This window comes from Apostichopus japonicus, chromosome 10 (assembly GCF_037975245.1).
Source record: "Apostichopus japonicus isolate 1M-3 chromosome 10, ASM3797524v1, whole genome shotgun sequence".
NCBI classification, from domain to species: Eukaryota; Metazoa; Echinodermata; class Holothuroidea; order Aspidochirotida; family Stichopodidae; genus Apostichopus; species Apostichopus japonicus.
Window position 1 is genome coordinate 11808438 of NC_092570.1, and position 60948 is coordinate 11869385.

Consider the following 60948-nt stretch of genomic DNA (forward strand, 5'->3'; position numbering starts at 1 on the left):
TCGGTACCGCACATTCGATTGAAGGGTCCCGTACATTCGATTGATCGGTACCGAACATTCGATTGATCGGTACCGCAAATTCGATTGATCGATACCCAACATTCGATTGTTCGGTACCCCAGATTCGATTGATCGGTACCGAACATTCGATTCATCGGTACCGCACATTCGATTGATCGGTATCGCACATTCGATTGATCGGTAGCGCCTATTCGATTGATCGAATGTGAACATTCGATTGATCGGTACGGCACATTCGATTGATCGGTACCGAACATTCGATTGATCGGTACCGCACATTCGATTGATCGGTATCGCACATTCGTTTGAATGGTATCGAACATTCGATTGGTCGAGAACGCACAGTCGATTGATCGGTATCGCACATTCGTTTGATCGGTACCGCATATTCGATTGATCGGTATCGCACATTCGTTTGATCGGTATCGAACATTCGATTGATCGGGAACGCACATTCGATTGATAGGTACCGAATCTTCGAATGATCGATACCGAACATTCGATTGATCGGTACCGCACATTCGATTGATCGGTACCGAATATTCGATTGATCGGTACCGCACATTCCATTGATCGGTACCGTACATTCGATTGATCGGTACCGCACATTCGTTCGATCGATACCGAACATTCGATTGATCGGTACCGCACTTTCGTTCGATCGATACCGAACATTCGATTGATCGGTACCGAACATTCGATTGATCGGTACCGTACATTCGATTGATCGGTACCGAACATTCGATTGATCGGTACCGTACATTCTATTGATCGGTACCGAACATTCGATTGATCGGTACTGCACTTTCGTTCGATCGATACCGCACATTCTATTGATCGGTACCGAACATTCGATTGATCGGTACCGTACATTCGATTGATCGGTACCGAACATTCGATTGATCGGTACCGCACTTTCGTTCGATCGATACCGCACATTCGATTGATCGGTACCGAACATTCGATTGATCGGTACCGTACATTCTATTGATCGGTACCGCACATTCGATTGATCGGTATCGCACATTCCATTTATCGGTACCGCACATTCGATTGATCGGTACCGCACATTCGATTGATCGGGACCGCACATTCGATTGATCGGGGCCGCACATTCCATTCATCGGTACCGCACATTCAATTGATCGGTATTGCACATTCGATTGATCGGGACCGCACATTCGATTGATCGGGGCCGCACATTCCATTGATCGGTACCGCCCATTCGATTGGTCGGTACTGCACATTCGATTGATCGGTACCGCACATTCGATTGATCGGTACCGAACGTTCGATTGATCGTTTTCGAACATTCGATTGAAGGGTACCGGACATTCGATTGATCGGTACCGAACATTCGATTGATCGGTACCGCAAATTCGATTGATCGGTACCGAACATTCGATTGATCGGTACCGCACATTCGATTGATCGTTACCGAACATTCGATTGATCGGTACCGCACATTCGATTGATCGGTATCGCACATTCGTTTGATCGGTATCGAACATTCGATTGATCGGGAACGCATATTCGTTTGATCGGTATCGAACATTCGATTGATCGGTATTTCACATTCGATTGATCGGTATTTCACATTTGATTGATCGGTACCACACATTCGATTGATCGGTACCGCACATTCGATTGATCGGTACCGAACATTGGATTGATCGGTACCGCAAATTCGATTGATCGGTATCGCACATTCGTTTGATCGGTATCGAACATTCGATTGATCGGGAACGCACATTCGATTGGTAGGTACCGAATCTTCGAATGATCTGTACCGAACATTCGATTGATCGGTATCGCTCATTCGATTGATCGGTACCGCACATTCTATTGATCGGTACCGAACATTCGATTGATCGGTACCGCACATTCGATTGATCGGTATCGCACATTCGTTTGAATGGTATCGAACATTCGATTGGTCGGGAACGCACAGTCGATTAATCGGTATCGCACATTCGTTTGATCGGTACCGCATATTCGATTGATCGGTATCGCACATTCGTTTGATCGGTATCGAACATTCGATTGATCGGGAACGCACATTCGATTGATAGGTACCGAATCTTCGAATGATCGGTACCGAACATTCGATTGATCGGTATTTCACATTCGATTGATCGGTATTTCACATTCGATTGATCGGTACCACACATTCGATTGATCGGTACTGCACATTCGATTGATCGGTACCGTACGTTCGATTGATCGGTATTTCAAATTCGATTGATCGGTACCACGCATTCGATTGATCGGTACTGCACATTCGATTGATCGGTACCGAACGTTCGATTGATCGTTTTCGAACATTCGATTGAAGGGTACCGGACATTCGATTGATCGGTACCGCACATTCGATTGATCGGTACCGCAAATTCGATTGATCGGTACCGAACATTCGATTGATCGGTACCGCACATTCGATTGATCGTTACCGAACATTCGATTGATCGGTACCGCACATTCGATTGATCGGTATCGCACATTCGTTTGATCGGTATCGAACATTCGATTGATCGGGAACGCACATTCGATTGATCGGTATCGGACATTCGTTTGATCGGTACCGCACATACGATTGATCGGTATCGCAAATTCGTTTGATCGGTATCGAACATTCGATTGATCTGGAACGTACATTCGATTGATAGGTACCGAATCTTCGAATGATCGGTACCGAACATTCGATTGATCGGTACCACACATTCGATTGTTCGGTACCGAATATTCGATTCATCGGTAACGCACATTCCATTGATCGGTACCGCAAATTCGATCGATCGCTACCGCGTATTCGTTCGATCGATATCGAACATTCCATTGATCGGTACCGAACATTCGATTGATCGATACCGCACATTCGTTCGATCGGTACCGCATATTCGATTGATCGGTACCGCACATTCGTTCGATCGATACCGAACATTCGATTGATCGGTACCGCACTTTCGTTCGATCGATACCGAACATTCGATTGATCGGTACCGAACATTCGATTGATCGGTACCGTACATTCGATTGATCGGTACCGAACATTCGATTGATCGGTACCGTACATTCTATTGATCGGTACCGAACATTCGATTGATCGGTACTGCACTTTCGTTCGATCGATACCGCACATTCTATTGATCGGTACCGAACATTCGATTGATCGGTACCGTACATTCGATTGATCGGTACCGAACATTCGATTGATCGGTACCGCACTTTCGTTCGATCGATACCGCACATTCGATTGATCGGTACCGAACATTCGATTGATCGGTACCGTACATTCTATTGATCGGTACCGCACATTCGATTGATCGGTATCGCACATTCCATTTATCGGTACCGCACATTCGATTGATCGGTACCGCACATTCGATTGATCGGGACCGCACATTCGATTGATCGGGGCCGCACATTCCATTCATCGGTACCGCACATTCAATTGATCGGTATTGCACATTCGATTGATCGGGACCGCACATTCGATTGATCGGGGCCGCACATTCCATTGATCGGTACCGCCCATTCGATTGGTCGGTACTGCACATTCGATTGATCGGTACCGCACATTCGATTGATCGGTACCGAACGTTCGATTGATCGTTTTCGAACATTCGATTGAAGGGTACCGGACATTCGATTGATCGGTACCGAACATTCGATTGATCGGTACCGCAAATTCGATTGATCGGTACCGAACATTCGATTGATCGGTACCGCACATTCGATTGATCGTTACCGAACATTCGATTGATCGGTACCGCACATTCGATTGATCGGTATCGCACATTCGTTTGATCGGTATCGAACATTCGATTGATCGGGAACGCATATTCGTTTGATCGGTATCGAACATTCGATTGATCGGTATTTCACATTCGATTGATCGGTATTTCACATTTGATTGATCGGTACCACACATTCGATTGATCGGTACCGCACATTCGATTGATCGGTACCGAACATTGGATTGATCGGTACCGCAAATTCGATTGATCGGTATCGCACATTCGTTTGATCGGTATCGAACATTCGATTGATCGGGAACGCACATTCGATTGGTAGGTACCGAATCTTCGAATGATCTGTACCGAACATTCGATTGATCGGTATCGCTCATTCGATTGATCGGTACCGCACATTCTATTGATCGGTACCGAACATTCGATTGATCGGTACCGCACATTCGATTGATCGGTATCGCACATTCGTTTGAATGGTATCGAACATTCGATTGGTCGGGAACGCACAGTCGATTAATCGGTATCGCACATTCGTTTGATCGGTACCGCATATTCGATTGATCGGTATCGCACATTCGTTTGATCGGTATCGAACATTCGATTGATCGGGAACGCACATTCGATTGATAGGTACCGAATCTTCGAATGATCGGTACCGAACATTCGATTGATCGGTATTTCACATTCGATTGATCGGTATTTCACATTCGATTGATCGGTACCACACATTCGATTGATCGGTACTGCACATTCGATTGATCGGTACCGTACGTTCGATTGATCGGTATTTCAAATTCGATTGATCGGTACCACGCATTCGATTGATCGGTACTGCACATTCGATTGATCGGTACCGAACGTTCGATTGATCGTTTTCGAACATTCGATTGAAGGGTACCGGACATTCGATTGATCGGTACCGCACATTCGATTGATCGGTACCGCAAATTCGATTGATCGGTACCGAACATTCGATTGATCGGTACCGAACATTCGATTGATCGGTACCGCACATTCGATTGATCGTTACCGAACATTCGATTGATCGGTACCGCACATTCGATTGATCGGTATCGCACATTCGTTTGATCGGTATCGAACATTCGATTGATCGGGAACGCACATTCGATTGATCGGTATCGGACATTCGTTTGATCGGTACCGCACATACGATTGATCGGTATCGCAAATTCGTTTGATCGGTATCGAACATTCGATTGATCTGGAACGTACATTCGATTGATAGGTACCGAATCTTCGAATGATCGGTACCGAACATTCGATTGATCGGTACCACACATTCGATTGTTCGGTACCGAATATTCGATTCATCGGTAACGCACATTCCATTGATCGGTACCGCAAATTCGATCGATCGCTACCGCGTATTCGTTCGATCGATATCGAACATTCCATTGATCGGTACCGAACATTCGATTGATCGATACCGCACATTCGTTCGATCGGTACCGAACATTCGATTGATCGGTACCGCACATTCCATTGATCGAGACCGCACATTCCATTGATCGAGACCGCACATTCGATTGATCGCGGCCGCACATTCGATTGATCGGTACCGCACATTCGATTGATAGGTACCGCATGTTCGATTGATCGGTACCGAACATTCGATTGATCGTTACCGCACATTCGATTGATCGGTACGGCACATTCAATTTATCGGTACCGAACATTCCATTGATCGGTACCGCACATTCGATTGATTGGTATCGCACATTCGATTGATCGTTACTGCACATTCGATTGATCGGTAGCGCCTCTTCGATTGATCGAATGTGAACATTCGATTGATCGGTACAGCACATTCGATTGATCGGTACCGAACATTCGATTGATCGGTACCGCACATTCGATTGATCGGTATCGAACATTCGATTAATCGGTGCCGCAAATTTGATTGATCGGTACAGCACATTCGATTGATTGGTAACGCACATTCGATTGATCGGTACCGAACATTTGATTCATCGGTACCGCACATTCGATTGATCGGTATCGCACATTCGATTGATCGGTACCGCACATTCGATTGAAGGGTCCCGTACATTCGATTGATCGGTACCGAACATTCGATTGATCGGTACCGCAAATTCGATTGATCGATACCCAACATTCGATTGTTCGGTACCCCAGATTCGATTGATCGGTACCGAACATTCGATTCATCGGTACCGCACATTCGATTGATCGGTATCGCACATTCGATTGATCGGTAGCGCCTATTCGATTGATCGAATGTGAACATTCGATTGATCGGTACGGCACATTCGATTGATCGGTACCGAACATTCGATTGATCGGTACCGCACATTCGATTGATCGGTATCGCACATTCGTTTGAATGGTATCGAACATTCGATTGGTCGAGAACGCACAGTCGATTGATCGGTATCGCACATTCGTTTGATCGGTACCGCATATTCGATTGATCGGTATCGCACATTCGTTTGATCGGTATCGAACATTCGATTGATCGGGAACGCACATTCGATTGATAGGTACCGAATCTTCGAATGATCGATACCGAACATTCGATTGATCGGTACCGCACATTCGATTGATCGGTACCGAATATTCGATTGATCGGTACCGCACATTCCATTGATCGGTACCGCACATTCGATTGATCGGTACCGCACATTCGTTTGATCGATACCGAACATTCGATTGATCGGTACCGCACTTTCGTTCGATCGATACCGAACATTCGATTGATCGGTACCGAACATTCGATTGATCGGTACCGTACATTCGATTGATCGGTACCGAACATTCGATTGATCGGTACCGTACATTCTATTGATCGGTACCGAACATTCGATTGATCGGTACTGCACTTTCGTTCGATCGATACCGCACATTCTATTGATCGGTACCGAACATTCGATTGATCGGTACCGTACATTCGATTGATCGGTACCGAACATTCGATTGATCGGTACCGCACTTTCGTTCGATCGATACCGCACATTCGATTGATCGGTACCGAACATTCGATTGATCGGTACCGTACATTCTATTGATCGGTACCGCACATTCGATTGATCGGTATCGCACATTCCATTTATCGGTACCGCACATTCGATTGATCGGTACCGCACATTCGATTGATCGGGACCGCACATTCGATTGATCGGGGCCGCACATTCCATTCATCGGTACCGCACATTCAATTGATCGGTATTGCACATTCGATTGATCGGGACCGCACATTCGATTGATCGGGGCCGCACATTCCATTGATCGGTACCGCCCATTCGATTGGTCGGTACTGCACATTCGATTGATCGGTACCGCACATTCGATTGATCGGTACCGAACGTTCGATTGATCGTTTTCGAACATTCGATTGAAGGGTACCGGACATTCGATTGATCGGTACCGAACATTCGATTGATCGGTACCGCAAATTCGATTGATCGGTACCGAACATTCGATTGATCGGTACCGCACATTCGATTGATCGTTACCGAACATTCGATTGATCGGTACCGCACATTCGATTGATCGGTATCGCACATTCGTTTGATCGGTATCGAACATTCGATTGATCGGGAACGCATATTCGTTTGATCGGTATCGAACATTCGATTGATCGGTATTTCACATTCGATTGATCGGTATTTCACATTTGATTGATCGGTACCACACATTCGATTGATCGGTACCGCACATTCGATTGATCGGTACCGAACATTGGATTGATCGGTACCGCAAATTCGATTGATCGTCATCGCACATTCGTTTGATCGGTATCGAACATTCGATTGATCGGGAACGCACATTCGATTGGTAGGTACCGAATCTTCGAATGATCTGTACCGAACATTCGATTGATCGGTATCGCTCATTCGATTGATCGGTACCGCACATTCTATTGATCGGTACCGAACATTCGATTGATCGGTACCGCACATTCGATTGATCGGTATCGCACATTCGTTTGAATGGTATCGAACATTCGATTGGTCGGGAACGCACAGTCGATTAATCGGTATCGCACATTCGTTTGATCGGTACCGCATATTCGATTGATCGGTATCGCACATTCGATTGATCGGTACCGAACATTGGATTGATCGGTACCGCAAATTCGATTGATCGTCATCGCACATTCGTTTGATCGGTATCGAACATTCGATTGATCGGGAACGCACATTCGATTGATAGGTACCGAATCTTCGAATGATCGGTACCGAACATTCGATTGATCGGTATTTCACATTCGATTGATCGGTATTTCACATTCGATTGATCGGTACCACACATTCGATTGATCGGTACTGCACATTCGATTGATCGGTACCGTACGTTCGATTGATCGGTATTTCAAATTCGATTGATCGGTACCACGCATTCGATTGATCGGTACTGCACATTCGATTGATCGGTACCGTACGTTCGATTGATCGGTATCGAACATTCGATTGAAGGGTACCGCACATTCGATTGATCGGTACCGAACATTCGATTGATCGGTACCGCACATTCGATTGATCGGTATCGCACATTCGTTTGATCGGTATCGAACATTCGATTGATCGGGAACGCACATTCGATTGATAGGTACCGAATCTTCGAATGATCTGTACCGAACATTCGATTGATCGGTATCGCTCATTCGATTGATCTTTACCGCACATTCTATTGATCGGTACCGAACATTCGATTGATCGGTACCGCACATTCGGTTGATCGGTATCGCACATTCGTTTGAATGGTATCGACCATTCGATTGGTCGGGAACGCACAGTCGATTGATCGGTATCGCACATTCGTTTGATCGGTACCGCATATTCGATTGATCAGTATCGCACATTCGTTTGATCGGTATCGAACATTCGATTGATCGGGAACGCACATTCGATTGATAGGTACCGAATCTTCGAATGATCGGTACCGAACATTCGATTGATCGGTACCGCACATTCGATTGGTCGGTACTGCACATTCGATTGATCGGTACCGCACATTCGATTGATCGGTACCGAACGTTCGATTGATCGTTTTCGAACATTCGATTGAAGGGTACCGGACATTCGATTGATCGGTACCGAACATTCGATTGATCGGTACCGCAAATTCGATTGATCGGTACCGAACATTCGATTGATCGGTACCGCACATTCGATTGATTGTTACCGAACATTCGATTGATCGGTACCGCACATTCGATTGATCGGTATCGCACATTCGTTTGATCGGTACCGAACATTCGATTGATCGGGAACGCACATTCGATTGATCGGTATCGCACATTCGTTTGATCGGTACCGCACATACGATTGATCGGTATCGCATATTCGTTTGATCGGTATCGAACATTCGATTGATCGGTATTTCACATTCGATTGATCGGTATTTCACATTTGATTGATCGGTACCACACATTCGATTGATCGGTACCGCACATTCGATTGATCGGTACCGAACATTTGATTGATCGGTACCTCAAATTCGATTGATCGGTATCGCACATTCGTTTGATCGGTATCGAACATTCGATTGATCGGGAACGCACATTCGATTGGTAGGTACCGAATCTTCGAATGATCGGTACCGAACATTCGATTGATCGGTACCGCACATTCGATTGGTCGGTACTGCACATTCGATTGATCGGTACCGCACATTCGATTGATCGGTACCGAACGTTCGATTGATCGTTTTCGAACATTCGATTGAAGGGTACCGGACATTCGATTGATCGGTACCGAACATTCGATTGATCGGTACCGCAAATTCGATTGATCGGTACCGAACATTCGATTGATCGGTACCGCACATTCGATTGATTGTTACCGAACATTCGATTGATCGGTACCGCACATTCGATTGATCGGTATCGCACATTCGTTTGATCGGTACCGAACATTCGATTGATCGGGAACGCACATTCGATTGATCGGTATCGCACATTCGTTTGATCGGTACCGCACATACGATTGATCGGTATCGCATATTCGTTTGATCGGTATCGAACATTCGATTGATCGGTATTTCACATTCGATTGATCGGTATTTCACATTTGATTGATCGGTACCACACATTCGATTGATCGGTACCGCACATTCGATTGATCGGTACCGAACATTTGATTGATCGGTACCTCAAATTCGATTGATCGGTATCGCACATTCGTTTGATCGGTATCGAACATTCGATTGATCGGGAACGCACATTCGATTGGTAGGTACCGAATCTTCGAATGATCTGTACCGAACATTCGATTGATCGGTATCGCTCATTCGATTGATCGGTACCGCACATTCGATTGATCGGTACCGAACATTCGATTGATCGGTACCGCACATTCGATTGATCGGTATCGCACATTCGTTTGAATGGTATCGAACATTCGATTGGTCGGGAACGCACAGTCGATTAATCGGTATCGCACATTCGTTTGATCGGTACCGCACATTCGATTGATCGGTATCGCACATTCGATTGATCGGTATCGAACATTCGATTGATCGGGAACGCACATTCGATTGATAGGTACCGAATCTTCGAATGATCGGTACCGAACATTCGATTGATCGGTATTTCACATTCGATTGATCGGTATTTCACATTCGATTGATCGGTACCACACATTCGATTGATCGGTACTGCACATTCGATTGATCGGTACCGTACGTTCGATTGATCGGTATTTCACATTCGATTGATCGGTACCACACATTCGATTGATCGGTACTGCACATTCGATTGATCGGTACCGAACGTTCGATTGATCGGTATCGAACATTCGATTGAAGGGTGCCGCACATTCGATTGATCGGTACCGAACATTCGATTGATCGGTACCGCTCATTCGATTGATCGGTATCGCACATTCGTTTGATCGGTATCGAACATTCGATTGATCGATACCACACATTCGATTGATCGGTACTGCACATTCGATTGATCGGTACCGAACGTTCGATTGATCGGTATCGAACATTCGATTGAAGGGTACCGCACATTCGATTGATCGGTACCGAACATTCGATTGATCGGTACCGCACATTCGATTGATCGGTATCGCACATTCGTTTGATCGGTATCGAACATTCGATTGATCGGGAACGCACATTCGATTGATAGGTACCGAATCTTCGAATGATCGGTACCGAACATTCGATTGATCGGTATCGGACATTCGATTGATCGGTATCGCACATTCGTTTGAATGGTATCGACCATTCGATTGGTCGGGAACGCACAGTCGATTGATCGGTATCGCACATTCGTTTGATCGGTACCGCATATTCGATTGATTGGTATCGCACATTCGTTTGATCGGTATCGAACATTCGATTGATCGGGAACGCACATTCGATTGATAGGTACCGAATCTTCGAATGATCGGTACCGAACATTCGATTGATCGGTACCGAATATTCGATTGATCGGTACCGCACATTCCATTGATCGGTACCGCACATTCGATTGATCGGTACCGCACATTCGTTCGATCGATACCGAACATTCGATTGATCGGTACCGCACTTTCGTTCGATCGATACCGAACATTCGATTGATCGGTACCGAACATTCGATTGATCGGTACCGTACATTCTATTGATCGGTACCGAACATTCGATTGATCGGTACCGCACTTTCGTTCGATCGATACCGCACATTCGATTGATCGGTACCGAACATTCGATTGATCGGTACCGTACATTCTATTGATCGGTACCGCTCATTCGATTGATCGGTATCGCACATTCCATTTATCGGTACCGCACATTCGATTGATCGGTACCGCACATTCGATTGATCGGGACCGCACATTCGATTGATCTGGGCCGCACATTCCATTGATCGGTACCGCACATTCCATTGATCGGTATTGCACATTCGATTGATCGGGACCGCACATTCGATTGATCGGGGCCGCACATTCCATTGATCGGTACCGCCCATTCGATTGGTCGGTACTGCACATTCGATTGATCGGTACCGCACATTCGATTGATCGGTACCGAACGTTCGATTGATCGTTTTCGAACATTCGATTGAAGGGTACCGGACATTCGATTGATCGGTACCGAACATTCGATTGATCGGTACCGCAAATTCGATTGATCGGTACCGAACATTCGATTGATCGGTACCGCACATTCGTTTGATCGGTATCGAACATTCGATTGATCGGGAACGCACATTCGATTGATCGGTATCGCACATTCGTTTGATCGGTACCGCACATACGATTGATCGGTATCGCATATTCGTTTGATCGGTATCGAACATGCGATTGATCGGTATTTCACATTCGATTGATCGGTATTTCACATTTGATTGATCGGTACCACACATTCGATTGATCGGTACCGCACATTCGATTGATCGGTACCGAACATTTTATTGATCGGTACCGCAAATTCGATTGATCGGTATCGCACATTCGTTTGATCGGTATCGAACATTCGATTGATCGGGAACGCACATTCGATTGGTAGGTACCGAATCTTCGAATGATCTGTACCGAACATTCGATTGATCGGTATCGCTCATTCGATTGATCGGTACCGCACATTCGATTGATCGGTACCGAACATTCGATTGATCTGTACCGCACATTCGATTGATCGGTATCGCACATTCGTTTGAATGGTATCGCACATTCGATTGGTCGGGAACGCACAGTCGATTAATCGGTATCGCACATTCGTTTGATCGGTACCGCATATTCGATTGATCGGTATCGCACATTCGATTGATCGGTATCGAACATTCGATTGATCGGGAACGCACATTCGGTTGATCGGTATCGCACATTCGTTTGAATGGTATCGAACATTCGATTGGTCGGGAACGCACAGTCGATTAATCGGTATCGCACATTCGTTTGATCGGTACCGCATATTCGATTGATCGGTATCGCACATTCGTTTGATCGGTATCGAACATTCGATTGATCGGGAACGCACATTCGATTGATAGGTACCGAATCTTCGAATGATCGGTACCGAACATTCGATTGATCGGTACCGCACATTCGATTGATCGGTACCGAATATTCGATTGATCGGTACCGCACATTCCATTGATCGGTACCGCACATTCGATTGATCGGTACCGAACATTCGATTGATCGGTACCGTACATTCTATTGATCGGTACCGCACATTCGATTGATCGGTATCGCACATTCCATTTATCGGTACCGCACATTCGATTGATCGGTACCTCACATTCGATTGATCGGTATTGCACATTCCATTGATCGGTACCGCACATGCAATTGATCGGTATTGCACATTCGATTGATCGGGACCGCACATTCGATTGATCGGGGCCGCACATTCCATTGATCGGTACCGCCCATTCGATTGGTCGGTACTGCACATTCGATTGATCGGTACCGCACATTCGATTGATCGGTACCGAACGTTCGATTGATCGTTTTCGAACATTCGATTGAAGGGTACCGGACATTCGATTGATCGGTACCGAACATTCGATTGATCGGTACCGCAAATTCGATTGATCGGTACCGAACATTCGATTGATCGGTACCGCACATTCGATTGATCGGTACCGAACATTCGATTGATTGGTACCGCACATTCGATTGATCGGTATCGCACATTCGTTTGATCGGTATCGAACATTCGATTGATCGGGAACGCACATTCGATTGATCGGTATCGGACATTCGTTTGATCGGTACCGCACATACGATTGATCGGTATCGCAAATTCGTTTGATCGGTATCGAACATTCGATTGATCTGGAACGTACATTCGATTGATAGGTACCGAATCTTCGAATGATCGGTACCGAACATTCGATTGATCGGTACCACACATTCGATTGTTCGGTACCGAATATTCGATTCATCGGTAACGCACATTCCATTGATCGGTACCGCACATTCGATCGATCGCTACCGCGTATTCGTTCGATCGATATCGAACATTCCATTGATCGGTACCGAACATTCGATTGATCGATACCGCACATTCGTTCGATCGGTACCGAACATTCGATTGATCGGTACCGCACATTCCATTGATCGAGACCGCACATTCCATTGATCGAGACCGCACATTCGATTGATCGCGGCCGCACATTCGATTGATCGGTACCGCACATTCGATTGATAGGTACCGCATGTTCGATTGATCGGTACCGAACATTCGATTGATCGTTACCGCACATTCGATTGATCGGTACGGCACATTCAATTTATCGGTACCGAACATTCCATTGATCGGTACCGCACATTCGATTGATTGGTATCGCACATTCGATTGATCGTTACTGCACATTCGATTGATCGGTAGCGCCTCTTCGATTGATCGAATGTGAACATTCGATTGATCGGTACAGCACATTCGATTGATCGGTACCGAACATTCGATTGATCGGTACCGCACATTCGATTGATCGGTATCGAACATTCGATTAATCGGTGCCGCAAATTTGATTGATCGGTACAGCACATTCGATTGATTGGTAACGCACATTCGATTGATCGGTACCGAACATTTGATTGATCAGTACCGCACATTCGATTGATCGGTATCGCACATTCGATTGATCGGTACCGCACATTCGATTGAAGGGTCCCGTACATTCGATTGATCGGTACCGAATCTTCGATTGATCGGTACCGCAAATTCGATTGATCGATACCGAACATTCGATTGTTCGGTACCGCAAATTCGATTGATCGGTACCGAACATTCGATTGATCGGTACCGCACATTCGATTGATCGGTACCGAACATTCGATTGATCGGTACCGCACATTCGATTGATCGGTACCGCACATTCGATTGATCGGTACCGAACATTTGATTGATCGGTACCGAACATTCGATTGATCGGTACCGAACATTGGATTGATCGATACCGCACAACATAAGTTTAGACAACGAAATCATTTTGCCCTTGTCGCGTGTGGTACGCGCGAAAAGGGCAAACTGATTTCGTTGTCTTAACTAATTTTGTTGTTGTCTAAAGTTGTTGCTGCTGTTAACCATGCTGTTCATCAAACTCACGTTGATGTCTAAAATTCCGTTGTCTAAACTTACGCCGTTGTCTAAACTTACGTTAAACTTCGCAACGAAATAAGTTATCCCTTTTTGCGTTCCATAATCTAAGCGTAGCGCCACTATAAGTTGGCGCGAAGCGTAAAAGAATTTTTTGCCGAAAATGACTCCCAGATCACTGGAAATGGCACTTCCCAGGCCTTGTAAGTTGCGTCTAAGCATTTTCTATTTTGAAATTACTAGCGATATCATACAAAAATATGCTAAGGGGGGGGGGGTTCGTCCCATTCGCCCCACCCCCTTGGCTACGCGCCTGCATTTAGAAATTTGTAGGAAACAGGCCAAATGGAAACCCAGTGAAACCATATCTATGTGGATCATATATATGATTGTACGTACTTAGACTCATACACAAGAGATGTACAGACCTTATGATAATAATCATGAGTGACAACTTGCAATACGGTCACAGATCACAAAAACGACCATGAAGTGTCATTTACCTCATACAGCATGTGTTGGATGAAGTTTTAGCCGCCGCCTAGTATGATTTGGATAAATAATCTCACGCATTGTTTTCTATTTATAGCCACAAAAAAAAACTATGCCACCAAATATTGGGGGGGGGGGGGGGATATTATATACTATATTCCCCACCTAAAATATTGGGGGACATGTCCCCCCCCCCCCATGATCGCCACCCATGAATATATCTATATGTTGAATTCTGAAGAACTTGTTGTTTCTTCAATTTGTTACATGGCTGTTGCAGTGCTAACATGATAAGCGGCCATGCATGGTTGACGTAGATGTAGTAGTTGGTATCATGTTGCTTGTAAACAGCCACCAAGCTTTTTGCTGAAAAGTGGGAGAAGTAATACATTTAAATCAAGGAAAGCCAAAATCATGCAATTTAAATCATTGTGATTTAAATTGGCATAACTTGCTAGTGTATATTGATTACATTATGATTCACTTGAGGTATAGCTGCCATGGGATTAACAGTTTCCACAGATTCTATAGTACAGTAGTTCTTTATACCAGTTGTAAACACATCATGAATGTAAGCAGGCATAATTACAGTTGGAACTAGAATAATAATAAAAATGGTCTCATTAACATTAACATCACAAATTGATTATACAAATGTGTTAACAGTATAATGAGCTATAGTGCATGCCATTAAATGAAAAGCTTCAGTCCAGGATAAAAAGTATTGCAAAATTTGATACAGCATTCTGTTCTGTACGAGAATTGTTATTGGTATGTAGCAGTATAAGAATACCTGCCTTTAGCACATTCAGTCATCAAATTATCTTTCGTTGACTTTCAATGAGTAAATATGAGCATGACTGGAAATTCTTAATTGCAGTATATTGTCTACAAAACTCAGATATTAATCACTAGAACATCAATTGGTATGATTGTGTATGGATCTGAATGCTACTTTTCCTTCTGTTTTAGGTGGGTGTGGATATGATTGGACCCCTTCCAGTAACCATGGAAATAGGTACATCATAACCATACGTGACTATATTTCCATTATTTTTTCGATTAAGCTTTGTAGATCTACAACAGGCAACATTTTTGCTCGATGAATTCATGCTGGCTCAAAATGCAGTCATCTCACTTGGTAGGCCTACTCATAACTATTTGAAGAAAAAGTATTACTGTACATCCCCTGATGATCAGCTGTAAGATTTAGTGATACATTATGATTCCTAAGCGACGTTTATAATGCATTTCTTACAATGGGGAAAATTAGTGCTTACCAAAACTTACCCAAAGGGTTATCAAAATTAGGGTAATGCAAGGTTCTGCTATTGAAAAGGGATTATAGAGAATTGCAATAAAATTCATCTAATTTAAATTTAAAAAAAATATGGGGAAAAGCCCCCACGCCCCCAATAGTAACTTTGGAGTCTGTGGGGCTCCCCCTGCAAACTAATAATGAGAGTTACTGCGTACTCTCAATCCTGTCTGGTCCTCCAAAGTTAAGATATAAGGAAGAAAATATATAATGCCAGCTCTGCGTGATGCATTGTTTGCTTTAGAGATGGTCCAGAATAGCTGTAGAAGACATCTTTTGTAAACAACATGCTGGGAGAGAAACACCATACCCTTCACCGGGGATTTCAGGCCGTGTAAAATCTAGTGAAGTTGCCACTTTGAAAGTGCCTTGTATCGAGTTGAATACATTTCTTATAAAGATATAGAAAATTCAATGATAATCATGAAATGTTGCAATGGATCATTTTCAATTAAAGTTCATTATTGCATCCAAAAAATGTATACCTTAGTGAGCACAAGATTTTGTCCTGGAGAATAGTCTCCAATGGCCGTAGGTGCCCTCTAAATTAAACATTTAGGGAGAACCCCAAGCTACATGTCATAGCTACTGGGATTCTCCCTACTTTCCCTTGAGATGACTAACATAGAGGCAAGTTCAATGCACGTTTTCACCACATATTAGGCACTTGATAGTCTCCCTTGTAAATAATATAAAATAGTCTATAATATGGCAGATGTTGATATAGGTTTTCCCAAATAGGTTTAACATTTTAAGTGGAGAACTCCAACCATAACAAAGATTAGATATGGAGCAAACATAGGTTCCCATGAAAATATGTTAAATTGATGCATTACAAAGGGAGAGATATGGTGATGTGGGGGGGGGGGGGACTGAACCCCCGACCACCCATGGAACTTCCCCTGTTTATTAAGGTTATGATACTTGCCTATATAATTTTTAATTTGGCCCCCCTCCTCCCCCTCCATCATACTCCCCCAACAGTAGCTATGGAAACACAGAGAAGATTCTTCCCGTTTTCTATTTTAGACTAATACCAAACAACAGCTTACCAAGCTTGTTCATGAATTTGTTGAGAATTGAAGGATGTACCAGAAAAAAAAGGATTTCAAAATGTATTACTCTTTTCGTATAGATTCACGAAGGGACATCGTCAACCAGTGGACTCTACTCTTGCGCCAAAAGGGTGAAAGACAATAGCTGGGTCCACATGAATGATGGCACATACACAGTAATTGCAAAATCAGCAATAGACAGTAGCAATGTATGTGGTGCATTTTATAAATAGGGTAAGTTTTGTTGCTATTCTTCTGCTGACAAAAGAATTTAAACAGTTGAATTATGATACAAATACATTGGACACAGAGAGTCAAAATTCATTAAAAAGTTAACAAAGTGACAAGTACTGAGAATCCAGTGTGTTCCTTATCAGTGCTGCTATTATTCTGAACCTTCTTTAATTTGTACTATTATTACACTAATGGAAATTGTGACAAATTGCAACCATTGGTTAAAATTACATTGCACTAATTAAAATGCTTTGAGGCAGTCTGTATATATAGCCCCAAATTATAGCATACAATACTTGCTAGAATTTTGTAAATAGTACTTTCCTGGAGATATTTACTCGCCAACTTTCCAAATGAACACGCAAGAGGATAAAGTGCCTCCAGGGTGGTAATAACAGGTTAAAAATTTCGACCAAAGGTGACCATATTTTGAAAATCTGGTATATATGGGGACAAATCAGCATACGTATAATTATAGATTGTTATTTTCTCCTGAAAGTTTTGACGAAGTCTGAAAACTTCAAAAATACTTTTACCTTAAGATGTACCATTGCCTGATCTTCAAACTTGTTAGGATATCCCTTTGTGAGTTGCTGATTGTTAAATTTTCTATGGAGGTCAAAATGAAACAGAGCTTAAAATCTTAAAAACTTTGTAAACATATGATCATTGATATAGCAAGCAGTAAAGTTGCATGAACATCAAACTTGCAGGTATACGCATTCGCCATTGGAGATTATTCCAGTTGTTTTCATGAAGGTCAAAGGTTGTTTGAAGTCAACAGAGGTCAAAGTCCGAAAACGTATGGAACAATATCTCAAGAAGAAAACTTGCTAGAACTTGAAACGGTATGAAGGTAGCCATGGTGAGTAGATGATACCTGTTGCTTCTCATTGAGGTCAATTTACTTAATTCACTTGAGGTAAATAAAGAGATGAATAAGTCTGGTCACGGAAGAAGAGAAAATTGAACTTAAGCCTTATATGTGTATATGTACATGTGAATCAATGCTAAGACCCTCCCATATGTAATGTTGGTAAATCTTGTATTAAAGGGTGTGAAGACTCGCGCACAAAGACACGTCTCATGCCGGTAATCTGAGCTAGTTCCGAATGAGGTGTAACAGAAGTATAGACACCACCATGGATCCCAGAAAATACACACACAGCTTGCTACCGTCGGTAATTAGACACTATAGTGCACAGTCAGTACATGCAGCTACGGTCAATACTGTAGTAGATTATAGTTTCATATTAATTGTTTTTCATCACACCAAACGGCTGAACCCCCAGCCTACGCTATGGTGATATACGTCACCAGGCTTCATTCATTCTTGTATATATCTCACCATTTGCCTTACAGTTATCCCATTGAATAGACGTGTGCTTAAACCGGCTACCTCAGCGTTATTGTATTTTCTTGTGGTTCTCTCATGCCGGAGTCCCCACAAATACACACAACACAGTGTACATATAATAGCAGCAATGGACATCTCAGGTCTAGATAGAAAGGTATCACGTTTCATTACTGTCTGCATTTTGTAGCGACACGAACAAAACGTCACTTGCAAGCAACGGAATGTTAACTTTTTCAGATGGCCGCATGCGGTTTGGAGCAAGTCTTTAATGCCTTTAAGAGTTGCTCATAATGACACAGAATTAATTGACTTTCTGATTGTTTATGTGTTGTTTCCAAAATACCAGATAATGATTGCATGGAAGACGAAGAGGAGGGTGTACAAGTTCATACTAGAAATCTTAAGTTGATTCACTATGTAAGTATAACACTTCACACAACCTTATGCTGGGAACCATCTTGTCATATCAAGAGGACAAACTAAAACGAATGACAGCGAATGACCGAATGACAATTGACTTTGTACAGGGTTAATTATCATTCGCGAATGACAGCGAATGACAACGAATGACAACGAAGGACGGTGGTGAGAAGAGATAGAATGATTCACGGACAGGAGTAAATGTGGTTATTGGTTTCCTGCGCAAAAATGATTTGAGGGAAATCGCATGTTACGTGGTTGCAGGGTTTTGGTGTAATTTACGGATAGAAACCACAGGGAAAGTTTTTGTGTGAGAATGCGCTTGAGTGCTGTGCTTTTGACATTTACCTCTGTAGATTTATATAGAAAGATAACTGAAGTAATTGTTAGGTGCTGGCTAATTGGTATGTTTGAAACTGATATATCCACGATTAATTTGGGTGGAAAATGCTATGATATCGTACTATTGAAGTATAAAAATTGTAGTAGCAACGACCGTTTTCTCGAAAATTATCTAGGAACGTTCGGCTGCAGTTCGAAAAATCCAATGAGATGAATCATCCGGCAACTTATATAGGCCCCTATATATATATATATATATTTCATGTAAGGAACTTAGGAATGAATACATGGCGTTCGAGCAGTGGCGTGCGCAACGGGGGGGGGGGGGGGGACTTTATGATAAGTCGGGGAAAAGAACCTCAGTCGGTGGAATGAGAGAATCGATAATTTCACAAATAACGAGGAGAACTTGACCTTAAAATTGCTACTAATATTTAAACATTCATTGGTCAACTCATTCACTGTCATTCGTTTTAGTCAACGCATTTTTTTAGTGTGTACAACATATTGTCATTCGTTATGTGTAACGCAATTTTCATTCGTTTTAGTAACACCCATATCAAGTACAACTATAGTGATACATAATGTTTGTTATTGATGTATTAAATCGACAGAATCATTCACCATCCTTTCTAACAGATATGTATGGGTGTCAATCCGTTTTCCTTTCTTTCTTTCTGCCGTGGCATAATCAGCTTTACCTTTTTAGATGGCTGATATTGTACAACACCTAATGGGACAATGTCTGGCAAAATACACACCGTGCAACTCCAGTCTAGGAAAATATTGTTTCAGCATTTCCAACTTTGCTGTATGTACTATACTTTCTATGCTTTCTGTCAAATCTTGTCATGCAGATGATATAAAAGGAATCTTCACCAAACTTATTATATGTGACTTAATTCTTGGGATTCTCATGAAAACAAGTCTCATTGGTTTGGTACTTGTCGATAGCATGCATATGAAATGTGATCTTCAGGATTGCACATGAACCAACCGATATAGAATTATAATGTAAGAACGTCCTACATTTAGTTGTGTTTGAGTGAGCAAGAGATTCATGAAGTACGTGTTAAATCAAATTTCCTAATAGTTAAAGATATTATGTTTTGACTTTGACAGATCACAGCGGCATGATGTGTTTCTAACTGGAAATATGCTGAAGTATGCTTACCCTGTTGGTGCAGGGCAGTGCAAAGGTTTGTTGTAAAATTTAATGGTTACAATTTTCTGATGAACTTATATTACTTCTCAGTTGACTAGCATACTGCAGGCAGACTGTGAAAACCTACATATGTAGTTTTTGGACGGTTTGGGACTACTGTGTTGGGCATGTTGGGTGCATACATATTGCTCTTAAGGTGTGCTGTATTGGCTCCAAAATTGGTCAAAATTCGTAAACTATTTCTATTACCACTTCAGAGGGAATTTACCTCACTGGGACATTCCGTGATAGTGTGTGTTTAGTTAGAATGTCTGAGAACAATTTGGAGTGTAAACCCCTCCAGGAAAGTACTTTTGAAAACTTCTAGAATTATAGCACACAATCATTTGAGGCCTATACAGACTACACCTTTAATGGTGAGCAACATCTTTGGTTGATAACATTTCATTGGAATATATTCTGTAGGTAAGCTTGCTGAATCTTTTAATAGTATGGCGATCGTTCCTTTTCTGTTGCTGCGCCTTCTCTTTGAAACGAACTCCCATTTCACGTTCATGACTCTGCCTCCTTTTGACCAGAAAACACATGTTTTCAAGAGACAACTTAAAACATTTCTGTTTGATTCCTAGTTTCTTTTCCTCCCTTGGTTTCCTTTGTCTCTTTCTTACGTTGTAAAGCGCTTTGAAACGTTGTGTAAAGTGCTATATAAATGTTATTTATTATTATTTTCAATTCATTGCTGTGATGATGTTGCCCTGCAGATAGATTCATGAAATTTCAACAAGCTTGAAATAGCTGTCCCTGAGATGGAACATGCATCAAGATAGTTTTCACATAACATAAATTTTCCGGCCAACTTGAAATTATTAATAGTACATTCACGTGAATGTACTATGAATAATTACAATTTGCCTGAAAATTTATCACTCGAATATCTTATTGCTTATGGCTTACACCATATAAAATAATATATTTAATGCATTCCTGACATCACAAGATCATGTAATCTGTGCAATGGCCTAAAGAGTTGATTTGTTTCTTTCTGCTTTACAGCTAAGAGAAGCACTATAACAGCAGAACTTAGATCCCACTACAACACAGCACCAGATAAGACAAGAGGACCCATATTGCCAAAGTAAGATCATGTGTTGGTCACTACATGCCATATACATAATACTTAATCACATAAATCATCAAGTCGAGCTCCTCACAGATAGCATATACAAATATATTTTTTGTTTTTTTTGTTTTACAGTTTAGAGAAGCACTAACCGCAGAACTTAAATCCCACTACAACACAACACCAGATAAGACAAGAGGACTCATATTGCCAAAGTAAGGTCATGTTTCGGTTACAACGGGCCGTATATATAATACTTCATCACATAAAACATCACATAAAACATCAAGTCGACCTCCTCACAGACAGACACATTTGGGGGGGGGGGGGCTTGAACTTGCCATGTCTCAGCAAAAATACTCCCTAACTTGCTAGCCAAAAGCATGAACTTGAAAGGTATTTCCTAGGACACCTGTACGTCGCCCAGCTGTTGAAGAGATGTGGGAAAACATGCAGGAGACCCTGTTTACTTCATTGACGAACAAAGAAGTAGTTGTTTCTGGTGATGCCCGCAATGATTTTCCTGGACACGCTTTATGAAGAAGTTAGCGTATACTACAGGAACTTCAGGCATACAGGCAACCTGGAGTCATTTCATAATTATTTACTTATGTACGCACAAAAGCGACACTCTTACGGGTTTGTTGGGTTTGTTACTCGGAGTAAGCTTGCAGCGATTGACAGCAACTACCATGCTGATCGTGAGCAAGCTGTCACCAAGGACGGACATCTTCGATACAGGTGCAAGTATAGTACGCGAACCCGCAACTTCCATGAGGAACCATTACCTGAGGCAAAAAGCTATGGCTACATAGCAGACCTAATGAGAAGTATTGCTGCCAAGCGATTAATAACACCTGGCCATCTTTCTCAGCATGTCTCCCTCCCGCAAGATGATCCAAGAAGGATCCATCCAAGGATGTCAATGCTTCCAAGGTCATCATTAGATGAGCTTGTAAAGGATCATCTCAGTCGCTTTTCATCCCAGCAGAAGATATCTGAACAACCCCATGCAGAGTGATGAAACCCATAGATATGTTTGTAGTTTCATTGGTGTATTTGTAGTAATTTTAGTTTTTGCCATTTCCAATATATCATATATCACTTTAATTTTGTCGACTGTATTAGCTTCAACGAGTAAATTTTCACTCCTGTGTTGCAAAATATGTCAGATTCATAACAAATTACACATCAAAACCACACTGCATTCTCATATTCTGCTTGTAAATGTGTAATTTCAACTGGTTTTTAATTGTTATTGTTTAATTGTGCTGGCAGCTTATGTAGACAGATGTATTTTGCCATGGAGGCTTTCTCCTGTGTTAGTGATGTATGTGTGTGTGAAAGAGCAAGGCAAGATCACCATTAGTAATCAGTTATCATATCGGACTGATATAGTTGCACTACTCACTCATTTTCTGGAGTGCTGCATTTATCTGTACTTGAACAGGGGCGTTAATATATCAAGTCTTGCCCATTACTTTTTTCCAATGACATGAGGTATTTTTATATTTTTTTTTTATGGCAAATATGGGTAGTTGTGGAATGTTATGTAACAAAATGTATATTACTCTTGTCTTACACTATACAACATAGTGGTAAGTTGGTCGTAACCCAGCGAGAGGTGGGAAGTGTGAATATGCTTCCTTATATACTTTGTTTATATTTGTTTATACTATTGTTTAAGAAATAAACTTGGTGTGGTTTGCAGGCTTTTGCCTTTGGAAATTTTGATGATGGTTAAATCCTCTGACCTCACAAACATATATCATGTGAGGGCCTAAATCACTAGGGTCATCTCTTCTTAATGCCCTATCCATCCATACATTAGAATGGTAATGTTCAATCATTCCCCTGTTGAGTAATATTGTGGCGCATAAGAAAGTGTCACAAACACATGCATACAGTATGCCTATAAGAATGGAGTATCCCCCTCTCCTCTGGTTCAGTCAATTGAGTTCCCTTTACTTTCTAGCGTAAACCATTTCACTGTATGTGTATTTTAAATTTATTGCCATGAACTGTGATAATTTCCTCATGGGAAAAAAAGCTTTGTAAAGTTGTTTTATGAGAAAAGAACAACATCATCACTTGTTTGATGGTGTTTCAGAGAATATTGGTTATAATAATCCATTTCACATTGTTAACTGCATTTAGTCTTAGTTTGTTCTTAGTTGTTGAAATAACTATTATGTAATGGCATGTAAGGTCTACTACTTTCATTTTGTGGAAATGATGCAAACGTAAAATTTAGTTTTTGTTTCTACTTTGTTTTTAGCTGCTGCTAGGAATCACTTTTACAATGGTGAGAAATATGGTCAGTTGTTATAATGTTTAGTTATCATCAGGCTTAGTTATAAACTGTAATGACATCTTTATGCAGCTCTTAAAAATTGTATTAAAAAAATTTAAAAATTGTAGTAAAGTTGATCAATTTGTAGCATAGTGAGAATTTTAACTTTTAATTTTCGTGTCAGTAAAATACAGTTCTTCGATATATTTTTTAGAAAGAATTTCATTTCATTTGTTGCATTTATTTGTTATATAACATAACAGTACAATTAAGTCAAAGAACAAATACGTGAATGGACTTGATCTTAAAAAGCCTCTTGGGAGTACAAAAGAAACAACATAGTAGGAAAAAAAACCCAACAATATAGACAAGAAGAATCTCCAAAATGTACCCTACCCCCACCATCCCTATGCCACCATAAGTCAACATTTCATCTTACAAAAGCTCACAAGAACATAGCGGTTGAATTAATGAAACGGTTCAAGATATATTTAACTTGTGATAACAGCTTTCTGGAAAAACTTAATGAGATTCCACAATGTATGCTGCTGTCAAAAAGAACACATGAGACACCACCCACTCCCTCCTCCACCCCCCATCCCCCCATATGAAAGCCTTTATGCCTTCCATCAGCGGAAGGATAGCGTTCCCTGATTTTCCACACACAGCATGAAGGAATGACCAATCGTCTGTGTGCTCCTAGCCGTCCATGTTGCCAGTAGATGTATTGACGATACGCATAATATCTGAAGTTGGCATGTGACCTATCTGGGGAGTCGGCAAAATTGTCCTCATTTGCCCTCATCGCAACATCGAGTATGTTTCCATTTAGACAGATTTCAGAAAATATTCCTCCTGTTGCCAAGCATATATTTCTGTTCCCACAGCATCTCTGCTCAATAGCACTGTTCATGTCATGACAATTCCCAACAAACACACCAGGATGGAGCTTCTTCAACTTGAAGTGAGGCACTCACATCATCGTTTGCCTGCCTCGTTATAATATCTTGGTATGCACCAGGATTCCTTCTCAGTAGCTGTGCAGCTATCTCTTCTAGGCTGGACCTGTCCAGATCCTGGAGATATGTCTACAATGCAAAGAAAATGAACCAGAAGGTCAAAATAAGTGATACCTTGCAATATAAGAGGCAAATTTGTATACTTTCCAAACTCATGTATAGTTGATGGTAGATGACTTTTGTCCTCCTAGAAAAGCAATAGCTAATTACAGACCTAGTTTAAAGTTTTAGCAACTCTCAGTTAAGCAAGTAAAGCAAATAAGGATAATGTTGTATTGACATACCTAGTTTGAAGACAACATCTTTGCCTGTTTTCACTTAATGGTTTGGAGGTTATCAAACTTCCACCTATATTTACCTCAAATAATTTTTGGTCCTCATGAAAAACAAAATAGAAAAATTAACCCACAGGTTTCAAGACTATTTGCAACTCCAGCCCCTTTATATTATGAATTGTATATGGCACTGCTCCAGACAGAAGCAGATTCAAATTACTTTAAATTAATAGATGTGTAGAACAGGTGACGATCTTTTGTGTGGCAAATGTAAGAAATCCACAATACCATTTGTAGAGCATGAGTAACATAGAAATGGCAACCAGATAACTCTAATATGTAGACCTGTATGAACACTATTATTTCAGGCACTGACAAAGGAGGATATAGGCCTGTGACTTTTTATTTACCAGAATAACTTCGTCTTGATTTTCGGAAGGTTCTTCGTCTTGATTTGTAGTTGGGGATTGCTCCATTTCTTCTTCTTCAGTGGAGTCATCCTGGCAAAATGAAATTTTTCAAAACAATTATCAATCTGGAGCTTATTTTAAGGAAGCGATCATTAGTTGGTGAGCATGTCCCTAATATTTTAATCATTTAGTGTGAACATTATTGTTGCAGAGATTACAACTGTCATGCAGTTACCCAACAACACTTCTCGACTGACAATTACTGGCACAAAGCTGTGATGTTTCAAGATAGTAAACAGACAAGCGATGGTTACGATAACCGTGACCGGACAAATACCCCCCAGACAAATACCCCCCGGACGATAACCCACCAGACAATAACCCCTCGGACGATTACCCCCCGGACAGATACCCCCCGGACAAATACCATCCCGGACAACTACCCCCCAGGACAACTACCACCCGGACAGATACCCCCCGGACAATTACCCTCGAGGACATAAACCCCCCCCCCGGACAACTACCCACCCGGACAACTACCTCCTCGGACAAATACCCCCCAGACAGTTACCCCCCGGATAAATACCCCCGGACGAATATGCCCCTTGACATATGCCAGCGACGGATACGCCCGTCTTTTTACGAGGTTAGTTTCCCGCGGGCCTCAACATATACCCTGGTCGCCGGGCAACTCCGAGAGCATACTTACAATTGGGTCAGGGTGCCGGTAAAACTGGCACCAATAGGGTCGTCGTGTGCGTGGCCCTTTTAACCTCCTCCCGACTTTAAAAAAGATTCGAGTGTTTCATATATAAGCCCCCAAAACTCCTGGATAGGGCTTGACAATGGGCCGATGCCCGGGGGGGGGGTGGGTGGGTTTGGGCATTGCTCACTGATGGTAGTTACGAATAATTTACTATTTGTTATAGTGACACTATTCTGTATTATTAATCTCCGAACAATTCCGGCTTATTGCGACTTAGCATTTTCAAGTTTCCTTCTGAGTAATTTTAATTGATGATTTGTTATGTTATGTTAGTTTTTGTATAGCGCTTTATATGGCACAGCTATCTCAAAGCATTTTGAATCACTGGTCATCAGGCTGGCTGCCGAGAATCGAGCGAACACACCTTATTTATCTCACAGGTACACATTTATACACGTGGATGGAGAGGGGCAGTCGAGATAAAAGTGCCTTGCCCAAGGACACAACATAAGGGGTGAGAGCTTGAATCGAAACCACAGTCCTGTGATCATATATAAACCAAAAGCATTAGCCACTCTTTTGAACACCGCTGGTCAGCCTATTCAACATTGTGACTCAACAGAATTAATCAGGCAAGCTCACCTGTTGTTGAAATACCTTCCCTACCGTACCCTAGTAGATTTTTTTGTTTATGGCAACAACTGGCCAATCAAGAGACAGTCTGGAAAAAACACATGACTCAATTTTGTGGATACATACCATGTGCAGCCATTTTAGTAGAAGGACTTCACCCTGGAAGCAAGAATTTTCTGCTAGACACATGCAACTGTATATTACAACTCATCTGCACTACTTTCTGTTTTATCCGCTGCAAAAACTACCAAGGGCAATTCTCATATAGATTTAATCAATTGGATATCATCTCGCATTGTCAAAACGTTCATATCCGTTGGGGAGTTTTAATTTTAAGCGTATTTTTGTTCAAAGTGGCTATTTTACAACCAGGAGTAACAATAATTTCAGGTTACGCATGCGCAGTTGCTTTATTTAATTTACTGCGCATGCGTAACTGGAAATTCGCCGATAATGTAAGAATAGTTTATAAATAATTGTTACTCTGGTCGTAAGAATAGCCACGGCCATTTTTGTTTTGACGCGTTTCGTCGGGGCCCCTCGGACGCGGTCCCTTCATATACACGCGTTTTGACACCTATCAAAGAAAATTCTTGTGTATATATTTAATGATGATGATGATGATGATGATGATGATGATGATGATGATGATGATGATGATGATGATGATGATGATGATGATGATGATGATGATGATGATGATGATGATGATGATGATGATGATGATGATGATGATGATGATGATGATGATGATGATGATGATGATGATGATGATGATGATGATGATGATGATGATGATGATGATGATGATGATGATGACGATGACGATGACGATGACGATGACGATGACGATGATGATGATGAGCAGTGGCAGTAGCAGTAGTATTATGGTTATTAACTATGATACTTTTAAATAAGGTGTAAGAAATCGGCCTGACATTTCGACTGTAGAAAATAGTCGAAACGTCAGGCCGACTTCATAGATCTTTTTCTTTAACCTTGGTGATTTTGTGGATTAGCAGTTTTTATCAGCTACGTTATTTTGCTTTTAAATTTGGTTATATAGAAGACGTGGAACAGCCGGTCAATTTCTAATTACAAGATGCATATTTTGATTGTCATATGCTTTAACGTTTCATATCAGAATAATAATCTGATATATCAGAATAATAATCTAATATACCAGATTAAGACAATTTTCTTTCATGGCCCTAATGGGCTTTCGTACTACGGAGTTCACCAGCTAAAGGTCCGCTTGGTTAACGGGTTCGTGGGGGGGGGGGGTGGCGTATTCTGGTTTAGTTCAGGTTCTAACCTGAGTGAGGTATCTGTGCCGGTGTATTTGTGCGGGTAGAGCTTTCCCGGAGGTAATTGCTGGGGGTGGGGTTAATTGTCCTCGGGGGTATTTTTCCTCGTGGGTGTATGTCCGGGGTAGTTGTCCCGGGGGTAGTTGTCTGGAGGGTACTTATCCTCGGGGGTATTTGTCCTCGGGGGTGTATGTCCGGGGGGTATTTGTCCGGGGGGTAGTTGTCCTCGGAGGTATTCGTCCTCGGGGGTTTTTGTCCGGGGGGTGATTGTCCGGGGGGTACTTGTCTCGGGGGTATTTGTCCGGGGGGGGGTATATGTCCGGGGGGTATTTGTCCGGGGGGTATTTGTCCGGCAACCACGATAACGATGGATTTATTCTGTTACTCTTTGTTGTCAACCTATCTGTTTCTTGTACGTGATGCATGACATTTATTTACTTCATATTACAGAGGGCAGTATTTACGTTTAGATTGATGTATACTAATCAAAACATTACATCCCTCCCCTTTTAGTTAAAATGGAACAATCCTCTTAGAGTGTTAATATCGATACTTCATGTCTTGTGAAATAAGGAATGGGAAACAATAACATTTTTTTCTATTATGGTAAAACATGAAAATGATGCAGGCGATAATAAAAGAAAAGATGATGCTCAAAATGTCTCTGACTTTACTTATTTTACAAACATACAATACTTTAATGTGGCTGTTTGTTTAGAAAGTTCACAGTTTATATTGACGATATTAATCGCTATGGCGGTTTCGTACTTCGCTGAGAACGTCTTAACTCGTCGTTTTCAGCACTTCCCCCCTCTGTAATCTCCTCCGGTGGTTGCTCAGGTTCGCTAGGTTCTCCTACGAAGCGTTTGAAGAATGAAGAATTCCGTGTGATTACCGAACCATTTCCCCCTCCGCGGTTACGCAATTTCCCTTGCGTTTCGTTACTGTCATCGGGTTAGGATCATAGGGGGTAGACAACATGTTCCGCTTTTTCTGTTTCACAAGGACTGTATCACCGATAGCTATGTTGGACTCGCGTGCGTGCAGAGATTTGTCGGCATTCGCTTTCATTTTCCGATTCATCTGAGCATCACGTTCGCGCAGACCGGCGAAGTCGCGTAGCTCGCGTTTTGCGTCTGGGAGCATGATGGACATTTTTCTCCCATACAGGAGTTCGAACGGGGATACAATCGTAGTGCTGCGTGGTGTAGCTCTGTATTGGCGCAGAAACTTACAAAGTTCTTGCTTCCAGTTTTTCTTTTGCGATACAGACGCTCGAATAGACTTTTCAAGCGTGCGGATGAAACGCTCGGCTTCACCATTGGCACGGGGCCACAGCGGGGTGCACTTCCTATGAGTGAAACCAAGATAGTTTGCAAACTTGGCAAAGTCCTCCGAGTTCATAGGTGGCCCATTGTCGGTACGTACCACCTTTGGAATTCCGTGTCGCGAAAATATTTTGTCTAATTCCGGGATCACAGTTTTCGCTTGTAGTGATGGTATTATTATAGCTTCTGGATAACGGCTGTAATCATCGATAACTACCATTACGTATTCTCCTCCCGCGAATGGCCCTTTGAAATCCATGGAGACCGACTCCCATGGGGTGCTGGGGAGTTCTGTAATTCGCAAGGGCTCTGGTGGGGTTGGAGATAGGGTCACGATTTGGCACGTTAGACAGCCTTTTACTTTGTGTTCAACGGATCTATCAATACCAGGGAACCAAACTTTTTCTCGTAGGAGTTGCTTTGTTTGACGATTCCCTGGTGCGACGCGTGTGCTAAGTCAACGGCTTGTTCGCGAAGTGATTTTGGCAAGACTATCCGCGTGTCTCTCAGGACAACACCGTTAACTACAGAGAACTCATTTTTCATGTGTCTGAATTCGAGAGCACTGCAGAGTGCTTGGATTTCGCGTCTTGCTTAGATTTGCTTTGAACAACCTCAAATTTCTTTACTTTCGGTACAGCGTTACTGCAAACGTAGTTCACGTAATCCTCTATCATGGCGTTGTGACTTACAGGATGCGAGTGGTACCGCGACAGATAGTCAGCTGGATTATCTCTGCCCGGTATGTGCTTGACTTCGAAGTCATACTGCTGAAGTTTCAACAGCCACAGTTTTATTCTCGCGTTATTCTTAGCGCCACGGTTGTTGAAAATGGGAAGTAGAGCCTGTGGTCAGTGTGTACCTCGAAATGGCTGCCATACAGGTAAACTCTGAACCGTTCCACTCCGAACTTGATCGGGAGTGCTTCTCGTTCTATCTGCGCGTAGCGAGACTCTGCTGCAGACATTGCGCGACTGGCGTAAGCGACAACCTTGTTTTCTTGACACAACATAGCTGAAACGCCACACGGGCTTGCGTCAACGATCACCACAGATGGTTTGGAGCTGTCGAAGTATGTTACGGTTGTTTCATTTGTCAAAGTACGTTTCAACTGTTCAAATGCCTGATTGCACTCATCGGACCATTGAAACTTAAAATCCTTCTTGGTTAGCTCGCGTAGGGAGCGGTGATCGACGCGTAGTTGGGTATGAACCTTGATACGTATTGCGTTAACCAGAGGAACGAGCGCACTGCGCTTGCGTCTATTGGGACTTCCGTGGTTTTCATGTCGTTAATTTTTGCTGGCTCAGGGCTGATTCCTTGAGCAGAAAATATGTGTCCGAAATAAACAACCTCTGGCTGCGCGATTTTGCATTTGTCGCGATTCAGGCATGCCCCACACTCGGCCAAGCGCTGAAGTACTCTGTGCAGGTTTTCGTTGTGTTCCTGCTTTGATTGTCCATACACGATGATATCGTCCGAAATGTTTATTACTCCGGGTAATCCTGTTAGCATGTGACTGACCGCTTTCTGAAATTTTTCACTCGCTGCGTTAAAATGAAAAAAAATCTGAATTTTAACGTTTAGTCGAAATATAACAAGTCGTCAAAACGACAACTTTCAGATTTTTGTCATTTTGATGAGTTATTGTATCTCGGCAAAACGTCAATTTTCAGAATTTGTCATTTTGACGACTTGTTGTATCTCGGCAAAACGTCAATTTTCAGATTTTTGTCATTTTGACGACTTGTCGTATCTCGGCAAAACGTCAATTTTCAATATTTTGTCATTTTGACGACTTGTTGTATCTCGGCAAAACGTCAATTTTCAGAAATGTTGTCATTTTGTCATTTTGACGAATTGTTGCATCTCGGCAAATTTAATAATTTTGTCGTTTTGACGAGTTGTTAAACTCGGCAAACGTCATTTTTCTGAATTTTGTCATTTTGACGAGTTTGTTACTCTTTCATCACCATGTCCCTTCTACGCTTCCGTAACAATGGGAATCAGTTTTCAGTGTTATGGAGCATATTTATACTACGAGATCCATTCTGTATTGAAAGGAAGCACTTTATATCAGTATCACTTACATTACACGTCAAGTAACAGATACTGTCAGACAGTGCTTAGATGTAGTATGTTTTGCCAGATGACTGCATTGTATAAAATGTGTACATGGTCACTCTTCTGATCCATTAGTTGCAAGTGAAAAAATAATTATGCTGTTTGTTTGTTGATCCTATCATTGATCATTGTAAGCTAGGCCTGGGCCCTTAAGTGTTAAGTTGAAGTTACCGCTACTTTCTCCATTTAAATATTGTAACCTTCTATTATTTAGCCCTTGTAACTTGTAGTGCTGCTTTAGGCTTACTTACTTCGTTGTTCATATTTATATTACAGAAAAGATAGGCCTCATAGCAGCACTAGTAGTAGTACACGATATCAGGCGCGTATCCAGGATTTTCTAATCCGGGGAGCGCGATTTACTATCTAAGCGGAGCGCCACCATCGGTTGGCGCGGAGCGTACAAGAAAATTTCTGGTTTTGATACCCCCCAGATCACCGGAAATGGCACTTCTCAGGCTTGAAAATGACCAACCAACTTTGACCAACCAAAAATGACCAACTTTTGCCTGAGAACCGCAGTGTTTCCCAAAAGTTTTTTTCCATCCATAACCTTTTTGAAGATTATCACCAGTCACACATCATGTTCGACCTCATTGCATGTCCTATGGATCATTGCTTTTGTAGGTGATTCTACGTCACGGCCCACAATATCCGAAAGCCCCACTTTTCAAGGTTTTAAGCCCATTATTTGTTGAGAATTTGAAAATTCACATTTCTCGTGAATAAAATCACATCAGAACATACCCATAATGTTGCACAAAATTTAATCTATGGACAACCAATATAGAAAAACCTCCTTCAACCCCTAACAGACAGGTCAAAATTACACGAGTAGAGGAAAGTACATGATGAAGAATGTTGGTCAGGAAATTTTCGAAAATTCCCATAATGTTAAGTTATTGGTGTACAAATATTAAAACCTCTTATTATGGCTATTATAAAACTGCGTTGAAGGAAATGAAAAATAGCAGATATTTCCGATATCAGGTATATCGAAACCGAACACTACACACATAGGCGTAGGTCCCGTAGGAGGCGGGGCTGCAGCCCCCCCCCCCCCCCGCAACCAAATTTTCCCCATTTTTTTCTGGCACCTACTGAAAGAAAAATAAATAGCAATGAAGAGCTTAAACATTATCTCCTTGGTAATTAAAATAAAGTTCTTAGCTTGGCCGATATTACTACTGTAAAAGAGAGTTGTGACATAAATGGATCTGTATCCTTTTTCTCCATCTACATAAGACATTTCGTTGTTTACATTAGAATCCGGCGGTATACATCGCATGCCATCGTTTACCGTACGGTCCGTGAAAGTTGCACAGTTTATAAACTGTGCAACTTTCACGGACCGTACGGTAAACGATGGCATGCAATGTAATGACCGATGCTTGCTTATATTGTTTTGGCATCGACATGTTGAACGCGCGCGTGGCGCGCGAAAAATTTGGCTTTTTTTCGGGCAAGTCATTACAGCCCAAAATCCAATTTGGCTCCTACGCATTTGACTACACACATAGAAAGTTTTTGGGGCTGTTCATCCTGGAACATGCATTTCAATGCTCACTGATATGATGTTATATTTATATCTGCTCTTTGCTTTACAAATTCGAAAAGGCGTGTAGCGAGTAATTGCCAAGGGAGGGGCGAAGCCTGTAGGCAAACTATCTAAGCGAAGCGCCACCATGAGTTGGCGCGAAGCGTACAAACAAAATTTTGGCCGAAAACGCCTCCCAGATCGCTGGAAATGACACTTCCCAGGCCTTGTAAGTTGCATCTAAGCATGTCTATTTTGAAATTACTAGCGATGTCATAAAGAAAATTTGCTCGGGGGGGGGGGCGGTCGCCCCTTCCCGAAATGCGTCATGTTCCCCGACGACTCGGTCGAGTTCAAGACCAGCCACAGTTGGTTCCATATAGCACAATTGTACAATTGTTTAAGGCGTCCATACACACACACGCGTTATGATAGACCATATATAGTATTTATATAGATACATCAGTGAGAGAGGAAAAATGGAAACGTCAAAAATGGAGTTGTCGGTGTAAGGGGTGGGGTAAGGCGCACACCCCCTCCGTAATCCTTGATCTGTCACTGGCTACCCTGTGTATATAGTAGGGATCAGCGCTTTAACTATGACTGTTCCTCTTTCTCTTCCCGAGGTCTTGGCTATCTTCTACTCCCCCCCCCCCCTTTTCTCCTTTTTCTCTTTTTTTTTTCTTTTTCTTTTCCCATTTTTCCTCTCCTCCTTTTCTTTTTCCCCCCTCCTTTTCCCTTTTTTCTTTTCTTTTTTTCTCTCCTCTTTTCCTTACCCGGGGGGCGCGCGCCCCCAACGCCCCCCCTGGATACGCACCTGGATATACTCACTGATTCATAACGGTTTCTGCACGGCTTACGATTGCTTCCACATCTACAACTACCGCTACAGGACTTCTCATCTACTTTGCATGGACAAGCCCCTCGTCCCTTTTCCTTGAACAAGTTGACCGACAACTACCGGTCAGTGGTAGTTGTAAATCTCTCACTCGATAATTCAGTTTCTGATGGCGTGGGCGCGCGGCTGACATTGTAAGGACAAGCTGGGTTCCGCAAATAAAATGATCTTGAGGGTCAGCAAATCGCCCGGCGTAATTTTCAGTAGCGTCTTATTACATTGAGCACACGTACGCATATACATGCACAGGACACTTGTACACGCCGTAGCGGTCGCACAACGATGGGTTGAATAGTATTGAATCAGAAGGGCCCTTAATCCACAGGTTCAAAAGGTAATGAAAAAACTTTTGCAAACAAAGCTGTTTAGATGGCGCTATCATTGTTTGCCTATATCGGTAAACTTTTAGAAATGTGATAGCGCCGCCGATTTCTTCACGCGAACCCGTCTTTCAATAACGTGTGCTGACAATTTCAAAGTGCAAACATCTAGTTACAATTAGCAGAGATTTAATATGCAACACATGACTTTTTGATGTCACTAATCATCCTTTGCGAGATGGACACCAGTCTATTGCAGAGTACCGATGAAGATGTAGACTTAGAAATCGTCGTGATTCAGAAATCGTCCATTCAGAGATGTTCATCTCTGAGTGACAGCCAAACTTGTATATTACATCGTGGGCGGAACGTGAATTTTTCATCACTAGGGAAGAGAAGACACTTGATTTACATTTGACAATCAGGCCTTCCTTGGTGAAGTCACAATTAGTGATCCCTGGTATAAGTGACCACGACATTTGATTCTGAAATCAGGCCTAAGTATAAGCCATCAGCTACTAGGAAATTTATTCTTACAATCATGCAAACTGGAATCTTATTAAAGAGAAACCCATACGTTTTGCTGAACAGTATGCCCAAACAGCAATGAGTGATGACCAGCGCTCTGTTAATGAAAATTGGTTAGAACTCAAGAAACATCTGCTTGAGATGCTTGATAAGCATATTCCCTCAAAACTTAAGTCAACACGTTACAATCTTCCTTGGATGTGTCCCTGCCTGGGTAAACTGACTAGGCGTAAGCATCGACTTTACAACCTGGCTAGGAGAACTACTAAAATGGGGGACAGGGCTGAAAATTGGTTGAAATATAAGGACTTTAAAAATCTACCCAACAAGCAATTAAGAAAGCTCATCACGATTACATTAAACATACCATGACTAATGCTTTTAAAGAAGGTAATAACCGCACTTCTGGAATTATATTAAACAGCAAAGAAAGGATGCGGGAGGGGTAGCACCTCTCAAGGTTTCTGGGACTCTCTACAGTTCTAGCAGGGATAAAGCGGAAATTTTGAGTAGACAGTTTAGCTCTGTGTTTACCCGTGATACCATGGACAACATCCCCTATATGCACGGGGAACCTTACTCTGATATTCAACCATTACTAATCACTGAACCCGTTGTCCAAAAACTGCTGTTAAATATTGTTGAGTCTAAGGCTTCCGGGCCAGACAATATTCCTAACCGTCTATTGAAAGAGCTAGCTATTGAACTTGCTCCAATTCTTGCTTCATTGTTTAACCAGTCATTGTCTGATGGTGCTGTACCATCTGATTGGACTAATGCTAATATCGCCCCAATTTTTAAGAAGTGATGATAAACATCTTGCATCCAATTACCGTCCAGTCTCTCTAACGTGTGTCTGTTCGAAGTTGTTAGAACATATAGTGGTGAAACACATTATGGATCATTTGCCATTTTAACAGACCTACAACATGGTTTTAGAAGAAGTCGTTCGTATACTACTCAGCTTCTCATGACTACTTCAGATTTAGATCACTATTATGAAAAGAATATCCAGGTTGATATAAATATTCTTGATTTTTCTAAGGCATTTGTTGTAGTTTCTCATCGTAAATTGCTGGCCAAGATCGGCCATTATGGAATTCGGGGAGATCTCTCCTGTTGGATCAATAGTTTCTTGTCACATAGGACCCAAAGTGTGATTATCGATGGAATATCATCAACATCCGCTCCTGTTCTCTCAGGTGTTCCACAAGGCACCTGTCTTGACCCAGTTCTGTTCTTATGCTATATAAACGACATTACTTATCACATTAAATCGGAACTTCGTTTATTTGCGGATGATGCTGTATCGGCCTATTCACTCATTTGACGACCATCTCATCCTCCAGAAAGATCTGAAGGCCCTTGAATCCTGGGCTACGCGTTGGAACATGAAATTCAATCCCTCTTAATGCTTCATGATGTCTACTAAGCGTAGCGGGGCAAAATCTGTGTTCTTTTACTCCATATACAATCAAATATTGGAGTGCGTCACTGCGCAACCTTATCTTGGTATCCTGTTTAGTGACAATTTCACATATTGATAAGATTTGCTCTAGGACCAACAGAACCCTTGGCTTCCTTAATAGGAATTTACGCTCTTGCCCACCAGAATTACGTAAATTGGCCTATATAGGGGCGGCGATTTGTTTCAAATATTGGGGGGGGGGGGACATTTGCTTGGATGCAGGCGAATTACTATCAAAGTGGAGCGCCACCATCGGTTGGCGCCCAGCGTACAAGAAAATTTTTGGTTTGATAGCCCCCAGATCACCGGAAATGGCACTTCTCCGGCTTGAAAATGACCAACCAGATGTACAATTTTGCCTGAGAGCCAAGTTTTTCCCAATAGTTTTTTTTCATTCATAACCTTTTTCAAGATTGTCACCAGTCACACATCATGTTCGACCTCATCGCATCTCCTGTGGATCATTACTTTTGTAGGTAATTCTACGTAACGCCCCACAATACCCGTCAGCCCCACTTTTCAAGGTTTTAAGCCCATTATTTGTTCAGAATTTGAACAATAATTCATTTCAAAACATACCCATAATGTTGCACAAACTTCATCTATGGACAACCAATATAGAAAAAAAACCTTCAACCCCTAACAGACCGGTCAAAATTGCACGAGTAGAGGGAAGTATGATGAAGAATATTGGTCAAGGAATTTTCGAAAATTCAGACACAGTTAATTTATTGGTGTAAAAATATTAAAACCTCTTATAACGGCTACTATAAACTTCGATATCATCAAAAAATACCCAAAAAATATGCTCGAGGGGGAGGGGGCGATCTCCACCCTTCGCCCCCCCCCCCTTGGCTACGCGCCTGCGGTTAGAAATCTTGTAGGAAACAGGCCAAATGGAAACCCGGTGAACCCATATCGATGTAGATCATATATATAATTGTACGTACTTACAGTCATACAGATGTACAGACATTATGATAATAATCATGAGTGACAACATGCTATACGGTCACAGGTCACAGAAACGACCACGGGGAGTCATTTACCTCATGCAGCATGTGTTGGATGAAGTTTTAGCCACCGCCAAATATGATTTGGATAAACAATCTCACGCATTATTTTCTATTTATAGCCACACACAAAAATTATGCCACCAAATATTGGGGGGGGGGGATATTAGATACTACCGTATATCCCCACCTAAAATATTGAGAGGCCACGTCCCCCACCCGTCCCCCCCCCCCATGATCGCCGCCCATGTATATATATATATATATATATATATATATATATATATATATATATATATATATATATATATATATATATATATATTCTTCATCTTCTTCTTCAGCCGTTGTCGATCCACTGCTGGATGAAGGCCTCAGCATGATATCTCCAACTCTCTCTCTCCCTTGCATGTGTGTACCAATTGGTTTCATTTCAGAATTTCTGTATTTCACCTCTCCATCTCTTTCTTTGCCTGCCTCTGTTCCTTTTCCCGTCAAGCGGTGTCCATACAGTGGTTAGCGTGCTCCATCTTCCATCTCCCCTTCTAGTGACATGGCCGGCCCATGTCCATTTACGATGTTTGATTACTTCCATTATATCCTGTACCTTTGTCTGTTCCCTTATCCACTTATTGGTTTTGTGATCTTTGTATGTTATGTTAAGCATACTCCTCTCCATGTTATGTTGTGCGGCTGCTAACTTTCTTTCCATTTTAATTGTTAGTGTCCATGTTTCTGATGCATATGTCATTGATGGGAGAATGCATTGGTCATACACTTTCCTTTTTAAGCATAACGGTAGATTGCCCTTCATGATGTGGCTGTATCTGCCAAATGCTTGCCACCCTGCTTTGATCCTCCTCCTTATTTCATTATCTTGATTCCTTTCGGTGAGAGTGAACCTTTGTCCCAGGTAAATGTATTCAGATACATGTTCCAATTCTGTTCCATTAATGATGATTGGTTTGTGTTTAACTGATTGGTCTGCCATTACTTTGGTCTTCTTCATGTTCATTTTCAGTCCTCTTTTCCTGCTTGCTATGTCCAAGTCCTGTAGCATGCTCTCCATTTCGTTGAAGTTGTTAGCTATGATGACTATATCATCAGCAAAACGGAGGTGGTTGAACTTCTCCCCATTCACATTGATACCTTTATCTTCCCAATTGATGTCTTTGAAGATGTGTTCTAAGCATGCTGTAAAGAGCTTTGGAGATATGGTATCTCCCTGCCTCACTCCTTTCCTTATTGGTATTTTGTTGCTTTCTTTGTGTAACTTAACAGTAGTTGTGCTGCCAGTATAGATGTCTTTGATTACTTTGATGTAGTTAGGGTTGATGTCTTGCTCTTTCAGTGCCTCGAGAACTGCCCAGGTTTCAACGGAATCGAAAGCTTTCTCATAGTCCACGAAAGCGACACATACAGGTATATTGAACTCCTGACATTTTTCCTTCAGTTGGTTGAGGGTGTGAATGTGATCTATTGTTGAGAAATTTCTTCTGAATCCCCGCCTGCTCCCTTGGTTGGTTGTCGTCTAGAAGTCTGTTTGTCAGAATCTTTGTAAAAAGCTTGTATATATTGGATAGAAGGCTAATGGGCCGGTAGTCCTTCAAGTCCCTTTTGTCTCCTTTTTTGTGCAATATTATCATGTTGGCATCTTTCCACTTTTGAGGCACCTTCTCTTGGTGAAGACAAGCTGTGAAGAGCTTTGCCAGTTCCTTATTAACTGCATCCCCTGCTTCTTTTAGTGTGTCCATTATTATGTTGTCCTGTCCAGGGGCCTTGCCCCGTTTCATTTGGCTTAAAGCATATTCTACTTCCCAGCATTTAACTTTGGGTACTTTCTCCTGGGAATCATCTATGTCTCCGGTTTGCTGATTGCTTTGGTATAGTTCTTCATAAAATTTCTCTATTCTCCGCAGAATATCATCCTGGTCTGTTATTTCCTGCCCATTTGAGTCCAGAAGTTTATTGATTTTCTTTGTTCCCTGGCCAAGCTTCTTTGTTGGTTTTCTTAATACTCCTGTTGTTTTCTATTGTGTCATGTATCATTTTGGTGTTGTAGTTTCTGACATCCTCACGTATCTTCTTCCTGATAGTTTTGCAGGTTTCCCTGTACTCTATGTTGTCAGTACCTTGACTGTCCATCTTCATCTGTCTACGTTTTCCAATCAGTTTCCTTGTGCTGTCTGATAGTTTGCTAACTCTGTCTTTGGGTTTCCTGCCTGCTACATTGAGTGCAGTTTCTTGAATGATGTCTATTGTCTCTTGGTTCCATGTGTCTAGATCTTGCTCTCTCCACTCGTCGTTAAGTGTACCAAACTTGTTTGCTAGTTCCAGTTGGAATTCATGGTTTCTTTCTGTGAGTTTGTCTAGGTTAATGTTGCTATACTTTGGTCTAAGTAGCTTTTGTCTCTCTAACTTAGTGTTGATTTGAAACTTCCCCATTGCCATACTGTGGTCGCTGCCTATGTTGTATATATATATATATATATATATATATATATATATATATATATATATATATATATATATATATATATATATATATATATATATATATAATGAAAATCGTAATGAGATGAAAAATCAAGAACAGTGAAAAAATTTTCAGCCTCCACCGGGATTCGAACCACGGGCGTTCCGCTCTGTACGCGGACACCCTAACCACTAGGCTATGGACGCTGATTGTATGTCCAGAGGTTCAAAACCGGTAAGGAAGGCCGTAATTCCACTGTAGGCGTTTGTCACCTGTATCGAACAATACTAGTTCTGTTTTTGATGACATATTTTGCCTTACCCTAGAGATCAAACATGATGCTAACCAACTCGAAATCATTTGTGATTCCTAAAGCCGGATCTCGAAAGATATATATATATATATATATATATATGGTTGCTACCGCCCTATTTTCCTTTTTTATCGGCAAACCAATTTCATTACGGATGCAGTCCGTTTAGCTATTCATTTCGAGAAAAAAAGTAAAAACTACTTTCGGTCATATATAGTAACAAAATGTGACACGGTTAGAAAGGCGCCTTGCGAGGAATTTGCCAAGGGAGGGGCAAAGCTTGTAGGCAAACTATCTAAGCGTAGCGCTACCATAAGTTGGCGCGAAGCGCAAAAGAATTTTGGCCGAAAATGCCCCCCCCCCCCCAGATCGCTGGAAATGGCACTTCCCAGGCCTTGTAAGTTGCATCTAAGCATTTTCTATTTTGAAATTACTAGCGATATCATAAAAAATACAAAAAATATGCTAAAAAAAACTATGTCACCAAATATTGGGGGGGGGGGTGGGTATTTGATACTATATCCCCCACCCCCGCCCCCCCCATGATCGCCGCCCATGGGCCTATATGTCTATGTGTCGTTCTACTCTTGAATATGCAGCTCAGATTTGGGACCCTTATAAGGTCTCAGACCAAGATAAAGTAGAAAAAAATCAAAGGAAGGCAGCACACTTGTAACTCGTGATTTCCGTAGGCAATCCAGCGTCACTGAGATCTTGAAGACTTTGAAGTGGGAACCCCTCACAGAAAGAAGGAAAATGGCCAGACTTATGCTCTTTTACCAAATTATTAATGGCCTAATTGCAGTCCCAAACGAGACTAATCCCTTCTTGAAACCAGGGAGGCGTGGCCGCTATACACAAATTCCACATAATCATCGTGCTTTTCAGTATAGTTTCTATCCTAGGACTATAAAAGACTGGAATACACAATCCTTGGCCGTTAAAGAGAGCCTTAGTCTTGAGGTGTTTAAGACAAGATTGCCCACGCATTGTTATTAGCACTGCTGCGCTGCGCACCAACATCCTCGTTGTGATACCCGAGAGGGGTTTTTAACGAGTATCGAACAGAAGCAGAAGCAGAAGCTATAATGATTTGCCTGGTGTTATGAATGAGCGGCATGGTCGAGTATTTCACAACACTGGTATGGGTCATATTTCACAATACGATAATTGATTTTTTACAAAGCTCGCTGCGACTGTGATGAACATTGAGGAAATTAAAACGAGGGAATAAAAAATAAGATATTTATTTAAATTTACATTCTCAAATGATATGTTAACGTATCTTAATTGTAACGAATTGAATCCCATGTATGTGTACACAAAGTGTCAATTACCTAAAAATACATTAAATAGAAATTTGGCGTTTTTTCGTCACAATTTGGCCGACAATGTCTCCGGAAAACTGGCAACCCTGCTTCAACCAAATCCTGCCTAGAAAAAAACCTGTTTGAACGTAGCAGCCACTAAGAGCAGCCACTAACAGCAGCCAATAGTGTATACATCAACGTTACACGCCGTTGGCACTGATGTTTGTACACTGTGACGAGCGCTGGGTACGCTGTGGCGGAAAAGTGGATCCCCAGCAGCCACTAAGGGCAGCCTAAATTAGCGGACAATAACAAGACTGTTACTTTTTCGTATCTGTTTTAAAGCGATAATAATTAACGCTATGCATACTGTAAAATGCCAATAATTGTACCATATGAGAGATGAGATGTTGCTCTTTCATGTGATATAATTTTGGAATTTAATGGTGGACGATTTCTGCATCCATATTGAACTGAAACTTGTGATCCTACCAAATCTTGTGGAGAAAGGCGTAAATTGCGGTAATTTTTATACCATTTTTTTCTCTTTTTTTTCTTCAAATGTATAAACAATTAATTTATGAGAATATGCAACAGTCAAGAGAGGTACAATGGCGATGTTAAGTTATTCCTCTTACACGTGGTATGAAAAAAACAGTCAGTAACACTATGATTTATTGAAATTCGATGGCTACAAACCGTTCGATCCTAACAGGAGTGGGATGCAAATGGGAAAATTAGCTCGAAACGCGCGGTAATGTGTTATGATCCAAACGTATTATTATTTCAAAATCGATTAATTTGAGTTATCGACCTAGTTAGGAGGTCCGGTTAGCATCACATCAAAGAATAAAATTTCTTCTTTCACGTGTTATACCTACTATCGGTAACAAAGCCGATTTTTTTGACCAAAAGTGGCCTAAAATTTTTAAAATATTGATTAATTTTTTTCTTCTTCAAAATCGATTAACTTTAGTTATGGAGCCTACTGGCATGTCCGGTTAGCACCACATTAAAGTAGAAAGGTTCTTCTTTCACGTGGTATACCTATACTATCGGTAACAAAACTGATTTCTTGACCAAAAGTGGCCTTAAAGTTTTAACCCCGATACGGACATCTCTAAACGCGCTGTATATACGCAATGTGTAATGATCAGAAAACTGTTTAATTTTTTATTTGTTTTTTTTCAAAATCGATTAATTTTAGTTATGGAGCCTACTGGCATGTCCGGTTAGCACCACATTAAAGTAGAAAGGTTCTTCTTTCACGTGGTATATCTCTACTATCGGTAACAAAACTGATTTCTTGACCAAAAGTGGCCTTAAAGTTTTAACCCCGATACGGACATCTCTAAACGCGCTGAACGTTATGTGTAATGATCCAAAAAATGTTTTTTTTTCTTTCAAAATCGTTTAATTTTAGTTATGGGGCATACTGGCATGTCCGGTTAGCACCACATAAGGTAGAAAGGTTCCTCTTTCACGTGGTATACCTCTGCCATCGGTAACAAAAATGATTTCTTGACCAAAAGTGGCCTTAAAGTTTTAACCCCGAAACGGACATCTCTAAACGCGCTGTATACGTTATGTGTAATGATCAAAAAAAAAAAAATTCTTTCAAAATCGATTAAGTTGAGTTATGGAGCCTACTGGCATGTCCGGTTAGCACCACATTAAAGTAGAAAGGTTCTTCTTTCACGTGGTATACCTATACTATCGGTAACAAAACTGATTTCTTGACCAAAAGTGGCCTTAAAGTTTTAACCCCGATACGGACATCTCTAAACGCGCTGTATATACGTAATGTGTAATGATCAGAAAACCGGTTTAATTTTTTATTTTTTTTTCTTCAAAATCGATTAACTTTAGTTATGGAGCCTACTGGCATGTCCGGTTAGCACCACATTAAAGGGGAAAGCTTCCTCTTTCACGTGGTATACCTATACTATCGGTAACAAATATGATTTCTTGACCAAAGGTGGCCTTAAAGTTTTAACCCCGATACGGACATCTCTAAACGCACTGTATATACGGCATGTGTAATGATCAGAAAACTGTTTACATTTTTTATTTTTTCAAAATCGTTTAATTTTAGTTATGGAGCCTACTAGGATGTCCGGTTAGCACCACATTAAAGTAGAAAGGTTCTTCTCTCACGTGGTATACCTCTACTATAGGTAACAAAAATGATTTCTTGACCAAAAGTGGCCTTAAAATTTTAACCCCGATACAGACATCTCTAAACGCGCTGTATATACGTAATGTGTAATGATCAGAAAACTGTTTAAGATTTTGATTTTTTTTCAAAATCAATTAATTTTAGTTATGGAGCCTACTAGGATGTCCGGTTAGCACCACATTAAAGTAGAAAGGTTCTTCTTTCAAATGGTATAACCACTACTATCGGTAACAAAAATGATTTCTTGACCAAAAGTGGCCTTAAAGTTTTAACCCCGATACGGACATCTCTAAACGCGCTGTATATACGTCATGCGTAATGATCAGAAAACTGTTTAATTTTTTCACCCTTCAAAATCGATTAATTTTAGTTATGGAGCCTATTGGGATGTCCGGTTAGCACCACATTAAAGTAGAAAGGTTCTTCTTTCACGTAGTATACCTCTACTATCGGTAACAAAAATGATTTCTTGACCAAAAGTGGCCATGTTAACTGTTAAATGTTTTCAGGCATCACGAGAAACAGTCATACGGCCATCCAAATATTGCACGTCCACGACAAATAAATAGTGACAGAGCCTGGGTGTTTTTACTAGCAACTCTTAATGTTTTTAATCAAGAGTCGCTTGCTGATTTTTACATCAGAGCATGGAAAATTGTTTGCGGAAAGGCAACCAATGCAGACAAGAAAATGACCATACCACATGCATGCTGTAGTCACTTCATGAAAAATGCTAAGGATTTATGTAAACAACATTACAAGGGTAAATATAGATTTGGGATGTACTGTATAAGTATGTTGTTAAATGCGAATACCATTGCTGAATTTGCCCTCATTTTATACAATTTAGCCGTTGTTTTACAACATATAGACTTGTCGCCAAGGGTTAAAATGTCTTCCGAATTACCTTTCACATAAAATTTCTATGATTGGCAACGATAATGATTTCAGTGATGATCAGGTTGATTTCTTGGCCTCGTACAACGAGGATGTGATTGAAAATGACTATTTTGGTGATTTCACAAAGGAACATTATTTAACAAGAGCAAAATCACCCTTTGCATCATTTTTTCGTGATGTTATTAATAATGCGTCAGTAAATGATATACAAGAACAAATGTATGATCCTAATCCATTTTACTCTCCTATACTTATGAAAGAATTGGAGACTGTTTTATTACCGTCAGCTGCTTTTTGGTCTGGGTTACTTCTCGGTGACTTGAACCGACATACTAATATAGATGTAGATATAAATAGTATTATCAGAAACGTTCGTAAAGTTTCGGTACCACGAACAATTGGTCATGCTGAATCGAGAATGAAAGTTCTTAAATCTAATCAGCTGAGTGATCGCAACATGAAAAGAATTGATGAATTTCTTTCTGTTTATAACCAAAACTTGATTGGAATACAGAGACGATACAGTGATCAGATGACAAGTTCATACAAAAGTAAGAGAAAACATAACACAAAGACAGTCGAAGAGTCATGGCAGAAGAAACATCGTCATACACAAGAAGGGGTATTTCAAAAGGCCCCTCGATATAACCCTGTTTCGATATGTAACAAAACAAGCAAGGAAAACGACAAAAAGGTTATCAGACAACCATGTAAAACAGTTTATTGACGGACACTGTAATGCAAGTACAACTGAAAATGCATTAAATAACTGCTGGTTTAATTCAACTATCCAATGCCTTTGCACGTCTGTCTTGTATATGTCGTTTGCTAAGTAAGAATACAAATTTGTCTTTCTTAAAACAATTGTTTACAAATGAGATGTCCATCGTTTTACTCGAGTTTTGTAAAGTTCTAATTAATAATAAACACGCAATCATTGAAATGGGTCAGATCAAATCACTTCTGGAAATGATTTGTATTGAAAGTAAATTTAAGCTATATAGGAAGTGAAAATGATGCGGGAGAATTCTTCCAGTTGGCATTGGTACCTGTGCTGAAATGCCTCAATGCCGTTAGCACAGTATGTATGAAAGAAATAAAATGTAAAAGTTGTGGTTCGTCACGTAAATCATTTCACAAGAAAGCTGTTTATTTGTTAATGTATCAGAAGAGATGGAAATATCACATATTTTGTCGGTGGAGGATCTGTTGCAGAGTTATTTTAAGGAGGAAAATGTTTCTTCGATTTGTAATAACCGTCATTGCATGGTCCTTCCAACTGAAAACAATTTCAAATGTAAGTTTTCTCTGTACGAAGCGCCGGGGTGCTGGTAATCATTACAAACAGGTATGACAAACCAGAAAATACATAGATTCAAATTCCAGAATTGATTAATCTGGATTCAATTAAAAGCGGAAACAATGGCCAATATCAATTGCATTCAGTGATTCAGCATCATGGGGAATCATCTAAATCAGGACATTTCACTTGTGTTGTTAAAGAAGGCGGCAGGTATATGTTGTAATAGATGATTCTGTTTGTCGTATATATTCAGAACTTGAGACATCATCAGATGCATATATTATGTTCTATGAACTATGTGATTCAAGTCAAAGTGTCAAACAAACTACGGGAATTGAGAGTAACTCAGATGCAAAAGATTCCTGTCCATCACGATCCACTGGTATACCATGCCCTATAAAAAATGATGAAAAATAGGTTTCAAATATTTGTTTACACAAAACTGCTAACAAGTCGCGTAACGTTAGGCCTACTATGGAAGATGACGAATGTGTTAATATGTATGTTACTGAAGTATCTCAAACCGAAAGCATCGTTCCAAAGCTTAAATTTGTTTTCGATCTATCACTGATTCGGCAACATGCAATGGTGAAAACATGTCATTGGAGGATGTTGCAAATGAGCTTTCTCATAAGTTCCGAAATTATATTACTGTGTACTCTCTCTTTAACACTGGGTGTTGCATTTGTAATACGTGTACAGGTTTATTAACGAAATTGAAATGGTGTATTGTTGTAGATAACTTTTGTGGTTTGTCAATGGTTCAGGAACATATTTCACGGATTGTAGACAAGGAAAAATGTAATCATCCGGAATATATTCAGAAGAGTTATCTTCTACTTTGCCCAGATTATATACAAGTAGTTTACTCTTCTGCAGACTATAAGGTAGTGGCCGATAACTTTTACCTCCGGCAGGAAAATGTGATGGAGAAACAAACAACATTTCAACGAGTGCAATATCGTATCATATTTGTTGCAAGCTATGATTTGATGACACGAAAGGTTTCATTTAATGAAAATTTTAGTAGAAATGTAGTGACTAGTAAGCGATTAATCTGTTGGTACGAACGCAATGAAAAAATTCCTTGTTATATTGAGAAATTTAATTTGCGTGAATATTTAACAACATGCATTGAATTAGCAGGTGATTATATTAACTTTAGTGTGCTTACAGTAAAGCAGCTTATAAATGAAAGTTTATTGAAACAAGGGGAAGAACTGCTGCTATCTCCTACATCATGATTGTCTTGTTATATCATCAATTCATACGTTACACTTTTATCTATGAATTGCAAATCAAGAGCCCTTATTCTCCCCACTGATATTCACCAACAAATGTCTGAAGAAGATTTAACAATGAATAACTGCGTTAGAGCTTGTATAACGACCGGATTGCTGACCAAAAATTTATATCAGCATTACGACATCATTTTATCTCCATATTGTGCAGACGAACAACATTGGGTGTTATTCATTTACAAAGTGTCATCTACTTTACATGTCGATGTATTAGACCCCATGGGTTGTGCTTTGCCAGTGAATACAAAACGTGCACTTGGTCGTTTCATGGTCATAATTGCCTGCCACCTTTTTGCGAGGAGTTTAAAAAGACCACATTATTTTGATAGATCATATACTCTTCTGCATAAATGCTTTTAGTATCCAACTCAACTAGATGGGTGGAATTGTGGAGTTCATATCTGTATCGCAAGTAAATGCATACTTTTCAACAACGCATTTAATTTTAAAAGTAACCAAACTTCTATGACAAACCTGAGAAGACTAATGTATAAAGAAATACAAGAGAATAGAGTGATTCTTTAAATATTATATGTGGATTATTTTGCTAGCAGTACCGATGTAAAACTTTACATAGACTGCAATTTCTTGCGTATATAGTTGTATATATGATGTATGCTGTTGATGAGAATAACACGGGAAAGGATAATATAGCACTACTTAGCAACCGATCAATATAAGTAACCTTAAAATTAATTTTCATCCAAATTGTTTTATATTGTCATTTCCCTTGTCTGACCATTTTTATTATGTCTTAATTTTTGTTAGGACATTTTCTGTAACGTTGTATCTTGTGATATGAAGATTAAGCGGTTGCCATTGCAATTGGTTTTATTATCATTTTCCCGAATAACACAGCAAACGGACCAGGTGGGGGAGGGGGAGGGGGTGAGTTTTACCAACTACACTCTTTATGAGGGCCAACTTGTGAGCTGTTCTTTTGAGATAGGTACTATAAAGTCTAAATTATGAAGTGTTTGTGTTCTAAATAGGGAAGGAGTATAATTATTTCCAATAGTGTGGGTCGTTTGGAGGGGTGTGGGTGCCCTTGGCAACCGACCCCCATTGGAGATATGCTACTGGATGTAACTAAGTGTGAATATAGGGTTTGTCATGTGTTATAGAGAGTCTGTGTAACTTATTAGACGTTTTATTGTTGTGATAATATTACAAATTATACTTTTACAAAGAGGTAATGAGAAGAGAGATTAATATCGTCAGTCATTCTTTAGAACCTCAAGATCATAGGAATGCAAGATGAATTGTACTAAAGTATCCGATCGTATGTTAAATGTACAATGTATTCCACACAGACTTCATGTTGGTTATAATTATGTGGTCTTATGGTACGATGTGAAGATTTTCTTGGTAAATGATTAACTTCTTTTGAAAGAAAATACAGTACGACGAAAAGTTATCAATCTTGTTTGCTTACATATTTTGTCTATATAGTCTGATATTTCGGTACAGGTGGAGCACAGAAGATTTGCTACAAAGAGAAGCTATGGAGCACAAATATTCAGTTTGTTCCGACAAGAAGGACAAAATTGAACCATAAATAAATATAATCAAGAAATCATTTTTGTTACCGATAGTAGAGGTATACCACGTGAAAGAAGAACCTTTCTACTTTAATGTGGTGCTAACCGGACATGCCAGTAGGCTCCATAACTAAAATTAATCGATTTTGAAAAGAAAAAAAAAAAATTTGGGGGATCATTACACATTACGTATATACAGCGCGTTTAGAGATGTCTGTATCGGGGTTAAAACTTTAAGGCCACTTTTGGTCAAGAAATCATTTTTGTTACCGATAGTAGAGGCATACCACGTGAAAGAAGAACCTTTCTACTTTAATGTGGTGCTAACCGGACATCCTAGTAGGCTCTTTAACTAAAATTAATCGATTTTAGAAAAAAAAAACCTTTCTTATTTATGCATTAATTGAACAACACACTCGACCGCAGCGTCAGTTATAACAAACACACACGACCGCAGTTGTAGTACTGTGTGTCATGTCTTACTGTCCTTTTTTCTTAGTGGCTGCTGTTAGTTTCTGCTCTTAGTGGCTGCTACCTTCAAAAAATGTAGTTCAATTGTTCTATCGACGAAACACATAGCCTAATGGCAAACACATTTTACTATACGTACCACTTGCGCTAAACACGTTCCGGACTCTTTCTATTCTCGTGCCACCTTCAAACTTCCACCAAGAAACGTACGGTTAATATTGTAAGACCCTTTTCACTCACTCATGTAGTAATTACACGGAGTAACCAGGAATCACACGACGCACACGTGTAGCAGCAGTACTACTTCTACTAGTTAGACTTAATCCTATAACTTATAAGCAACTTGCAAGGGAAATACGACCTAGGCCTAGGCTACAGTAGGATGTGACGATGGATATGACTAATGATATGGTACAGTATAGTGACGTTGCCTACCACAGGGCCTAAGGCTAGCCTAACTTAGATCTACTACTAGTACTAGTAGTAATATATACTATTACTAGTAGTAGAAGTATTTACTATAAGTAGGCTACTCTACTGTTTTGTTGGCTGATCCCATTCATCTGCGGTATGCTTGTGTTGTAGCCAAGATTGACTTTCCTCCTTAACCTTGGATATTTCCTTGTTGTTTCCTACAAGTTCTAGAAAATAGATCATAAGTGCCTTGCCAACTTAGTTCAAACTTCAAAGTTGATGCAATTGTCGACTCATAAAGTCTACAAACAGTTTATTCAGCTATTTCAGAAGGTCCTACAACCTGCGAGGCTGTTGACAAGAGAAGTAATCACAAGCACAAGTTTGTAATTGAAAACAAGGAAAGGACATCTGACCTCCCAGTACTAAAAAACGATTCCAGTGCCATTCCGCAATAGGTACAGTACATACCGCACTAGGGTTTCCATCCTTTCCGCCATGGCAGAAAGGCTCGAAACCTATTGCGGAAAGGTACATTTTGGGAATGGATTTTACACAGGAATCTATTGCGTGGAAGGATAGGTACACCATCTTCAAATGTGACAGTTTGCTGGATAGACTAATTGTAGTTAAGACAAGATTGGGGAATGGATACACAGTCTTAAATGTACATGTTGATTGAATAGGTTTAATTGTAAGTTCGTAAGTGTCGATACTCTGGTCTTCAAATATATATCAGTTGGTTGAATACATCAAATTAATTAAGGTTGATTGTTTGTTAAGAAGACCGATTCTGATTGTCGATTAAGTGATGGATTTTGCGGGCCTAGGTAATGCAACGTGAAGCAATATACAGTGCATATACTGTAAGCCTTCAGTGCACATACAATAATGTGCTCTTTCATCCATACAAAAGTGCTTTTCCGCCATCAGGGTAACATGGCGGAATGGCACATTTTCTTTGGTGGATAGAGCACATTTTCTATGGTGGAATGTACCAATGGCAAAATGACAAGGCCCTCTAAAAGACTGCACATTGGAATGTAATTATTGATTCAAAATATACTTCTCTAGGCTGTTTAAATAGATTGGGACAATTTTTTAGGTATAGATCTTTTAATCTTTCATTGCCTAATTGTGTTGCAATAATATTCATAATATTAAATAACAACTTTCAGACGCTCCTATCAGTTAGAATTGTGCTATTACCATGAGTCATTACATTTCAATTAAATTGTTGAATTTTTTTTTTCATAATAGAGGGATCATTAGCAAAGGTGAAACTCAGACCTGAACTGGAGTAACATTTCAAGGGATGGAAAGGAATGTTTGGTGCTATAATTACTAGTTGTCTTTTCAATGTTATCCATTTCTTTGCAGATTACAAATGGCAAATTTTTTAACTGCTGTAAGAACAGAAGATTGTGCAATTGTTCATGCTACAGAGGAAAATGTGAAAGCTTTTGTTAACAACAATGAGGTTGCGGCAGGAAAACTAATCATTTCTGAAAGGTAAAGTATGAACATTCTTATTGAATTCGGTTAACACATAAAGGTTATGACAGACATTAAAGCATTACATTATGGGAAGATTCTGTGTTAGTCTCAGTGTTGGTCCAAGAACCTGGCACCATTGTGGGGGTTGGGGCTATTTTCTAAAATCTACTTATGCTGCAACATTTGTATGTACAACAATTGAAGTAGAAGGCAATTGCCTAAATTTACGGAACTATATATAATAGGGGGTGTGGATGTGGGAAAAACCCTGCTGCAGTTACCTTTTAGTCAAAAATTTGCCAGAATGTTTATAGTTCACTAATGTAATAGGCCAACTTGTAACTAACAGAATTTGTTTATGTTTCAGTGTTATGAGTTGGCAGAAGATGGACGGTCAGGGGTTATCATTACCTTATCCAGCCATATCCCTTCATGCTGTGTCTCGTGATTTGAATGCTTTTCCTCATGAGTGCCTGTACCTTATGATTGATCCAGAGAAGTTGCCAAATGATATGTATGTCTTCATGTTTTAATTTTAAAATATCTCTAAAAGTTAAGGAATAAAGATGTCTTACTTACATCTCAAGTTTTGTTAGTTTCAGTTTAAAGGTCAATTGTTTCCCAAAAGGATTTTCAAAGTCAATTTATGTTGACAGATGCTCAAAATTATTGTACACAGAGAATGGACTTCAGCCAGAGTTTTTGTCATATTTTGACAAGCGTTTCAGCAAATGCCTCAAACAACTTATATACTTATAGACATTCAATGTTTATTTCAAAGCAGTCGAACCAAGGGAAAGTTTTGATATTCCATACCGAGGGCAATGGAATCTATGCAATGGGGATGTTGTGTTTGCTGTGTGTGAGTTATGTGACGTCCTAGCTCTTAAACACGATTACTCACCAAGTCAAGCTTGCATGGGGTTCAAACCTACTGTAGTGTGTTAATTCCCCTAGTAAATTCTTAGCTGCTTTCTTTCATTGAAAGAGGTCAAAGGTCAACTGAAGGTCACTAGTGGCCAAACTGTGAAAACTTTGTAAACAAGCTTACTGAAATCTGCAGTATTGAGTACTAGGCTTGCAGCCTTTTTTACTAGATTTCGAAGGTCATTTGAGTTAAAATGAGAAACAAACTTAACAAACTAAGCTTATTCAAATCAAAGTGACTTAATAAGATGCCCACAAGGGAGTAGTAGAATGTAATGGTATATGGAGTTGGACATTTCTGATCATATGGTTCTCACTTTATTCTTGGACAAGTTTCAACTTACTCTGCATCATGAGGTAGTTGAGTGAACAGTTTATGGTAAGGAATCACAAATCCTTTCAACTTTTGTTTTACTTGATATTGAGCAATTTTGTCTTGTGGCATGATTGGAACATTATAACTGGGTGAAATGAGGTCAAGGTACTACTGGGTGAGTACCCAATATAAAGTGGGTACTCATAAAGTGAGGTGAGGAGTACACATCAAGTGGGGTGAGGAAGGGCACTAGGACTTGTTGAAAGATACCTAGTTAACTTATATACATTGACTCAACTCTGCAACCTTCTAAACATTGTTTCGAAGCTGCTAAAGAGGTAATAGGGTTTTAGGTATGATCAAGAGGAACTTCAGTTTTCTGAAAGAGGACATAGTTGTTAGGCTGTATGAGCAGTTGGTTAGGCCTCATCCGGAGTATGCTGTGCAGGCTTGGAACACATATGTTGCTTATAATAAGGAAGTACATGGGAAGGTCCAGAGGAGGGCTACAGGATGATTAGTTCCTTAAAGGGTGTTCCTTATTATAGACGCTTACTGCTGCTGAATCTCACTACACTGGAGCTTGTGGTGACTTGATTCAGGTTTTCAAGATTGTGTATGATTTTGACAATTTACTCTTCACTGACTTTTTTATGTTTGCTAATACAAGTTGTACCAGAGGTCATTGTCTTAAACTCCAGAAGTTACAAAGTAGGATTAATATTCGGCATAACTTTTTTCTTATAGGGTTGTGAATGAGTGGAATGGTTTGCCTGAGAAAGTTGTACTTGCAAGTAGTGTGAATCGGTTTAAGAATGCTTTAAACAAGCACTTGAAGCATTGTAATAAAGTCTGATTTTTGTGTCTTCGGGTTTTTCTCTCTCCCATAGGGTCCTTGATGGGGACTTCCTGATCCCTCCTGATCCCTCTTTTCTACTAAACTAAACACAACTGTTAAGTGGTGCATGTTGGTTTGCAAAAGTCAGTTGGGCTACTGTACAATAGGTGATAATTGATAATTCTTCTAATATATTTCACCCATCAACCAGTGTGGAAGAATTCACTAATTGATCGTTTTAAACACTGGGTTGCCTTTAATGGATTCAATAATTGGCAGACTTAGCTTTCACACTAATTTTGAGACCATAAAGCTTTGTACATATTTTTCCCATGAACATCAGCAAGAACTTCTGTTGTATACAAATTCTATAAAGTTTTTTGGCATTGGACTCAACACTGCAGTGCTTGTGCTGGTTGTCATTAGGACCAGTACAATACCAATGCATATTATAATTTGCTGGCAGTATTGTGCAAAATACAAACACAACATATATGTACAATGGCTTAAAGGATTCAATGTAAGGATTATGTTAAAATCTATAAACAGTACCAGCAATATCATATGGTATTGTAACATATAGCTCTCGATATTAAGTTTCTGTTTTGAAGAGCAGAATCAAGAATTGAAGGGAATTTGTTTATGCTTAAATGCAGAAAACTACCATGTCATTGGATCAATCCAACAACAAATCAGCTGATTTGTAATGGGTACAACTTTGAATTATTCTGACCCAGTCAAGTTATATAACTTGCTTTCTTTATTCAAATTAAGAGATTCATTTGGTTTATACTACCCTTATGGTTTCTCTGAATCAGTGAGTACCATCCAGTACAAAGAAATTTGTGTGACACAAAATTCTTAATTGTGTACCAGTGACATTGAAGTTTTGTTTCTCTTTGATAGATTAGGAAGAATTAATCATGAAGAAATGGAAGGTGATGAGGAAGAGATTGTGGAGATAAGATTTGTCCCACAAAATGGTTCAACCTGTAAGTGGATGGTTTAACCTTTTGAAATGTATCCTGGAGGAAACAGTTCTCTTGTACAAAGTTTTATTTTGTTATTCAATCTCTTAATCCTTCACAGGAATTTGCAATTTGAATATGTGCTGATTACCTCTCAATGGAAAGATCAACTAATACAATGTTATGGTTTCGCTCCCAGTGTCCACAAAAAAGATGATGTACCTTTAGTAATATTTTATTAAATTGTTCTTGGAGGTTCTGTCTTTTGGACTTCTTTAACCAGTATTTCTAGTCGTATATGTCTACAAATACTTTTATCCATAACAGTAGCATTCATAGTGTTTAAAGATTGAGCAAATTTCTTCACCAGCCTGACAATTTAGCCCACCTTTTTCGATGATATATTCTGCAATGATATAAGATATTGTATAAAAAGAAAAGCTGCAGCAGCTGTAGAATCCTACTCAGTTTGGATCAAACAATTATTATACAGCAGTGTCTGTTCTGTGAAACTGCAGAGCACAAAAGATTTTGTCTTTCATATTATTGGTGCAGGATGCTGCAGACCCATCAGTAGTGACCCACATTTGACATGGAACATAAATAAGAAGTGATGTCTGCTGCTTATAAATGCTTTATTTTCAATCTTATCTGTGGCATGAAAGATTGCATAACACAAGAAATTAAGGTATATTAGTCCTGCTTCTATTGGGTTTTCCTTGTTAACATATTTTTTAGTAGCCATATGGTCTGCAGAAAATTCAGCCTTCTGGGTAAATGGCCATCTGAGAAAACTTGGTTCATTGAATGGTGGTTCCATGATTATATTTTTCAGTGGGAAGACTTTTTGACGCTCTTTCAGAATGTCAGCTGTTACATCCAGATCCAGCGGACGAAGATCTTTCTGATGATTATGGTACACACCATCAGACATTGTTTGGTTGTTGGTGATTGTCTCTTGGTAGTACTGTATTAGATACCCTCCCACACAGTGTGATAATTACCCTCAGCACCCAAGCTATAAAATTGTGTTGTGCTGTATCCCTTACAACATTAGATTCAAACCTCAAAATTCTGCTGTGTATTTATCTTTAACAGCATTAAATACAATATGTTAAAATGTGTTCTGCAATATCATTTGCAAACTAGATACAGTGTTAAAATTCTCTGATATTGTCTTGTGAATGAGAAAGTTAATATCGATTATTTCTGGATCTAGTGTATGCTGTTAGAAGCTTGAAGCTAAAATGATGAAACCTGTACTTCTTGTAGTTACCCCTCAATGTCTTTGTTTACAGTTCCTTTTGTTTAGTATTTAAGTATATTATGCCTGAGTTGCACATTTTGGTGAGCTTACATAAATGTTAGAATGTTAAGTTGTATGTAGGTAGACTCAGTGACTGTAGCACTGTAATTCACCTGATTCAAGTTTGAATTGTTTTACAAATTGAACTGTGCATCAAGTAACACAGGTGTGTTATGGTTTAGAGTGTGATCATAACTTTTCATTTGTTAAACTGAAGCAAATTCTGTTGTCAAATTTGAGGACATTAGCCTGCTGGAAGTTTGTCACATAATACAGCTAAGTGTGATCACAGGAAATACCAAAGCTCTTTAGAAATTTTTTGAATACTTTTGAGTAGAGTATACTGTATGTCTTTCTCTACACAGTTGATGCTGAAGAGGATCAAGCAGAAGAAGCAGTAGGGGTTTGCGGAGGAGGAGATGGAACAGCTTCCATGCAACAATTATCAATATCTCAATCCACCAGTAATGGTCATCATACTGAAGACACAAGCAGATGTATGTAATGAACCTGTTCATTGTGATACTTAAATTAAGCAATGCTCTCACTAAAAACAAATACATACTTGTGATTGACTTAAACGGTTGGTTGCAAGAAGGTTCAACATGTACTAAGAAAAGATACTTGCAGAATTTGCCTTTACCTTAAGGCAGCTCTTGTGAATTTGGCTGACAATCCTGACAAACCTAAATATATTTCAGACTACAGTTGATCAGGCTAACACACCCCCTAGGTTTCTTCAACATGAATATTGATGAGCAAGTGTAATAAATGAATTTTATTAGATCCTCATCATTCAAAGCCCACAACAGTTTTCATATGAATGCTAATCACAAATAGCAACTTAACATTTCCAAATTTCTTATATTAACTAATTATGTTGTTTTTTGCATACTTTTCATCTCAAATGTGACTTCAGTAGTGGTCATCATGCTAAGCATTGCAGAGAAACTCATTTGAAATTTGGGAACCAACTGCGAGTTATACTCTGAGCTATTCATCATGTTCAGGTTTTTTTAGTTCTGCTTTGAGTGTTGTTAAATGTGAGTTTATGAAGTGTACTGTAGGTGTGAGAGTGTGTATGCATGTGTGTACGTGAGGAAGAGGGGGCGGGGGGAGGGGGGGTTTCATTGACAAAGTTGCAACTGTCTTTAGTCAGATATCAACAGTTGGAGACTTTCAAATGCTTATCTTGACAAATCCTGTGCAGTATAATAGTATTATTCACTCAACAAATTTGGGTTCATGAAATACTGTGTGAATTTCATATTTTGCTACTCCCAACATCTATGCTTCCACCCAACTGGCCACTATCAAATAGGCACAATGGAGTAGCAGTTACATATTACCAGTGTTGTAATCTGAGACCGAGACCTTCTGAGTATCTTGTTCCATAGTACGAATACCATCTGTGAATTGAATTCCGAGTACCAGTGCCCAATCCTGTAGTTACATCTGAGTACTTTTCAAGTTCTTTTCACTTCAATAAACAAGAACCTTATGCTTATTACTGCTCCCTGATGATCATTGTAGGCAAATGATATACCAGTTGAAGGTGATGACATTATTTGGATCTTGTTATTAATTGCCAATTCATTACATCTCAAAATTAAAACTCTTTTAATATTCCTGACGTGTACACAGCATTGTTAGACAAGTACTATCATTGCAGTCATGCTACTAATTGTTAGTATGATAGCAAGTTGACGTATATATACAGTAATAATACAAAAGGATACATGTATGATTCTGTATGAGTGTAGTGTGAACTGCATCGTCGTCAAGTGGTTAAGTCAATGGACTTGTGATCTAAGGATTGCAGGTTTGAATCCTGGCCAGATCATTGTGTTGTGTCCTTGGGCAGGCACCATATCTCCAATGCCTATCTTCAGGTTTATAAATGGGGACTTGTGAGGTAACTTGTAAATATAGTTGTGTGTGCTGGTTGGTACATCCTATGTTAAGTCCCCCAGGGCACACATGGATGTGGTGCACTGTGGTGCCCTAGGAGAAATTGGTTGAATTGTGCACACTTTGGTGTGTGGGTGTGACAAGTTACCAATGACCAGGGGTTAAATTGTAAAGTTGTATGGGGAGGCCTTAGCCTCAAACAAGACTGTAAACTTTCAACTTCTTAACTTTTAATAGTAATATTAATGACCAATACAACATAATGCCAATAGGATCGAAAAGTATGTGGCTACCTGTTTTAACATTAGTTTTACATATTTAGTTTGATATGTAAGTACTCATTCTGAGGGAGCACCAAGTATTTAAATCTAGAACAAGTACGAGTACATCTGAGTCCGAGTACTAAATGACGAGTACGAGTACCTTTCATCAAGTGCGAGTATCGAGTACTTGCCAAAAGATATTTGAGTACTACTCGATCACTGAGAATTTATCAAGTACTATTGTACAACACTTCATATTACAGCACTAGTTCTCAGTAGTAGTTCTCTAGGAAGCCATTTGTGGTCACAATTGTGAGTATAGGTTATCAGATTCCCATATGAATGATGAGAGTAGCAATGCACATATTCGTGTGTTAACAAAAGTGTTGCATGAACATCATTGACAGTATGTTTATTTCAATATCTCATTGCTAGTACAAATGGTGTTTCATCACAGTTTGTAATTGATAGATTTTTCATTGTGTTTGCTTGTGCTTCAGTTAGAATGATGGGGTTTGTGCAATTAATACTCTTCATGATACAGTTTATCTGGTTTCATTTCAGCTGGTACATCCCAGGATTTAGAAGCTGGCCAGTTTGATGATGCAGAGGACATAGATGCTGATTAGAGGAATGAAAAGCTTGAAAATTTAGAAAGACAAAGAAGGACATTCCCATGAAGGCTACTCAGTGGCAACATTTCTGGCTTCATCATGACAATCCAAGCTAGTGTTACCTTACTTGAGAGTAAGCTGGCAGCACACCTTGAAAAGACCTGTTTTTCTCCTGGCTATCTAGTCTGAAACGTTTGTGAATAGAGAGTGCACAGTGACAAGTTTTGAGCTGGAGTTTAAACTTCAGTGAAGGATGAGTAAAGGATAAGAGACTTACAACATACAAGGTGCTGTGACAGGATATGCTTTGGAATTGGCAACATCTTCTGACCAATGTTTTAGTATGTAGACATATGAATATGACACTGCTAACCACAACGAAGACATAGCTCATGTGATAACAATCTTTGTGTTAACAAATTTCTTTGAACAGCTTAGAATTTTTTTTGTCTGTTTAAAGAGGTATTGGTTAGTTATGTCTCCAGGTAGTCATTACCTCAATATGAAAACTATCTATTGAGATGTTGTTGTGCTTAACGGGATGCCATTTGTCTTTGATGTTTCTTTGCAGCATTCAAATAGTTTATAATATGTTAAGAAAGTTCATTCAAATAGTCAATACGTTATCACAAATACAAGTTACCTTTGAGAGCAGGTATCAACCAAAAAAAAAGACCTTTTTGTGCAGATTTGATGAAATTTTGCTCCCAGGTACTTGTTGTACATATTCACTCAAGGTGCTGCTTTGCACTGCAGAACAACACTTCAGAAGCATGTGCAGTTCAGAGTTCAGACTGTATTGTTGCTCATTTACAGTACATCTCCTTTAATGCAATGTGAGTGTTTCTCAGTGGAATTGCATTTCTTCATGTCTGAAACACACATGTGAATGTACTTAATTAGCTAAGTTGTAAGACGTATCCTATGTATATTCAGTATATCACCAATATTTGTATCAAATCAAAGATGCATACTTATTTAGGCCTGGACAACTGCAGCCAATGCATATTGCTATGTCTTACTCCATGCTGGTGTATATAACAAAGAAACGATCTTTGTGTCTAATATGTATAAATATTGTTAGAACCAAGGTTATAATTAACCTTATGTCTAACATTAGGTCTATGTTCAAGTCAGCTGGCTTTCATGACGTTAGACCATCTGTCAAGGTAAAAGACAATGATTAGCCTTCACTCCAGTCCATCATACTGTAGGCTTCCTCAACGTTACAAACATGTAACAGGAAATGATTGTGTGCATATCTTTATGGCTGTTATCATATATAGTAATGTTACCTCTAGACCCAAGAGGCACAATATATATGTATCAATATGTCAGGAACTTTAAAATGGAAGGGATGTGGACCTTAGGTTGTTGAAGCTGACTCCCATGTTAGTGGTCCTCCCCCACCCCCCCCCAAAAAACATTAAAACTGTAGATGTGCAATAGAACATTATCTGAGGCACTTTAAGGCTATAAATTAGGTCTACACTCAAGGTTGTTTAAATAACTACTTTCAATGTTTCCTGTATGGCTGAAAGGGAGAGGGTGGGCACCCGTACACTCCACACCCCTGTATCACTGTCTGCTACGTTCAGCAGTAATATGCTGTTTTGAGAGTATTGAGAGTCAGCAGCATTATTGCTCTAGTTGTGCAAATGTTTCATGTCATAGTGCCTCTAGCATTTGAAACCTTTTACTTTCTTTCCTTTACATATTTTCCAGGTAGAATGTTAACAGTATTGACACTGAAACGAATGTTGTCATTAGGTTATGTACAATAATTTAGATTAATTTGGGAAAAGCCTCCGTTATGGAAAATAAACATTGCAATGAAGAAGAAATCATTTAAAATTGTTGCGTATGGGGCTTTATCATTTTCAGACTTACTCAGGTCTGCAGACTTGCATGTGAAGCACATTTAACTTGTGATATCTTCC

At 40.2% G+C, this 60948-nt stretch overlaps 1 protein-coding gene across 1 annotated transcript; it reads left to right on the forward strand.

Moving 5' to 3' along the window:
* Positions 1–29438: 29438 nt before the first annotated feature.
* Positions 29439–60423, forward strand: LOC139975252 (methylosome subunit pICln-like). The gene is made up of 7 exons (XM_071983008.1): positions 29439–29442; positions 51754–51880; positions 52233–52379; positions 54853–54938; positions 55750–55830; positions 56586–56717; positions 58959–60423. Exons 2-7 carry the CDS (start codon positions 51756–51758, stop codon positions 59021–59023), a joined length of 636 nt encoding a protein of 211 aa, XP_071839109.1. The 5' UTR covers positions 29439–29442; positions 51754–51755; the 3' UTR covers positions 59024–60423.
* The last annotated feature ends 525 nt before the right edge of the window (positions 60424–60948 follow it).

Bases quoted from the DNA above. Each gene is read 5' to 3' on its own strand.
- LOC139975252 (XM_071983008.1), top strand. From the start codon at position 51,756: ATGGCAAATTTTTTAACTGCTGTAAGAACAGAAGATTGTGCAATTGTT. The intron at 54,939-55,749 runs GTAAGTGGATGG...TATATTTTTCAG, and splicing joins CCCACAAAATGGTTCAACCT to TGGGAAGACTTTTTGACGCT. The intron at 55,831-56,585 runs GTACACACCATC...TTCTCTACACAG, and splicing joins AGATCTTTCTGATGATTATG to TTGATGCTGAAGAGGATCAA.